Below are 72,089 nucleotides of genomic sequence, written 5' to 3'. Positions count from 1 at the left end.
CAGGACAGATCATGAGTGACGATATATAGCTACTATATTCCTAGATAGACCATTTTGTCTGATGACGATCATGGATATTGTTGTCCACTTAAATTTTGCCAGTAAATTCTACCAGTCAGCCTTTAGTAATGGGTGCAGCTAACGTTAGTACACTGGAGCATGTTCCCCACTTCATGGCATACCCCGGTAATGAAGGAAATTTATTCAGAATCCTTTACTTTAGGTGAGTAAATAATCATTGTGGAATGCATATGCGATGTCCCAGGTCCGATCTACCAATCACGCAGAGTCTTTAAGTGTTCAAAGTTATTTTTCAATTTACTCTCAAGAAAATTCTTAAAGGACCATGCCATCGTATCATTGGTTGGATTGTGGAAAGGTGCGTGAATGAGTTCAGAAATATCAACTTTTGTTCAGGACATGAAGTCGACTTTCCTCTCATAATATTCAATTCTTCCACTTTTTCGCTTCATGATTCACATCTTCTTTTCAGCACCGTATGCCCACATGATGATGCCAAAACGATCAACATATTTGTCTGTGAACTTCCCAGTTTCCCTGAAGAACATTTCAGGGTGATCACCCGGAACATTTTGATCTGAATTCTTCATCAAGAGAATTTTCCCTTTCAGCTGGTCAACCCTAAATTGCTTCTCTCTTCTTTCTTGAGCAGAAAGAGAACCAAAAGATAACAATGTATCAAGATTATCATCTGGAGCAGGTATTGCAGCTCTTTCACCTGAAGATTGAGAAGTTGGATTGGCAGGACCTGAACTAGAAGTAGTGATCTTTTCTCCTTCAGCGCTCAAGGGTTGAAATTCATCACCAAACTTCTGAAATAGGCGTTGTTTCAGATCAAACAATAGAGCAGTTAAACCACCGAGATTTTCTTGAAGCTCTGAGATCTTTGAATCTTTATCATAATTCTCTTTCTCAAGCTCGTTGATTCGAATATCCTGCTTTCCAATTACCAAATCTTTTTCAGCAGAGTTTTGTTCCAGATCAAAGACTTTGTTCTGAAGCTGAACGACATCAACAAATTCAAATTCAGGCAACTTGATTTTGCCTTTGGAGATGTCCAGCTCGGGTGTTTCAAATGAGCTTCCTGAAGCTTGAGCTCCTTCTGAATGTATGACTTATTCTTCAACAACTGGGCTTTGAAAATCCTGATCCATAGGAATGGTATCAGGGAACGGGCTTGGTACTTCTTTAATCACTAGAGAGGTCTCAGTGAATGTGCTTTGTACGTTTTAATCTATAGAACCAGGATCAGTCAGTGTATATTTCTTTTGAACTGGGTTCGTGATAAACACTCCCGGCCTTAGATCTCTTATTTTTCGCTTCCTTGGGAGTGAAACGTAGGTTGAGTCTTCTAGCTCACTTTCAGATGGAGGTTCAGTAGCAACAGGAACTTTTTGGGGAGGCTTCCTTACAGTTCGCTGAAATTATGTTATGAGAGCATCCATCTATGCAGGTTTCAGTATGCAGGATTGCACTGTTGTATCACTTTCCCTTTCAGTCACAACCGGTGGTGTGACAGTTGCATCCTTCTTTGGGTTTGAGATATTTTGCTGAATAAAGTCTTCAAACTCTTTTTCTGTTAATTCATTTTCCTGATCCTCTTGATCTTCTTCATCATCAGATAAATCAATGTCTTCAATGGCAAATTAAAACTTTGGTTTCGGTGCCACGTGTTCGTCGGCAACCTCAGCATTTATTGAACCAACAGCAGGAGTGTATTCAATTTCAGCAAACTTTCGAAATTTAACTAACTCCTTTAATTCTTGATAAGCAACTTTAGCAGACTTTCTCGATTGCTTCATGAGTCCAAAAGTGTTGGGACCCAAAGCTTTCATATTTAATGTATCGGGCGTCCTTTCGGTTTAGGGATATTTTTCATTAAAAATCATTTGAAGGAACCTTGGGTACATCAAAAATAGGTCCTTTTTCTTTCACAGGAGGTTGCTCTTCATTTCTTCGAAGACGAACTTTGTGAAGTTGTAGTCCCAGTCCATTGCTAGAGCAACAATGGTTGAGGTCACATTTTGATTGATTTCGTCAGAGCCTCACTTTATTCCAGAAATCAAACTCACGAAGGAGTGTGCCAGGAACCTCCATTATGGTGGCAGTAGCTTCGTGATAGTGGGAGGATAGTTTCCTTCATAACACATTTTCTCCAGAACTTCCTTAACACGATCAGGAGAGTACTCAATTGGGAATGTGGATGCATCACCAAATTCGAGTACCTCTCGGATAATTTGTTCAGAGATAATCACTTGTGTTCCTTTCACTATTGATTCCACTGTACCAGCTCCATCTGCTCCTAGCTTGTTGATCGAAGCATTTTTCCAGAAATCAGTGATCAAGTCTATGTGAATGACTGGATTGGCACGAAGGGCTTGAGAGATCCTACAGTTGTTCAAACCCACCATCATCGATTTGAATTCTTGATGAGTAGTAGGAGGATCCATGAGATATCCAGCAATGTTGTGAGAGTCTACGAATTTATGTTCTTCTGCCATTTATCTACATCAAACTAGCCAAGTGAGAACTAATTTAAAATTAATTAAATTGAATTTGAAATCTGATTTCGGTCAAAGTCAAGGCCAAAGTAAAAATTCCAGTCAATTTCGGTCAAAGATAATCGATTTCGGTCAAAATCACTTGTTGACCAGATGATTTCGGTCAATGTTGGTTGATTTCGGCAGAGAACCCAGATTTCGATCAGATTGGGTCGGATCTTCATCGGATCTCGGTTGAATCCGGGTTGAACCGAAAACCCGAAATCTCATTGGATCTCGGTTCTATATATATATATATATATATATATATATATATATATATATATATATATATATATATATATATATATATATATATATATATATATATATATATATATATATATATATAACCGAAAAATCGGCCCCGGTGGCCCACCAAAATGATTTCGGCCCAATGAAAAATACCAGTCTTTAATAAAAAGATTTCTTTCGATTTTACGTTTCAATAACCAAATACGAAAATAAAAATAAAATTAAACATTTTTTTATGAAAGAATTTCTCCCCCTAAATTTGTGCATAACAGTGAAAATATGTACAAATTTATACAAATAAAAAACAAAAAATGTAATAAACAGATTCTAATAAAAACAAAAAAATTTGGGATCAAACGTTATGTAGCAAATTAATGATGTTTATCAGCACACACGTTCATGAAAAGCTCTGGTAAATCATTGATATTGTGATCCACTTAAGCACAAAGGACATTTTTCAGTACAGATCATGAGTGACGATATATAGCTACTATATACCTAGATAGACCATTTTGTCTGACGACGACCAGGGATATTGTTGTCCACTTAAATTTAGCTTGTAAAATCTACCAGTCAACCTTTAGTTATGGGTGCAGTTAATGTTAGTACACTGGAACAAGTTCCCCACTTCATGGCATACCTCGGTAATGAAGGAAATTTCTTCAGAATCCTTTACTTTAGGTGAGTAAATAATCATTGTGGAATGCATATGTGGTGTCCTAGGTCGGATCTACCAATCACGCAGAGGGGAAAACATATGACTAACATAGAGAGTAGGATATATGTAGGAGACAATATACTAACTTAAAAACAGTGAACATCATCTGAGTGCATATGTTTTGTCCCAGGTCGGATCTTCCGATCACGTAGAGGGGACAACATATGGGAGACTAAGAAATAAAGAATAACGATTTTAAACATACCCAATTTATCAGCACAGACGTTCATGAAAAGCTCTGGTCAATCATTGATATTGTGATCCACTTAAGCACAAAGGACATATCTCAGGACAGATCATGAGTGACGATATATAGCTACTATATTCCTAGATAGACCATTTTGTCTGACGACAATCAGGGATATTGTTGTCCACTTAAATTTAGCCAGTAAAATCTACCAGTCAGCCTTTAGTTATGGGTGCAGTTAATGTTAGTACACTAGAGCATGTTCCCCACTTCATGGCATACCCCGGTAATGAAGGAAAATTCTTCAGAATCCTTTACTTTAGGTGAGTAAATAATCATTGTGGAATGCATATGTGGTGTCCCAGGTCGAATCTACCAATCACGCAGAGTCTTTAAGTCTTCAAAGTTATTTTTTGCTTTACTCTCAAGAAATTTCTTAAAGCACCATGCCATGGTATCATTGGTTGCATTGTGGAAAGGTGCGTGAATGAGTTCAGAAATATCAACTTTTGTTCAGGACATGAAGTCGACTTTCCTCTCATAATATTCAATTCTTCCACTTTTTCGCTTCATGATTCACATCTTCTTTTCAGCACCGTATCCCTACATGATGATGCCAAAACGATCAACATATTTGTCTGTGAACTTCTTCCCAGTTTCCCTGAAGAACATTTCAGGGTGATCACCCAGAACATTTTGATCTGAATTCTTCATCAAGAGAATTTTCCCTTTCAGCTGGTCAACCCTAACTTGCTTCTCTCTTCTTTCTTGAGCAGAAAGAGAACCAAAAGATAACAATGTATCAAGATTAGCATCTGGAGCAGGTATTGCAGCTCTTTCACCTGAATATTGAGAAGTTGGATTGGCAGGACCTGAACTAGAAGCAGTGATCTTTTATCCTTCAGCGCTCAAGGGTTGAAATTCATCAACAAACTTCTGAAATAGGCGTTGTTTCAGATCAAAGGATAGAGCAGTTAAACCACCGAGATTCGCTTGAAGATATGAGATCTTTGAATCTTTATCATAGTTCTCTTTGTCAAGCTCGCTGATTCGAATATCCTGCTTTCCAATTACCAAATCTTTTTCAACAGACTTTTGATCCAGATCAAAGGCTTAGTTCTGAAGCTGAACGACATCAACAAATTCAGATTCAGGCAACTTGCTTTTGCCTTTGGAGATGTCCAACTCGGGTGTTTCAAATGAGCTTCATGAAGCTTGAGCTCCTTCTGAAGGTATGGCTTCTTCTTCAACAATTGGGCTTTGAAAATCCTGATCCATAAGAATGGGTTCAAGGAACGGGCTTGGTATTTCTTGAATCACTAGACAGGTCTCAGTGAATGTGCTTTGTACGTTTTGATATATAGAACCAGGATCAGTCAGTGTTGATTTCTTTTGAACTGGGTTCGTGATAAACACTCCCGGCCTTAGATCTCTTCTTTTTCGCTTCCTTGGGAGTGAAACGTAGGTTGAGTCTTCTAGCTCACTTTCAGATGGAGGTTCAGTAGCGACAGGAACTTTTTGGGGAGGCTTCCTTACAGTTCGCTGAAATTATGTTATGAGAGCATCCATCTGTGCAGGTTTCAGTATGCAGGATTGCACTGTTGTGTCACTTTCCCTTTCAGTCACAACCGGTGGTGTGACAGTTGCATCCTTCTTTGGGTTTGATATATTTTGCTGAATGAAGTCTTCAAACTCTTTTTCTGTTAATTCATTTTCTTGATCCTCTTGCCCCTCTTGATTGTCACACCCCCAAACCTAGGATGGCGGAAACGTCCGGGGGTGGAGGACTTCATGTATAGTATCACAACAACGAATATAATAATGCTCAAAGTATAGACGACCAACATAAATATAATTGAAAAAGTTACATCATAGTATATGTTTACATGTTTCTGAATCAATTACATTATGTTGACAAAAATACAATGTTTGACGCCTTAGCGTTCCATCCTCCAAAAGCGGCCAATTACCTGATTACTGATTTCCTAAGAATACAAGTAGTTTTGAAGAAGTGTCAACAATTAAGTTGGTGAGTTCATAAGAGTTTTGTTTGAGTATAAAGCCGTTTTCTTTGTAAAAACAATAGAGTATGATTCCAGAAAATCCGATATTTTCCTTATAAAAGTCATGTAGTCTTAAAAGTCACGACCGAAATGTACAAGTATTTTTCCATACTTAAAGTAATTCATGCAAGTTTAAATTGACATAAACTCGTTTAATTTAGAAGTAAAACCCGTAAATCTTATGTTTTGTTAATACCCCATGTGAGTTATTATAACCATACTAAGACTCAGACGGCCTCCTAATACAACGTTCTTCAGGCGTCGCAAGTTAAATGACACTTGTCACCTCAGACCTGCCGGTCTAGCTGTTGCATGCAGCTCAGGTGCGGGTTTGTCAGACCCAATATAGATCTATACACAACTATCACGCTCTCCCTACAAGAGACTCTGGTTACAATTTACAGGACTTTTGACTTTGTTACTATGAAGGTAACACGAAGCGAATGTCTCACAAATTTATTCATTAACAGATTTACGAGAACTGAACTGAAAATCTATTGGTAATGAGTTTGACTGGTTAATGAAACATAAACTATACTTATTATAGTTTAACATAATTGTTTGTAATGTGTATGAAACATAAACTATACTTACCATAGTTTATCATAAGTGTTTGTAATGTAAAAGAACCTTTTTCTGTGATGTAGATTTATAGCAAAAACATAACTAGGTTTATTATGCCTCATTTTGTAATAATAAGGATTTTTACAAATAAATGACTATTTTTCTGTTATATAATTTTATCATAACAGAAAACACATGCAAAATATGAAGTCATCAAGGTTTAACACTTTGCTCAACATGTTACAAGTGTTATGAAAGTTGTAAACTGTAAATTCGTTTTTACCATTATTACACGGATTTAGAAAATCACAGAAAATTCATACGAAACCGAAAACTAGATCCGTAAACTTTTAGAGTTTAGAAAATGTGTCTAGTTTGTTCATAATTTTTATTATGATTTTTAGAAGTTGCTAACTGGTGTGAAAACGTTCATATTCACTGACTGGTCCGAATTCGTAGCTATAGTGATAGGCAGTTTTGTAAAAATCACCATAATTAGTAGAAAAGTTGTATGAACGTGTGCAAGTAGTAATTTTAAAGGTATGAACCTGAACTATTTTCATCTAATACAGTTTTGAAATCTAAAATGTTTAAGCTGACCAAAACAGTCCGTGAATGGAGTTAGACTTTTATGATGAAAGCTGTTGAACGAGTTTAGTTGTGTTCTTGGTGTTTTAACTTGTATTCCCCACCTTAAAACTTAAGAAAAACATGAAAAGATAGGGGTATGAACTCACCTTGTGTGATTTCAGTGGGTGGATGTTGAAGAAAGGTAGTGTTCAACTCAAGAACACTTAGAAGATTGCTTGAAGATTCGAAGAACTAACACAAATATGATGAAGTTTGTGTAAGCAACCTATGATTTGAGTAGAAAGAGGTGGAATAATCATATGAAGCATAATATTACTTACCAAAAGTAGATGGAGAACTTGAATATCAGCCTTGAAATCTCGAATTTTAGAGAGAGAAAAGTGAGAGAGAATGGAGTTTGTCCTTTGGTGGAGAATGAGAGAAATGAGAGAAATGTGAGGAGGGGTAAGGGTTTCTAGCCTTTGACCAAGAGAGTGGCTGGAAAAATGGTGGAAAAGGACAATGAATGACCAGGTATGGTGGGAGGACAAGGGTTGGTCATTGATTGGGCATGGGGTGGTTGCTTGTGTCATACACTAAGGCAAAGTCAACACTCCACCACAAGTATCTCACCCACTATATTTTTAATCTTAGAAAATGATTATCCTCAAAATGTGATTAGATTATGGAAATATGGGGTCTTATATGTCAAAATATAAGTTTGGATGAAAATCACGTGTTAAAATCATGAAAAACGGGCCTAAAACGAAGTCGTGGTCGAAAACCGGGAAGAAAAGGGCTTTACAGCGAAGTTGCTCGGATAGGGGCCGAAGGTTCGGTCCCTGCTGCTGTTGGGCCCGAAGGCGAACTAGGCCGAAATGGACCGACATGGAGCGAAGGTAGAAGGAGCGAAAGCGAAGGGGAGGTTCGGTTCGAAGGGACCTTCGGGTTCGGTTCGCAGGCAGCTTCGGGTTCGGTCCGACGCAGTTCGGTTCTTAGCACCTTCGGTCCCTATGGTTTCGGCTCTTTGGAATTTCGGTCCTTTATTGAGAGGCTTCGGTTCTAAAGGTTGTTTTTCCAATAATTAGTTCGTTTTAAGTGGTTTTTGACCCGGTTAAGGGTCGGGATGCCCCGAGTGATTATAAGAAGTTGAGAGAGATTTTGAGAGAGATTTGGGAGAGACTTGACATATTTGGAGAGATTTGACATACTTGGAGAGATTTGGCATACTTAGAGAGATTTGGGAGAGATTTCACATACTTGGAGAGATTTGGGAGAGATTTCAGATACTTGGAGAGATTTGGGAGAGATTTCAGCTACTTGGAGAGATTTGGGTGAAAGAGATTGGGAGAGACTTCTATTGTGACCTTTTTGAGTGTTTGGCTTTGTAACGCAAGGTCCGTAAACCCCGTTAAGCCATGTTTAAGAGTCTTACACACCCCCGAAGGGTATGTAATAGTGTTTTATCGCTTTGTTACATCACTTACCCCTATTAGGGCTCAAGAATCTTACACATACGAACTTTCCAAGTGATGACTTCTTATTAAAATAGCGAATTGTACAATAATTACATAACATAAACCCTAGTATACAAGAGTTAGTAGAGTTGACCGGTTTGACTTGTTGACTTTATTTGACTTTGACTAGACCAGAAATTTGCGGTTGTCACATCATCCCCCCGTTGGAAGGAATTTCGTCCCGAAATTTAGCTTTTTGACTTGGACTTCAAGAATTTGGGAAGAGATGTGGATACTTTTGTTTTATCTGATCCTCGCGTTCCCAGGTGAATTCGGGTCCTCGTTTAGCGTTCCAGCGGACCTTCACAATGGGAATACGACTTTGCTTTGTTCTTTTGATCTCTCGATCCATGATTTCTACCGGTTCCTCCACCAAGTGGAGACTCTCGTTGATTTCAATTTCGTCGAGTGGTATCACGAGGGTCTCGTCGGATAGACATTTCTTTAAGTTCGATACGTGGAAGGTAGGATGTACGTTATTAAGTTCTTGTGGTAGGCGAAGCTTGTAAGCTACTGGACCAATCCTAGCGAGGATCTTGAATGGTCCGATGTATCTAGGGTTCAGTTTTCCTCGTTTGCCGAAACGTATTAAACCCTTCCAGGGTGAGACCTTTAATAGCACGCGATCTCCAACCTAGAATTCCAAGGGCTTTCGTCTGTTATCCGCGTAACTTTTATGTCTGTCTCTAGAAGCTTTTAATCGTTCTCGGATTTGAACAATCTTCTCTGTAGTTTCTCTTATTATCTCCGGGCCAGTGAGGGTGCTATTAGGGACTTGTCCCTTAGCTAGTTGCGTGTCACCCACTTCAGCCCAGCACAGAGGTGACCTGCACTTACGACCATAGAGGGCTTCAAACGGTGCAACCTTGATGCTAGTGTGATAACTGTTATTGTACGAGAATTCGACAAGTGGTAAATGGGTATCCCAAGCTTTACCAAAGTCTATCGCATACGCTCTAAGCATGTCTTCTAGCGTCTGAATGGTCCTCTCACTTTGCCCGTCGGTTTGTGGGTGATAGGCTGTACTCATGTCCAGCCTAGTTCCCAAGGACTTCTGAAGTGATTGCCAGAATCGCGAGGTAAATCGACTATCCCTGTCTGAGATAATGGATTTTGGCACGCCATGCAGTCGTACAATCTCTTTGATGTACATCCTAGTCAGTTTCTCCATATTGTCGGTTTCTTTTATCGGCAGGAAGTGTGCTGATTTGGTCAATCTGTCTACGATTACCCATATGGTATCAAGCCCGCCCGTGGTCTTAGGTAGCTTGGTTATGAAATCCATGGTTATCCATTCCCACTTCCACTCAGGTATATCAGGCTGTTGTAGTAGTCCTGAGGGTTTCTGATATTCTACTTTGACCTTGGCGCAAGTCAAACACTTGCCTACATAGGTAGAAATTTCGGCTTTCATGTTTGGCCACCAGTACAACTTCTTGAGATCCAGATACATCTTATCTGAACCTGGGTGGATGGAGTATCGAGTCTTGTGTGCTTCGTTCATGATGACGTCTCGAAAACCACCGAACTTCGGTGTCCAGATTCGGTTCATGAGGTAACGAACTCCGTCGTCTTTGACTTCTAGGTTTTTATCCATTCTTCTTAATGCCTCACCCGTCACATTTTCCAGTTGCAAGGCCTCCAGCTGAGCCTCTTTGATTTGTGTGGACAGGTGTGAATGGATTGTCATCGTTAATGACTTTACTCGGCGTCCCGAGTATTCCTTTCGACTTAAGGCATCTGCTACTACGTTTGCCTTACCTGGGTGATAACGAATTTCACACTCATAATCGTTCAGTAGTTCTACCCATCGTCTTTGCCTCATGTTGAGCTCCTTTTGGTTGAGCATGTGTTGAAGGCTCTTGTGATCGGTAAAGACAGTACACTTTGTTCCGTAAAGGTAGTGCCTCCAGATCTTTAGGGCGAACACTACTGCTCCCAATTCGAGGTCATGTGTGGCGTAGTTGACCTCGTGCGTTTTCAATTGCCTCGATGCGTAGGCAATGACCTTTACTCGCTGCATTAACACACACCAAAGCCCCTGGTTTGATGCGTCGCAGTAGACTACAAAGTCTTTGGTTCCTTCTGGCAGAGACAGGATTGGTGCGCTGCACAGGGCTTGTTTTAACGTTAGGAAGGCAGCTTCTTGTTTATCTTCCCATTTAAACATCACACCTTTTTGAGTCAAGATGGTGAGCGGTTTAGCGATCTTGGAGAAGTTTTGGATGAATCTTCGGTAGTATCCAGCAAGCCCCAAGAATTGTCGGATTTCCGTTGGTGTTGTAGGTGCTGAGCTGTTCTCGATTGCCTTGATTTTGGAGGGGTCCACATGTATCCCTCTCACACTGACCACATGACCAAGGAAATCCACTTCTCGGATCCAGGATTCGCACTTAGAGAATTTAGCATAAAGCTTCTCAGCTCTCAATGTCTCTAACACTTGTCGCAGGTGTTGGCGGTGCTCTTCCTTGCTTTGTGAGTAGACCAAAATGTCGTCGATGAATACGATCACGAACTTGTCTAAGTAGGGTCGGCACACTCGATTCATCAGGTCCATGAATACCGCAGGTGCATTTGTTAACCCGAAGGGCATCACTACAAACTCGTAGTGCCCATAGCGAGTTCTGAAGGCTGTCTTGGGGATATCTTCTTCTTGAACTCATAGCTGATGGTAACCCGACCTCAGATCGATTTTTGAAAAGTAGCTTGCTCCTTGAAGTTGGTCGAAGAGGTCGTCGATTCGGGGTAGAGGGTATCGGTTTTTGATGGTAAGCTTATTTAACTCGCGGTAGTCGATGCACATGCGAAAAGATCTGTCCTTCTTCTTCACAAACAGGACTGGTGCTCCCCAAGGTGAAAAGCTCGGCCTGATGAACCCTTTGCTTAACAGCTCGTTCAATTGACTGGACAATTCTTGCATTTCTGCCGGGGCTAGGCGGTATGGAGCTTTGGCTACTGGGGTAGCTCCGGGGACCAAGTCGATTCGGAATTCGACTTGTCGTGCGAGGGGTACGCCTGGAAGGTCTTCAGGGAATACGTTGGGAAAGTTGCACACTTCTGGAATGTCTTTGATATCCTTCATCTCTTGTTTCTTATCTACTACGTGGGCTAAGAAGGCGTGGTATTCCTTTCGGAGATACTTTTGAGCCTTGACGCAAGAGATGATCTGCCAGTTTGCACTGGGTTTATCGCCGTAGACGAGAAGGGTTTCGCCACTTGGCAGATTGAGGCGAACGGCCCTTTCGTAACATAGAATGTCGGCACGATGAGAACTTAACCAATCCATACCGATGATTATGTCGAAACTTTTTATTGTTACCGGTATTAGGTCGATTTTAAATGAATGATTGTCTAGAGTGAGGGTACACCCTGAGTATATATCGCTAGTGCGCTCTGCCTTTCCGTTTGCCATTTCTACGACGTATGTGTCTTTTAGTAATTGGGGATCTTGTTTAAGTAATTGTTTGTATTGGTGGCTCACGAAACTCCTCTCTGTCCCACTATCGAATAGTATGCATGCATAAGAGTTATTAAGGAGGAACTTACCGGTAACCACCATGGGGTCCTTTACTGCTTCTCTGTGTCCTATAGCTAGGACTCTTCCTACACCCCCAGTATTGGCGTTTCGTGCCTTTGGGCAGTCTCGTTTGAAGTGCCCCGTTTCCCCACAGCCGTAGCCGACACGACTTGCTCCGGTGTTAGTGACTTGAGTGATGGGTTGGGCTGGTGCTTTACAGAATCGAGCAGTGTGCCCCTTCTTGTTGCATTTGTTGAAGTGTCTTTCCCGACAAGCACCGGTGTGGTGGAAGTTGCATTTATTGCACTTGGGAAGGGTTCCCGCATATTGCTTCGGTGGTGCTGGAGTGACAGGAGTAATGGCAGCACGGACAGCAACTGTCTGTTGCTTTTTGGCGGAGTCTGGCACCGACTGCTTCTTTTTGTTGTTCCAGAATTTTCTTTTATTGCTCCCCCCCTTTGCTTGATCATGGGTGGTAGTAACAGTACCGTGGCTGGCTCTATGGTCGATAAGCTGTTGTGCCAATTCCTTGGCACTGTCAAAAGTAGTGGGTTTCGAGGCCAGCACACTATCTTGAATCTGGGATGATAGTCCCCAGAGGTATCGTTCCACTTTCTTCTCTTCTGGAGTGACCATTGTTGGGCAGAGGAGTGCGAGATCATTGAATCGGGTAGTATAAGTTTCAAGGTCTGTGCCCGACATCTTGAGGTTCCAGAGTTCTTCTTCAAGTTTTTGCACTTCGCCCCTCGGGCAGTACTCCTTTAGCATCAAAGCTTTCAAGTCCTTCCAGATTATAGAGTTAGCCACTGCAGGAGTAAGTGACTTAACTCCGCCATTCCACCAAGTGAGAGCTTTACCGATGAAAGTGAATGTCGCATACTTGACTTTGCTCGTTTCGGGACAAGCATAGATTTCGAAAACTGCTTCAGTCCTCTCGAACCATTGCATTAGTGTGACCACTCCCCCGCTTCCATTAAAAAAATCAGGTTTGCCATTCGTGAAGTCTTTGTAAGAACACTCTTTTGTACGCCCCGTACTGTCCCCGTGGTTAGAGTGTGTAGCACCAGATCCAGAACCACCAGCACCATTTGTTCCTATCTGCGACATTGCGGCTACCACGGCTGCTGTTACTGCAGCCTGGAACATCACTGAATCAAACTGTGTAGGTGGCGGCGGAGGAGGTGGTGCTGTGTTGCCGGAAGGTCTGGGTCTTTTCCTCGGCGGCATAGCTCTGTCAAAAGTTATAAAGACGAAAAATCGGTAAGTCTTTAATTGTAAGTCGGAGTTTATTGAATTTGATTATTTGTTATAGGTCCCGACTTAAAACATTCAGAAATGATTTATGAAGAAATTTCATGCGCTCGAACTCCCCGAATTTAGTAGTGACCCAAATGTAATTCTGTAATCTTTGGTCATGCCTGGTCCTTTCCTATGATCATTCGATGCACACCAGTTATTTGTGATTATGGTCCAATAGGCCGTTGAACTTAATGAGTCTATCCTAGGCCCACAACCAAACAAGGAACAGAACCTAAGGCGGACTTACCATTTCTAAGTCGATCGTCTCACAATTACAACTAACCAGGAGGTGTACATTAAGAATCTCAGAAACACCGAAAGCAAATTGTTTGCACTGTCATGCTATGAGATTTATCATAAACCCGCAATGAAATAAAATACATGCCAATTTCATTGATATAATTTGATACATATTGTTTAGGAGAATTTGACCTTTAAGCAGGTCTACATCAATGTAACGGAAAATTTTGGCATAACATAGCCCCTTGAGTAGTGTAATCACTTAATCGCAGGGTTAGCTTACATGCAAAAACAGTAGCACCAACGCATACTCATAAACCTACTCTACAAGGACGTGCGAGTAGCATGAGTTCTACTCACGATGATCAGTCCCTGGTGGAGCTTGGGACGAGGTCGATGCGCCCTGGAGTTCGGCCAATCGTCGCTCGGCTGCATTCACTCTTTCCTCGAGTGCCAAGTATTTTTCTTGATACTCCCTTGCTTCTGCTCGAGCGGCGAGGAGGTCCTTGATGAGTTGGTCCCTGAAGTAGGAGTCTCTCTCTAGGTCTCTGGTACGGGTAGTAGTAGCTTCTATATTGGCACCCAGCTCCCGAATTCGGTCCGTCGTCGGCCTATCGCGATCATCGATGTTAGTTATCTATTGAGTCATGACTGGAAGCGCTCTGTCAGCAGGTCCCCCGTGGCTGAGGTCGTAGTAACCTTTTTGATCGCCAAATGGTGATCGTTGTCGTTGCTGATGGCTCCATCGCTCGATCACTATTGCCCAACGGGGTTCGGGCCCGTTGTAGCCAAAACGATTCGCAGGCACCCTGGCGATGTAAGGAGGGTTGATGACTTCCTCCTATGGCTCTTCTTCTTCTTCTTCGTCCCCCATTTCCTCTTCCTCCTCGGGCTTCTCTTCTTCCTCAACCTCTTCGGGGTCTTCCTCTGGATCCTCCTCGATCATCTCCTCGGGTTCTGCCTCGAGCCATCCAGCGTTTCCCTCATTAGGGAAGTAAGGGTCTCCAGGTAGATGGAATCCCGCCATGTTGTCTGTACGAGAATAGGGGTGTAAGATATATGAAATGAATCTAAATGTCGAGATATAAAGTTACAAAATACTCCTATAGTATTTTTAAATGTTATGTTTGGTTCTTAGCAACTTTCTTGTATGGGAAGTTTTTAGGCTTGTTGCTCACTAGGACCATGCCCCGGCATACAATAGTCACACTTCGGATAAATATAGTTGATCAGACTATATTCATCCCAAGTCTGATTACATATCCCAAGGTCTACTCGTAGTGTCCAACTCCTCGTTTTACTTTATGTTCTTCCTAGTTATGACACTATACGAGCATGTATGCATGTACTTATACTTTTAACAAGAAACCGTTTATTTTCTAAAAGTACAATCATTTGAAAATATTTAATCAGAGACTTTTAGTCCCAAATGTGTTTATAGTTTGTATATCTTATGTGGTTCGATATACTTAGTTCACTATAAACATTGCTCTGATACCAATCTGTCACACCCCCAAACCTAGGATGGCGGAAACGTCCGGGGGTGGAGGACTTCATGTATAGTATCACAATAACGAATATAATAATGCTCAAAGTATAGACGACCAACATAAATATAATTGAAAAAGTTACATCATAGTATATGTTTACATGTTTCTGAATCAATTACATTATGTTGACAAAAATACAATGTTTGACGCCTTAGCGTTCCATCCTCCAAAAGCGGCCAATTACCTGATTACTGATTTCCTAAGAATACAAGTAGTTTTGAAGAAGTGTCAACAATTAAGTTGGTGAGTTCATAAGAGTTTTGTTTGAGTATAAAGCCGTTTTCTTTGTAAAAACAATAGAGTATGATTCCAGAAAATCCGATATTTTCCTTATAAAAGTCATGTAGTCTTAAAAGTCACGACCGAAATGTACAAGTATTTTTCCATACTTAAAGTAATTCATGCAAGTTTAAATTGACATAAACTCGTTTAATTTAGAAGTAAAACCCGTAAATCTTATGTTTTGTTAATACCCCATGTGAGTTATTATAACCATACTAAGACTCAAACGGCCTCATAATACAACGTTCTTCAGGCGTCGCAAGTTAAATGACACTTGTCACCTCAGACCTGCCGGTCTAGCTGTTGCATGCAGCTCAGGTGCGGGTTTGTCAGACCCAATACAGATCTATACACAACTATCACGCTCTCCCTACAAGAGACTCTGGTTACAATTTACAGGACTTTTGACTTTGTTACTATGAAGGTAACACGAAGCGAATGTCTCACAAATTTATTCATCAACAGATTTACGTGAACTGAACTGAAAATCCATTGGTAATGAGTTTGACTGGTTAATGAAACATAAACTATACCTATTATAGTTTAACATAATTGTTTGTAATGTGTATGAAACATAAACTATACTTACCATAGTTTATCATAAGTGTTTATAATGTAAAAGAACCTTTTTCTGTGATGTAGATTTATAGCAAAAACATAACTAGGTTTATTATGCCTCATTTTGTAATAATAAGGATTCTTACAAATAAATTACTATTTTATTGTTATATAATTTTATCATAACAGAAAACACATGCAAAATATGAAGTCATCAAGGTTTAACACTTTGCTCAACATGTTACAAGTGTTATGAAAATTGTAAACTGTAAATTCGTTTTTACCATTATTACACGGATTTAGAAAATCACAGAAAATTCATACGAAACCGAAAACTAGATCCGTAAACTTTGAGAGTTTAAAAAATGTGTCTAGTTTGTTCATAATTTTTATTATGATTTTTAGAAGTTGCTAACTGGTGTGAAAAAGTTCATATTCACTGACTGGTCCGAATTCGTAGCTACAGTGATAGGCAGTTTTGTAAAAATCACCATAATTAGTAGAAAAGTCGTATGAACGTGTGCAAGTAGTCATTTTAAAGGTATGAACCTGAGCTATTTTCATCTAATACAGTTTTGAAATCTAAAATGTTTAAGCTGACCAAAACAGTCCGTGAATGGAGTTAGACTTTTCTGATGAAAGCTGTTGAACGAGTTTAGTTGTGTTCTTGGTGTTTTAACTTGTATTCCCCCCCCCCCCTTAAAACTTAAGAAAAATATGAAAAGATAGGGGTATGAACTCACCTTGTGTGATTTCAGTGGGTGGATGTTGAAGAAAGGTAGTGTTCAACTCAAGAACACTTAGAAGATTGCTTGAAGATTCGAAGAACTAACACAAATATGATGAAGTTTGTGTAAGCAACCTATGATTTGAGTAGAAAGAGGTGGAATAATCATATGAAGGATAATGAGTTCATAAGTATGTTTGATGTAAAATAGTTTATGTCGTTCGTAAAACCCAGAAAATCCGATATTTTCTGTAATAAGACTTTTCATGAAAATGTTGTGATGATCCTGTAAGTATATGCGTGAATGATTTCAAAACGTGCATAAATGAGTAGTTTTGCATTATAGTTTTTGAAATACAAGTGAATAATATTTTTTCCCCGGAAAACCCGATGTTTTCCGATAAAAAGTTATGATTGTCTTGTATTATTGTATCGTCACAGCGAATGAATATGATTCCCCTTGATTACTTAAATGATATCGGATTTCTATGTGAGTCGTTATAACCATGAATGATAATGACTAGTTCGACTGTCTTGGCATTCTAATGAACACCGGAATTGATCTTAAGACTTTGTCACCCTAGACTGGCCGAGTCTAACTGTAGCGAACAGCTTAGGTGTGGGGGAGTCACCCCCGTATAGATCATCTATACACAAACTCTCGCTCTCCCTTCAGGAGACTTTGATTACAACTACAGACTACGACCGACACTTATTGGTGTCACCCGTTATTACTCACTTAATCCACATGAATTTGATTAACCTTGATTAATGATCTGATTCTAGTTTACTTGAAGAGAAGGTAAGCCTAACAGACGAGGAGAAGAGGACTACTAGGCCCTACTAATTTCGTATGTTATTTAAGGCTGTCGAGTATACGAAAGGCGCGTTGGCCCATTTCACATAAGGTTTATTTGGACCTTACTAGGAATGCTAATGGGCCACTGAGGCCCAATAGCATGTAAAAGCCATTGAGGGTCCCTTAAGCATGTAATTGGGTCACAAGAGGCCCAATAACATGTATAATTTATGTTGGGCCCAAAAGTCATGTTAATGGGTCACGAAGGCCCAATAAGCATGATTAGAATCTCTCAAGCCCCACATTTAGAATGTTTACTTGTTTTGTATAGTATTAGTGTTGCGAGCTGTTTAATCGATATGTCGTAAAAATCACGAATTTGTTTTATAACGATTCATGGATTTATAAAAATTAGTTATTTTTCTATTTAAAACCCATAAGTTATTAAGTTTTGTATATTTTGACCCAATTATTTTATTATTAACATAATTGACCCAAAAATATTAGTTTGACCTATTTAGCCCTTTATTTTGGTAAAGTTGGCAATTTTAGTCCTTTTTATAAAAAAAATGACATATTAGGTCCTTGAACTATTTTTCTTGACATTTTTGACCCAAACACTTATTTAAATAATGTTTTAAGCCCAAGAGTAATTTTTTGGAAAGTTTCAACCCTTTAGTTAAAAGATTTACATTTTAATCCACACTTTTCGCAATTTTTACACTTTTTACCCAAAATCCAAAATCTTTGCATTTTCAATCCTTTTTGGCAAATAAGGTCATTTTAACCCCAGAAATAGATTTATTTACTTTTCTACCCACTGTTTTGAGAAATTTACCATTTCAGCCCCTTAAAAACCATATTTTTCGCAACTTTGGGCCTATGGGTCGAAAAGCCCAAAATTTTAGCCCAATAGGCTACAATTTACATTTTTAGTCCTTTTAAAAGCATAATGTTCATAAAAAGTTCTATTTTAACTGTTTTGACATTTTGAGCCTTGTAAAAACCGTAAATGACAACTTTTTCCCAAACTTTTGTTTATTTGACAAAAAATAGTCCAATAATGAGTTTTATGTTGTAGTGTGTTATTTTAAAGCTTGTATAGTAGTTTATCTTGACATGATAAGTGAAATATGACCTAGATCACATATTTTTCCTCCTTGAACTATAGATCTCGAAATATCTTTCATTTTTAGCACATATTTACGACAAAAACACAAGAAATCACACATAACATACAAATACACATAGATCTTCACATTTTACTTGTATTCTCCCCCATAAATCATATGAAAACCGAAAATAGAGGGGTATGAACTCACCTTTGCTTGTTGTTTTCGATTTGAAGAAAGAAATGGAAGAGTTTGATGCTATTCTCGGCCCTAGCAAGCTTTCTTGGGTGGATCTCGAACTTAGTATGTTTCTAGGAGTATGATCATGAATTTAAAGTGGTAAGAAGAGTGAATGAGTGTAGAAAGGAAATATGTTTGCAAGATCTTACCACTAGAGTGTAGCTTGAAGTGATCTTTTGATGAAATCCCTCTTGAAGCCCTTATAATTCTCGAAGGTTTGAATGGAGGATGAAGAGTTGTTTTCTTTGAGAGTGTTTAGGAAGATTTTTAGTGAGATGTGTGTGTTTATGTGTTTGGCCGAGAAGAAGAAGAGAGGGGGAAAAGAGAGAGAAGATGATTTGACATGCATGAAAGTATGGGATTTTCAAGCTTGGTTACATGCTAAATAATATGGAGGTGGCAATGCCACACAAATCCTCCATTTTCTCTTTTTTTTAAACTTATGGGCCGAAAATGGGCTTAAGGAAAGGAGTAGTGTAATAATTTGAGCCCATTCTTGTTTTGTTCGAAAACATGTAGCCCATAAGGAAACATTCTCGGCCCATTGGGCCCTTAAGCGTATTCACGGCCCCATTTGTATAAAAGAATGGGTTTTATGGCCCATTAAGGTCCATTAAAGGTAATCTAGTCTATTTTAGGCTTATAAGGCCCAAAAAGGTTAAGTCTCATGAAAGTGAGCCCAATGAGAGCCCATTTAGGAGTTCTAAGCCCAAAATAGTCACATTGGAAGTTTATTGGCCCATTAGGCCCAATAAGAAAATCCTAGTCCATAATGGATTTAAACCGGGATTTTTGGGGTTTCCAATCTTTTGTTTACTATTTGAAGTGTTGTATAGAGTGTTTGATGGAATTTTTTTGTCATTGATTAAGCATCATACATGCTTCCAAGTTTTAGTTACAATGTTATCCTTGTTTAATGTTTACAAAGCATTAGAATTCCTAATTGTGACATCATCCCCCCGTTAGAGGGAATTTCGTCCCGAAATTCTTTTCGAAGCTAGAGTTGAGAATGCGAGAATAGGTGAGGGTACTTTTGCTTCATCTGGTCTTCGTGTTCCCATGTGAATTCTGGTCCACGTTTCGCGTTCCATCGAACCTTCACTATTAGAATGCGGCTTTGCTTAGTACGCTTCACCTCCATGTCCATGATTTCAACTGGTTCCTCGATGAACAGGAGATTCTCGTTGATTTCGATTTCTTCTAACGGGATGACGAGAGTTTCGTCGGATAAGCACTTCTTCAAATTGGAAACATGGAACACGGGGTGTACACTGCTGAGTTCAACAGGTAGTTGCAGTCTATAAGCCACAGGACCGATTCGGGCAAGAATCTCGAATGGTCCAATGTACCGTGGGTTTAGTTTTCCCCGTTTCCCAAAATGAATCACCCCTTTCCAAGGAGAGACTTTTAACAACACCCGATCCCCGACTTGAAACTCCAAGGGCTTTTGCCATTTATCAGCGTAGCTCTTCTGTCGGTCTCGTGATGCTTGAAGTCGAGCTTTGATTTGAACTATCTTCTCTGTCGTTTTTTTTCCGTATGATTTCTGGTCATGTTAATGCATTGTTTGGTGTCTGCCTTCTTGCTAGATGAGTGTCGCCTACCTCAGTCCAACACAACGGTGATCTACATTTACGACCATATAATGCCTAGAAAGGAGCAACTTTGATGCTTGTGTGATAACTGTTGTTGTACGAAAACTCAATTAAAGGTAAGTGCGTATCCCACGACCTTCCAAAGTCTATCACACATGCTCGAAGCATATCCTCAAGCGTTTGAATGGTTCGCTCACTTTGACCATCCGTCTGTGGATGGTAAGCAGTGCTCATATCGAGTTGTGTCCCCATAACCTTCTAAAGTGATTGCCAAAAGCGTGAAGTGAACCTACTATCTCGATCTGAGATGATAGATATTGGTACTCCATGGAGTCTCACGATTTCCTTGATGTAGATTCTTGTCAATCGTTCCATCTTGTATGACTCCTTTATTGGCAGGAAATGAGCGGATTTTGTCAACCTGTCGACTATTACCCATATGGTATCCAATCCATCTGTTGTCTTGGGTAATTTGGTCACAAAGTCCATAGTAATCCTTTCCCATTTCCACTCGGGTATTACCGGTTGTTGTAATAGTGCCGAGGGCTTCTGATATTCTACCTTCACTTTAGCACAAGTGAGGCACTTGCTAACGTATGTCGCAATTTCCGCCTTCATGTTAGGCCACCAATATTGTTGCTTGATATCCAAGTACATTTTATCTGAACTCGGATGGATGGAGTATCGTGTCTTATGAGCCTCATTCATGACTATTTCTCTGAATCCCCCAAGTTTAGGGACCCAAATTCGGTTCACGAAATAATATGTTCCGTCTTCCTTGACTTCCAAGTTCTTTTCCATTCCACGTAACGCTTCGCTTGTTCTGTTTTCTATCTTCATGGCATCGAACTGGGCTGCTTTGATTTGTGAGGACAGATGGGATTGGATGGTTATTGAAAGAGTTTTCACACGACGATTTGAGTATTCCTTCCGACTCAAGGCATCAGCCACCACGTTAGCCTTGCCTGGGTGGTACTTGATTTCGCACTCATAATCGTTTAGCAGCTCAACCCATCTTCGCTGCCTCATGTTTAACTCCTTTTGATTTAAAATGTGTTGGAGACTCTTGTGGTCAGTGAAAATAGTGCACTTCGTACCATAAAGGTAGTGCCTCCAGATCTTCAAGGCAAAGACCACGGCTCCTAATTCGAGATCATGGGTGGTATAATTCACCTCATGTGTCTTTAGTTGTCGGGATGCATAAGCTATCACCTTTCCACGCTGCATGAGTACACAGCCTAAACCCTGATTCGAAGCATTGCAGTAAACTACGAAGTCCTCTGTTCCCTCTGGTAGTGATAGTATTGGAGCACTACAGAGAGCTCGCTTCAGAGTTCGGAAGGCAACCTCCTGCTTTTCTGTCCATTCAAATGGTACGCCCTTCTGTGCAAGCAGGGTAAGTGGCTTGGCTATTCTGGAGAAGTTCTGAATGAATCTTCTGTAATAGCCTGCGAGACCTAAAAATTGACGAATTTATGTGGGTGTCGCTGGGACCGCCCATCCTTCTATGGCTTTAACCTTAGAAGGGTCCACATGTATCCCTTCTTGGCTGACAACATGACCTAAAAAGTTTACGCTTCGGAGCCAAAACTCACACTTGGAGAGTTTTGCATATAACTTTTCAGTTCGTAGGGTTTCCAATATTTGTCGGAGATGTCGGCTATGCTCTTCTTCGCTTCGAGAATAGACTAGGATATCGTCGATGAAAACAATGACAAAATTGTCGAGGAATGGTCGGCATATTCGATTCATCAGGTCCATGAATGCGGCAGGGGCATTCGTTAGACCGAAGGGCATTACAACAAATTCGTAATGCCCATAGCGAGTTTAAAAAACGGTTTTGGGGATATCCTCTTCCCGGACTTTGAGTTGGTGATATCCGGATCGCAGATCTATCTTAGAGAAGTAACTTGCTCCTTGGAGCTGGTCGAATAGATCGTCGATTCGCAGAAGTGGGTAGCGATTTTTAATAGTGAGCTTGTTCAGTTCTCTGTAATCAATACACATCCTAAAGGATCCGTCCTTTTTCTTAACAAAGAGGACCGAAGCTCCCCAGGGTGAGAAGCTAGGTCAGATGAATCCTTTGCTCAAGAGTTTGCTAAGTTGGCTTGACAGTTCTTACATCCCCGTAGGAGCCAACCTATAGGGTGATTTGGCAATGGGCGTAGCTCCCGGCACCAGGTCAATTCGGAACTCAACTTGTCTTTCTGGGGGTATCCCCGGAAGATCTTCAGGAAAGACATCCGGGAAGTCGCAAGCCACTGGGATGTCTCGAATATTGACCTCTTCCTTGGACTTATCCACTATGTGTGCCAGAAACACCAAATCCTTCTTTTGTAGATACTTATGTGCCTTAATGCACGAGATAAGACGAAGGTTCATACTGGGTTTGTCCCCGTATATAATTAGGGTTTCGTGGTTACGGAGATGAAGGCAAACGACCTTCTCGCAACACAAAATTTCGGCATGATGGGGGCTCAACCAGTCCATGCCGACAATCACATCAAAACTCCTAATAGTTATATGCATCAAGTTTATTTGAAAGGCATGTTGATTTAAAGTTAGGGTACATCCTACATAGATTTCCCCAGCTAATTCTGTTTTCCCATTAGCCATCTCCACCGTAAAGGTTTCATTAAGATTTTGGGGTTGTTGTTTTATCAACTGTTTGAATTTATTACTCACAAAGCTTCGCTCTGCTCCGGTATCAAATAGGATGCATGTATATAAGTGGTTAAGGAGAAACGTATCCGTGATGACAGCGGGATCCTGAACCGCTTCTCCTTGTCCCATAGTCAGCACTCTTCCAGCTGCTCCTGTCACCTGGGTGTTTGCATTGGGACAATTCCGCCTGAAATGACCGGTCTTCCCGCACCCATAACAGGTATAATTGGCTCCATCCTTTGTGTTGTTGTTGTTGTTTTGTTGTTGTTGTTGTTGTTGTTGTTGGGCATCTGGTTTTATGGAAACTGGGTCCTACAATACTTTGTTGTATGGCCCTTCCGGTTGCATCTTGTGCACATCATCTCTCTGCATTCCCTGTGGTGAGGGTAGTTACATTTGTTACACTTGGGAAGATTCCCTGTTGTCTGCTCCATCTCCAAATGTCGATACCCCAGGGAGGGGTAGGGCCGTTAGGGCCCATTCGGTGAGCTGGCACCCTCAGTGTCCGAATCATCGCTGCTGTCGCCACACGACTCTTCCTCTTCAATGTATGTCATAGGTTCTGCAGGTCCCTCTTCGATTTTCTCTTCTTCCATGGGATCCTCTTCAGGCTCCTCGTCGGATTCCTCTAGCCATCCGTTATTCCCCTGATTGGGGAAATATGGATCTCCAGGGAGATGGAACCCAGCCATACCGACTGCAAGGGGGGGTATATCAATAAACTATTATTAATCCTAAAATATTTTTAGTTGTTATAAAAATCGGGTTGATGTGCTCTTCTTGTTCAACAATAGGGTATGCCTTAGGTTTACTGACCATCGCGATCATTCCAGGGCATGTGATAGTCGTACTACGAAGAAATGTAGTTGATCAGGCTACATTCATCCCTAATACAACTGTGAACAGTCCTGGCTTAACCGGGATGTCAGGTTCTCCCAATCATCTTATTTGATTTGTTATTATGTTCATTTTTCTAAGTCGTACAAATAAGAGTGTTTATTAGCACATTTTATTTGTTTTGTTCAGAGTTATTTAGTCCCTTGCTGGGTTTATAGTTGCATATCAATGTGTGGTTAGATATGCCAGTTCACTATAAACAGAGCTTTGATACCAACCTGTCACACCCCCGAACCAGACGGCGGAAACGTCCGAGGGCTCGCGTGACTTAAATTGAAATATCATCACAATGAATATACATGAAACATAACACATTCATCACCAAACATTACATAGTACAACTGGCATTGTTTACATCAAGTACAAGGTTTACATTACATGATCCCAAAATATAAAGTGTTTGATGATTAGCAACTACAAAAGAAACTTTCAACACACTGGATGCTTCCTTGTTCTAACGATTACATGAGAATACAAGTTATTTTGAAAACGGTCAACATATATAATGTTGGTGAGTTCATAAGTATGTTTGATGTAAAATAGTTTATGTCGTTCATAAGTATGTTTGAAGTAAAATAGTTTATGTCGTTCGTAAAACCCAGAAAATCCGATATTTTCTGTAATAAGACTTTTCATGAAAATGTTGTGATGATCCTGTAAGTATATGTGTGAATGATTTCAAAACGTGCATAAATGAGTAGTTTTGCATTATAGTTTTTGAAATACAAGTGAATAATATTTTTTTCCTCGGAAAACCCGATGTTTTCCGATAAAAAGTTATGATTGTCTTGTATTATTGTATCGTCACAGCGAATGAATATGATTCCCCTTGATTACTTAAATGATATCGGATTTCTATGTGAGTCGTTATAACCATGAATGATAATGACTAGTTCGACTGTCTTGGCATTCTAATGAACACCGGAATTGATCTTAAGACTTTGTCACCCTAGACTGGCCGAGTCTAACTGTAGCGAACAGCTTAGGTGTGGGGGAGTCACCCCCGTATAGATCATCTATACACAAACTCTCGCTCTCCCTTCAGGAGACTTTGATTACAACTACAGACTACGACCGACACTTATTGGTGTCACCCGTTATTACTCACTTAATCCACATGAATTTGATTAACCTTGATTAATGATCTGATTCTAGTTTACTTGAAGAGAAGGTAAGCCTAACAGACGAGGAGAAGAGGACTACTAGGCCCTACTAATTTCGTATGTTATTTAAGGCTGTCGAGTATACGAAAGGCGCGTTGGCCCATTTCACATAAGGTTTATTTGGACCTTACTAGGAATGCTAATGGGCCACTGAGGCCCAATAGCATGTAAAAGCCATTGAGGGTCCCTTAAGCATGTAATTGGGTCACAAGAGGCCCAATAACATGTATAATTTATGTTGGGGCCAAAAGTCATGTTAATGGGTCACGAAGGCCCAATAAGCATGATTAGAATCTCTCAAGCCCCAAATTTAGAATGTTTACTTGTTTTGTATAGTATTAGTGTTGCGAGCTGTTTAATCGATATGTCGTAAAAATCACGAATTTGTTTTATAACGATTCATGGATTTATAAAAATTAGTTATTTTTCTATTTAAAACCCATAAGTTATTAAGTTTTGTATATTTTGACCCAATTATTTTATTATTAACATAATTGACCCAAAAATATTAGTTTGACCTATTTAGCCCTTTATTTTGGTAAAGTTGGCAATTTTAGTCCTTTTTATAAAAAAAATGACATATTAGGTCCTTGAACTATTTTTCTTGACATTTTTGACCCAAACACTTATTTAAATAATGTTTTAAGCCCAAGAGTAATTTTTTGGAAAGTTTCAACCCTTTAGTTAAAAGATTTACATTTTAATCCACACTTTTCGCAATTTTTACACTTTTTACCCAAAATCCAAAATCTTTGCATTTTCAATCCTTTTTGGCAAATAAGGTCATTTTAACCCCAGAAATAGATTTATTTACTTTTCTACCTACTGCTTTGAGAAATTTACCATTTCAGCCCCTTAAAAACCATATTTTTCGCAACTTTGGGCCTATGGGTCGAAAAGCCCAAAATTTTAGCCCAATAGGCTACAATTTACATTTTTAGTCCTTTGAAAAGCATAATGTTCATAAAAAGTTCTATTTTAACTGTTTTGACATTTTGAGCCTTGTAAAAACCGTAAATGACAACTTTTTCCCAAACTTTTGTTTATTTGACAAAAAATAGTCCAATAATGAGTTTTATGTTGTAGTGTGTTATTTTAAAGCTTGTATAGTAGTTTATCTTGACATGATAAGTGAAATATGACCTAGATCACATATTTTTCCTCCTTGAACTATAGATCTCGAAATATCTTTCATTTTTAGCACATATTTACGACAAAAACACAAGAAATCACACATAACATACAAATACACATAGATCTTCACATTTTACTTGTATTCTCCCCCATGAATCATATGAAAACCGAAAATAGAGGGGTATGAACTCACCTTTGCTTGTTGTTTTCGATTTGAAGAAAGAAATGGAAGAGTTTGATGCTATTCTCGGCCCTAGCAAGCTTTTTTGGGTGGATCTCGAACTTAGTATGTTTCTAGGAGTATGATCATGAATTTAAAGTGGTAAGAAGAGTGAATGAGTGTAGAAAGGAAATATGTTTGCAAGATCTTACCACTAGAGTGTAGCTTGAAGTGATCTTTGGATGAAATCCCTCTTGAAGCCCTTACAATTCTCGAAGGTTTGAATGGAGGATGAAGAGTTGTTTTCTTTGAGAGTGTTTAGGAAGATTTTTAGTGAGATGTGTGTGTTTATGTGTTTGGCCGAGAAGAAGAAGAGAGGGGGAAAAGAGAGAGAAGATGATTTGACATGCATGGAAGTATGGGATTTTCAAGCTTGGTTACATGGTAAATAATATGGAGGTGGCAATGCCACACAAATCCTCCATTTTCTCTTTTTTTTTAAACTTGTGGGCCGAAAATGGGCTTAAGGAAAGGAGTAGTGTAATAATTTGAGCCCATTCTTGTTTTGTTCGAAAACATGTAGCCCATAAGGAAAAATTCTCGGCCCATTGGGCCCTTAAGCGTATTCACGGCCCCATTTGTATAAAAGAATGGGTTTTATGGCCCATTAAGGTCCATTAAAGGTAATCTAGTCCATTTTAGGCTTATAAGGCCCAAAAAGGTTAAGTCTCATGAAAGTGAGCCCAATGAGAGCCCATTTAGGAGTTCTAAGCCCAAAATAGTCACATTGGAAGTTTATTGGCCCATTAGGCCCAATAAGAAAATCCTAGTCCATAATGGACTTAAACCGGGATTTTTAGGGTTTCCAATCTTTTGTTGACTATTTGAAGTGTTGTATAGAGTGTTTGATGGAATTTTTTTGTCATTGATTAAGCATCATACATGCTTTCAAGTTTTAGTTACAATGTTATCCTTGTTTAATGTTTACAAAGCATTAGAATTCCTAATTGTGACACTGGAACAAAGGACTTAGGATGTAAATATTCTAAGAAACAACAGACTGGGAAGTCTCCAATTCCAGTCAACAAGGATGAAACCTTGAAGACTGTGAGTTATGGAAAACTGTTGGTGAAATACTCAAGAGACCTTTTGTTCCAATCAAAATCTCTTCACCAAGTCCTAAACAACGGAGACAATTGTAAAGCAAAATAATGTCTCTAAAGACAAGGGAAAAGGGAAAATTGATGTCTCTAAAGAACAAGGTCCAACTGTAGTCCATCCTTCAAAACCCAAAGTGGTTAAGACTAAAAATAATGACAAGGATAGGAAGACCAAGAGAGTACCAAAGGCTAAGCCAAGCCAAAGGAAGACTAGACATACCAGTCCTCCCAAAACTTCAAGGACTCAAAGAACCTCTCCTTCCAATCATGGTTTCTCAAATTCTGGATTTCCAAACCCAACTGGAACTAACTATCAGAATAATTTCAGACCTAACAATCTTCCTGATTTGTCTAAAATGATGAGAATAAGACCTGTTCAAACCAACCCTTTCATGTATCAGAATAGTAATTACCCTATGAATTCTATTCTTGGTCCATATTGTGGTTTTTCTCCGTCCATAGGAGGGAATCACATGTTTGGGGGAAACTCTGGGTTTCCAATGATCAATCAATTCGGGGGAAATACCCATTTTCCCATGTTTGATCAATTTGGAATGCCTGTGAAGTATGGATTTCCCTCTCTAGGAATTCCTACTCAGCTCACCAACTCTCCATTCTTCCCACATACCAAATCTCAAAAGAAGACCACTAAAAAGGTCAAAACCAAGGTCTCTAAAAATCAAGCAAAACCCAACGTGGTTGATGCAAAACATGAAAAGACTGTCCCAACTCCCACAAGTCCGAAGGAAGCTAACACTCAAGGACCCAAACAAACATGGGTACCTAAACCTTCTCACTAAATGTAAGTTTTTTGTGCCAGGGTACCACACGATGATACATGGTACATTGACAGTGGATGCTCCAGGCACATGACCGGGCACAGAGGATATCTCAGAGACTTCAAGATCACAACGCCAGGTCAGTATGTTACTTTTGGAAACAACATGAAGGGAGAAGTTATGAGACATGGAATCATATCAAACGGGAACTTTACTGTTAAGCTTGTAGTGTATGTAGATGGTCTTAAACATAACCTTATCAGTGTTGCACAACTGTGTGACAATGATCATGAGGTCTTGTTCACCAAAACCAAGAGTTTGATTATGGATACCAACAAGTGCATCCATGTTGATTCCCCACGAAATGGGAACATGTATCCTCTTGATATTGAACTAATTGAGGGAACCCCAGATATTTGTCTTCTTTCCAAAGCTACCTCTGACATCAGTTGGTTGTGGCATAGAAGACTCTCCCACCTCAAATTTGGTTATATCAACAAACTCATTGGAAAGGATCTTGTGAGAGGACTACCATTCTTAAAACTTGACAATGATATACTTTGTGCTGCCTGTGAACAAGGCAAAATTTCCAAATATCCACACAAAAGTATAACAGAACACAATGTATCTGAACCTCTTCAGCTTATACATATTGATCTGTGTGGTCCCGCTACAGTTCCTAGCTTAAGTGGTAAGAGATACATTCTTGTGATTATGGACGACCACACCAAATTCACTTAGGTGTACTTTCTGCGAAACAAATCTAAAACCACCAATGAGCTAATTAACTTCATTCGCTACATAGAAGTTAGGGTAGGCAAGCCACTTAGAAGACTGAGAAGTGACAATGGTGGTGAATTCAAGAACAACGCCTTAGATAGATTTCTTGTATCCAAAGGCATCGAGCACAATTTTTCTGCACCCTACACTCCACAACAGAATGGTGTAGTTGAACGGAAGAACCGGACACTATGTGAAGCTCCTCGATCAATGTTGATCTTTGCAAATCTACCACAATACTTCTGGGCTGAAGCCAGAACAGCCGCCTATTTCACTCAAAACAGATCCCTAATCAACAACAGGCTTGAAGTCACTCCCTATGTAGCATTGAACAAGAGGAAGCCCAACGTCAAATTCTTTCACATCTTTGGTTGTCGTTGCTACATCAAGAACAATAGGGATCATCTAGGGAAATGTGCACCCAACGCTGATGAAGGTATCTTTCTTGGATATTGTCTTCATGCTGCAGCCTATAGAGTTCTAAACAAAAGAACCAGGGTGATAGAGGAAAGCAGTGATGTCACTTTTGATGAAAGTTATGTAAGGGTTCTGGATCCAAACCACTTTGGTCCTTAAATGGTAGTACCATTATAAAATGAATCAACCATCACCTGCTAATGCTTATACTCCAGTCCATGCTATTGAAGTAGATTTTGATTTCCTCTTTCCAACTCAACCTTCTGCCCTAGAATCAGAAAAGCTCACGAAAACAGCTTCTCCTGATGTCTCTCAACCTACTCAATCGTCAAAAGTCTCAAGTTCCACCAAAGCTCCGGTTGAGGGGGAACCATCTTCGAATGACTCTATTCCTAAAAGTCATTTAGAATCTTCTGAACCTTATTCCCCAAACTCCCATCAATCTGGACCAGTCATAACACCAGTCACTGCATCTTTTTGAGGGGGAACCACCTTTGAACGGTTCCATTCTTAAAGGTACTTTATAATCCTCCCAACCATCCAGTCCATGGTTTCAGGGGGAACCCCACTCGACTGGTTCCATTCCCTTAAGTTCCTTCACATCTACTCCATCTGTTGAATTCAAGCATGCAATAGTTGAGGGGGAACCACCCGTTTCAGGTAGTTCTGGACTCTTCCAAAACGATCTTTTTGAAGGAAAATTCACTTCTGACTACCCTCCTCGTCCAAGAGAACAATATGAGGTAGTTTGCACTCCTCAAATCCATAAGCAAGCTTGCCTCACAAAATGGACAAAGGATCATCTAGTCGATCAAATCATTGGTGATCTAGATTCTGGAGTAGTAACTCGTTTAGCAACTAAGAATGAATGTCTATATGGAAGCTTTCTATCCATGATAGAGCCTAAAGGAATCAAAGAGGCTTTACAAGATGCAGATTGGGTAAAAGCAATGCAAGAAGAGTTAGCTGAATTTGAACGCAACAACGTGTGGGACTTAGTGCCAACGCTAGAAGGAGTATCAGTTGTTGGTTGCAGATGGGTCTACAGGAACAAAAGTGATGAAAATGGAGTCACCATCAGGAACAAAGCCAGACTGGTTGTCAAAGGATACTCGCAACAAGAAGGCAGACTATGATGAAACCTTTACTCATGTTGCAAGGATAGAAGCCATTAGGATTTTCTTGGCATTTGCTACACACAAGAATTTTAAGGTCTACCAAATGGATGTGCAGTGTGCATTCTTGAATGGAGAAATCGATAGGGATGTTTAGGTTCAACAACCTCCTGAATTTGAAGATCCAAAGTTCCCCAACCATTGCTACAAGCTTCAAAAGGCGGTCTATGGATTGAAGCAAGCCCCAAGAGCATGGTATGGAACCTTGTCCAAGTTCTTAGAAGATTCCAAGTTTCAAAGAGGTTCCATCGATCCCACTCTATTTAGGAAAATCCACAACAACCATCTGATTGTCGTGCAAATCTACGTCGACGACATCATATTCGGTTCAACCAGCAAGGACCTTAGTGATGAGTTCACTGAGTTGATGAAAAGCAAATTTAGAATGAGTATGATGGGTGAGCTCAACTACTTCCTAGGTCTACAAGTTCGTCAATCTCCTAAGGGAATCTTCATTGGTCAAGAGAAGTACATCAAAAATCTGTTGAAGAGATACTCCATGGAGAACGCATCAACTGCAAAGACACCAATGTCTACTTCCTACAAGCTTGATTTAGACCTTGATGGAAAATCTGTAGATCAGAAGCACTACAGAGGAATGATTGGCTCATTACTGTACCTTACAGCTAGTCGACCAGACATCATGTTTTCAATATGTCTGTGTGCACGCTTTCAAGCCAATCCAAAGGAATCACACCTCATAGCAGTCAAAAGAATATTCAAATATCTGAAAGGAACTACTTCTCTGGGTCTATTCTATCCTGCTAAAGGCAACTTCTATCTCCAAGCCTTTACTGACTCAGATTATGGAGGATGTAAGCTCGACAGAAAGAGCACTTCTGGTAGTTGTCAATTCTTAGGAGGCAGATTGGTCAGCTGGACCTCAAAGAAGCAAACATGTGTTTCAACCTCTACTGCTTAAGCTGAATACGTTGCTGCTGCCAACTGTTGTTCTCAAGTGCTATGGATGCAAACACAACTGAGCGATTATGGATTCAAAATGCAACAGATCCCAATCTATTGTGACTCTAAGAGTGAATTTGCAATCTCTCACAATCCAGTCAACCACTCAATGACCAAGCACATTGATATCAGGTATCACTTCCTTAAAGATAATATTCAAAAAGGTCATATTGAGCTTCATTTTGTTCCTACAGAAGAAGAGACTACAGATGTGTTCACCAAAGCTCTGGATGAATCCAAGTTCTTACACTTTCTAGGACGACTTGGCATGCTTAATCCAGATTCTCTAGGCATTTGAATTTTTTTTTAAAAGAAAACTCCAAAAATATTTTATTTTCTAATTTATTGTATTTTTGCTTTACTTTTCCAAAAAAAAAAGATTTTATAGTTTTACTTTACATAAGAGAAAACTACAAAAAGATTTTATTTTCTGTATTGTATCTTTACTTTTAAAAGAAAAAAAAATACCAAAAAGATTTTATCTTTATTTTTGTTAGGAAAATGCAAGTTGTCATCACAACTATGCAAATGAAGAAGGTTAGTTGCTCGACACTTTAATGATTTTTCAAAATACTAAATTTTGTGGTTCTTCAGTTTGCTTCAGTATACAACTAATATTGGTACTTCAGTGACCATTAACAAGCTTCATGGTTATACTCTACTTAGAGTTATAACATACATCAAGTACTAATGTTATGTGGGATAATTTAAGGCGAACTCTAAGGTTTAGTTAAGCCAATGTGTTATAGTATATTTGTGGCTTCCCTGTCCTAGTGAACTCATGAGACAAAAACACGAACTTGTGTGGTTTGAGGGACATAAAAAGTTTTGCTTTGTGAATATCTATACCCAATAAAAAGCTTCTTAGTTAAAACAAAGAGAGTCAAGTTCCAAGTTTATCTGTTTCATTTCTGCACTTTGAGTCTAGTTATATATTAAATAAGTTATAGTTTAGGAGTGGAGTCAATCTGTGACCTATGAGAACTCGGCCAGTAAACCCCACGGGATATTGAAAATCTGTCCACCTGCAGTACATTAACGCGGATCGGAGCGGGAAGAAGTCCGCTACATGGGTTTTCATAGAAAGTCATGGACTCCATTAGTGACCTAAGAGATTCCGAACACTCCAATGAATTTCTTAGAAAGTCACGAACTAAAGTACAAATAGAAGTAAAGCTAAGAATTATTTGCTTGTGTACTTTGTCAAAGTTAGAGTTATAAGAAAAGGTTCAACAAAAAAAATTTTAAAAAAATTAAAAAATAAATCAAAAAATAAATCAAAAATAAAAAATAAAAAAAGTGTAGTTATATTCTTAGGTCAACTATTATATATATTATATTTTCTTCTGAAGTCGTGTCACTTGGAATTTGGCGATACATTTGGAACGAAAGGGGTCAATAAAAAGGTATAGGTGGTAGGAATGCCAAAAATGAATGTTGTTCAAAATAAGTGGGGAACGTTTATGAGGATTGTCAGTATTTAGGGCTTGGGAAGTAAGTAAGCCTTAGACACAAATATACGCATTGCGGTGAGACATAATTGGTGAGTACAAATCGGGTTATTCTGTGTGATGTTAAGGAATTCAAAACATAATAATCCACAAGGGAATTCTTTACAACGTGAAGTGAAGAATCAAACACATAATTTAGTTGCTTGATAAATCTGTAAGTAACAGCAAGATAATCCTCAATGCCTCTAAATCATTCAATAAGTGTTTCCTTAAAGTTCATGTTTCCACATACACACACTTCACTGCATTTTACTATTCCCTTCTCAGATTCTCTATTTATATGCACACATATCACTTTCAAAGTTAGATTATTCAGTGTTTGCACTTTTATACTTTATGTTTAACTCATGCCTTAGAATCTAGCAGCTAAGTTAGATAGAGAAAATCACTTACTTGATCATGGAACATCCTTAGCCAAGTGGAGCATCTTATGACAATGGATCATCCTCTTCAAGAAAACCATATGTGTTTGTCTTGGTTTATGGAGCATTCTTATATATTGTGAAGAAGGTCATTATCAAAGGCTTTAAAGAACCATCTTGAAGCAACTTCGTGCACTTGGACCAACATGGAACAACTTCTACTACATGGACCACAGTTGGAGCAACAACATACAACTTGGACCATCTTGGACCATCTCCTCATCTTTGGACCAAGTGGTCGAATGAATGAAACATCTTCGTTCATTTTGATCATCTTAAGGCATGTTGGACTATCTTCATCAACTTGATCATCTTGAGGCATCTTAGACCATCCTCATTAACTTGATCATCTTGAGGCATCTTGGCACATCTTCATCATCTCGATCAACTAGAAGTACCCTGGAGCAATTTCACCAACTTGAAGGATCTTGATCACTTGGACCAGCTTGGCGCATCGTTAGTCATTTGGAGCATGTACAAAAACGTTGGACCATGTTCAACAACATTGGAGCATGATCAAGAAAATTGGCACATGATCAACAACTTGAGACATCATCAGTCACTTGATGCATCACGCCCATGTGACTCATTAAGTCAACATAGAGCATAATAAATATGCCATGTACGTTTTGAATAGGCCATACACGTTTTTTAATGAGCCATGCACGTTTCATGTAGACCATGCACATCTCAAGTAGGTTATGCACATGTCAAGTATGTCATGCACGTTTCGAGTAGGTCTTTCCTTAGGTGTCATGCACATTTCGAAGATATCATCCATGCATGCACCACCTTTTCTTTCTTGATTCTCAAGGCATCATTCTCGCGCTCGCGACTCAAGTTGAAATTCTCCTATTTATACTTGAGTACCATCCAAGCCTTATGGGCCCACAAGTTGGCCCATGCAAGCCCTATTTCGGACCATTGAGAAACCCTAGAAACCTTCACCTATAAATACCTCACTTCTACTTCTCATTCTTGCTTTTTCACTCTCTCACAAATTCTTACTCTCATACTCTCTTGGAGCAACAAGGTTTCGTGAGCAACAGTCGCGTATGCAACAGGCAACTTCAGTTGGTAAGCAACAAGCAGCCTAGACACAACAACAAGTTTGGCTCAACAACAACCCAATTTTCGAAAATAACCTCTTGAGCCACAAGTCATTTCGTGTTCCAAAACCCTAATTTGGCTCAACAACTTCCTTATTTTCGAAAATCCACTCTTGAGCCACAAGTTTGTTGTTGCAAAACCCTAATTTGGCTCAACAACTTCCTTATCTTCAAAAATTCATCTCTTGAGCCACAAGTTTTTTTTCCAAAACCCTAGTTTGGCTCAAGAACCCTAGTTTGGCTCAACAAACCCTAATTGTGATCAACAAGGATTTTGGATGCCCTCTTGAGCCATCACTTATTTCGAAATCCTTCTTGATCCTCAACAACCCTCTCTTGATCATCAAGTACTTTTGAAATTCCTCTTGAGCCATTCATGATCAACAAGGATTTTGTGTGCCCTCTCGAGCCATTCGTGATCAACAAGGTTTTTGTATCCCCTCTTGATCCATTTGTGATCAACAAGATTTTGTGTGCCCTCTTGAGCCATTCGTGATCAACTAGGATTTTGTATCCCCTCTTGAGTCATTCCATAATTTTGCAACTCCTCTTGACCCACAAACCCTAATTGTGCCTTTTCTTTCTTGAGCCACAGTTAACTTCGTCATCAAGCAAAAAAACCGCATACACTCTTGAGCCTTCCCTTCTTGCCTCATCAACGCAACTCCTCTTGACCCTCACACTCTTTTCCTTCGTGATCATCAAGCAAAACCGAGGATACGTTCTTGAGCCACACTACTTTTCTTGTTCCACACTTCTATTCGTGATCAAGCAAACCAAGATACCTGTTGCGCAATATTTTTTTTTTCTTCTTCTCTTGAGCATCAAGATCCTACTTGCGCCATATCATCTCCTGCTGATCCAATCTCTATTGCACAATATCAGGTTTTGGCGCAACATCTCCTACCGATTGAAATCTTGTGAGAAGCCAACATGACTTCTTGCGACATCTGTTATCTCACGTTCACCTGGATCGACGCCTTCCCTCTATATTATATTACGTCGACTCCTTGGCGCATCCAACATCAGAGTAGCTATTGGCGCTTCAGAGTTCGATTAACATCTTGGCGCATCAAAGTTCGACAAGACATTGCACATCATGAAGTCTCCTTCTTTGTGAATCTGCTCATATGCTCGATACACCCAAAAAACCCCTGGCACGCCTTTTTTTTGGCGCAACACCCTAACTGATAGCCTTCTCTTGCGCCATACTCCAATCCTATGTGTGCCATCCCTACTCAACCCTCGTGAGCATCATCCCTTCCCTGGTTTTTTTGGCGCATCATACTTTCAGCCTTCTCCTACCAAAAACACTCTCTTACGCCACCCACATATTTCAACAACCCTTGGCACGTCATCTCCTCCTTAAAACGCCTACTTGCGCCACCTATTACATACCCCACCCATTCTTCTCAAGTGATTTCCCTTTCTCTTTTATATCTTGATCGTGCACCATCCTCTTAATTTCATGGGATCCAAGTTTTATTTTTGGCACATCTGATCTCTGAGACTCCGTTGGTGCAACATCAACCCATTGGTACATCACTCATTTCATTTCTATCTTATTCTTGGCGCACTTTCTTCTTTCTAAAAGACACTCGGCACACCTGCTCAAATTTCTATGTGTATGTGTTTTGATGAATGCATCATCTACAGGATTCACCTTTTTTTTCCCTTCTTTTGTTGCTTCACGTAAGATCAATTCAAGCCCCCAGTACCTTTTTGTTTTAAAAATCACGTCAAGACAGTCTCCATTGTCAGGCTCATCCTCCATCAGCACCTTGTTTATCCCCGTGAATGCATTTGACAATGTCAAATATCCACGAACATTAAGCTTTTCTTCTTCTTCCCTGTTGCTTCGATGTGCCATGCATACGACTCAACACCATGCGTCTAAGTAGAAGCCCCCCCCCCTACCGGCGCAGCTTGGTCTCTAGAGGAGCAGACCCACGAATGCATCCCCTAAGTATCATGAATCGAGTGCAATTCACGATCAACGCTTTCTTTATTCTTTTTGCTTCAAAACCACAAGATTTCCTAGAAAACCCTAGCGCCTTGTGATCGAGACTGTTCAGCCTCCCTAACGCCTTCATGATGGAAATCACGACTGGCATGGTTCCCTTTAGACCTCACGGGTGCACCATCCCTCTCCAACACCGGAGAACCTCTCTTGACCTAATCTCCTCTCAACCTTCTTTAGGTCAATTTTTGGAGAAGAAAGTATTCAAACCCTAATGTTTTGTGGGCTTGTCGACCCCTTATCAGTGTCTTACGTTGGGTACTAGTTTTCATGGCCTATACAACATTTTTTTTAACACACTTGTTGTGACATTTTTTTTGACACCTGCATGTTACATCTTTTGTGACGGTCCTGTTGTCACCAAAGGGTTATCAAAAACAAGGCTTCACAAACTTTTTATGACAATAACTTTTTTTGTGACCCTTGCATGAAGCATTTGTGACAGTTTTGGTGTCACAAAAGGTACATCCACGTGGTAGTGTGATAAAAAAAATTCATACAATTTTTTTTGGTTCACACACTATCACACACATGCACGAATTTTTTTTCATATTCTTTTCATTTTATTTTATTTTTTATTTATTTTTTTTGTTTTATTTTATTTTATTTTATTTTATTTTACTTTTTTTTAACTTTTTTATATACCTATCTCTTGGATAAGGCGTCAACAAACACTATCATAATTTAAATTTCATATTTGTCGGGTTTTTAGTGTTTATTTGATATTCAAAGGATATTCATAGATTTTTTTTATCCAAACCTATTTTGAAAATATCATTTATGATAAAAAAAATTATATTTTTTATTTTTTAAAATTTTGTTTTGATACGCTATGGTCCTATAAGGCCTAGACCTAGCAACTTTGTTTTATCATAACATTAGGTCATATGATTTAGCAAAATATCAAAGTTTTTATCTATTTTTCAGTTTGTTGAAAATGATCAAGTCTTTTATTGTTATTCAACACTTGATTTTTTCTTCAAACTTCTGGCCTAAATAAAACACAACACGAGTTTGCAAGTTATTCCTATCTGTCACTTTACTTTCCTATCTTGATAAAACAAATTTTTGTCTAGATCGTGCAAATTCGAACATATTTTTTTTATTCAATTAAAAAAAAATTCGATTGTCATGTTGACAGTTCATATTTTCTTTAACCAAAATTTTCATGTTCGAGGAACACATACTCTCGAGTAATTTTTAAAGTTTTTTTTTGTGTATCTGCTTCAACAGAAAATTCCATTGAAGCAGAGAGGAAACTGTTAAATCAATATTTTTCCTTTCGCACACTTTTTACAACTCCTTATTTCAGTAACCATCATATAGGGGGAAACTGTTGGAAAATATTTTGATGTGATTGTCACTTGAAATAAGTTGAGCATTGATTTACATTTTCTAATAAAAATTATCAGAATCTTTCAGGTTGGAAAGATATTGAAGATTCAACAAGTGTTTGAAGAACCAGATGTTGGAGCACTTGAAGCTTACATGAAGCACCTGCTGTTGAAATGGATCACTTGCTGAAAGCTAGTTGGATCATCATGATCTAAGATGGCACATCTAGATCATATGTGGAGCATCAAGACATTGATGGATCATCTAGAATATTGATGGCTCATTAGAAACATTGTTGTCTCATCCACAACTCTATGGCTCAACAAGAGTTGATGACTCAACAGGAATACTTGGTGGCTCAACTCAAGTCAATGGATCAACATGATCACATTGATGACTCAATAAGACTGCACATGGCACATCATGTACAATGAAGGCACGTCCAAATGCTTAAAGTAACATGAATTTCGTTCATGACCCATCATGAACATGTGGTGATACATCTTCAAGTTCAAGACACGGTCCAACATTCAAGAAACTACTCAACATGATCAACAACACTTCTGGAAGTTGATGACATCTAAGAAGACAATTGAGCAACATGATGCTCATGTTGCTCATCACGTTTTCAATGTTGAACAAGAAGGTTCAAGAATTATGAAGACTCATAACTTGGATGGAACCCTAACGGAATACTAACGGAATTGGAATATTCCATCCATTCTCCGTTAAGTAGGGTAAAGGTGTCAACTGATGACTAAGCCATGATGACGTGTCAACACCTGATTGGTCAAGCCATGTCATGGGCTTTTCCAAAGCCTATAAATAGGCCCCTTGGGATCTATTATAAAGTGGCTCTTTCTGCTCTTCTGATCATTCCTGCTCATTCTGCACAATTGCTGCTTAGATTAGTTTTCAAAGAGCCATTTGAGTGTTTTAGCTTGTCTATCATTCAAACACTTGTAACTGATTCTTGATGAATATGAGACACTTTTGAATCATTGATATTGAACATATAAAAACGTTTTTGTTATTAACATGGTGATTCACAACACTTTATTTTCCGCATTACTTGCCACTTGACGATTTTGAAACTTTGTTTCAGTATTTTCAACACTTTATCTATCCAAGCGTCGTATTGTCAGTCCAAATGAGTCTACATTGTCTAGTCCATTAGTCTTAGTCCTTTATGGCTACCAACACATTGAACACAGAGTTTAGACAATTCAGCTATAGTGCATTACACGTTTTTCATTTGCCCTTTATCACTAACTCATATCACTTCCCAAAATATTGTCACAAATTTATTTTTGTAAAAGTAAAACAAAATGAATGAAAATAAGAAATACTAAATAAAATTGAAAAGAAATTTCAGTCTTCGAAATGTATCATCTTAAGAAATCCTACAAGCACGATCTTGGTTTAAAAAAAATAGGTTTTTGGACGATTGAAAATCAGCATCATTATCACAGAGAATAGAAGAGTCAAAAAATTCAAACCGTAATTCAGCAATTGATGTAATCCCCATTTGTGATCTTTCCTTTTTCCTTTCCTGCAAAGGACACATGCTCTCCATTAAAATTCTAAATGTCATGCAGACGAGAGATGTCTCCTATCATGTGCCTGGAACAGCCACTATCAACATACCGAAGTCTGATGATATTCCTCCATATCTGCTCTGGCACAAAGTGCGGGATTAATTGGTTTAGGGAACCCAATCCATTTTGAAACTGGATTGACCTTTGTCATCTACTCGTGATACGCGTTCCCAAGTCGTCCTTTTTATCAAACACGTAAAATGAAGAGATGTTAGAATTTTTCGGTGGTTTGGGAGTGGGAACTTTTGGTACCCATCTGTAGTCAGGTTTAACCATTTTCTTGTTTAATCGGATGGATGCTTCAGCACTTGTTTTGGAGCTTGACACTGATCGCCAAGATGACTTCGACCTTACCGATCTTGGTTTGAATTAACTATTTCTCAAATCAGATCTCGTGTTAGACATGACCTTTTTGTTCTTGAGAGTCTGATTTTTGGTCTTGGCAGTATTCCAGTCACCATCACGTGATATCGAGGAGTTTGTCTTGAAAGATCTTCCTCGAGATACGTTCTGCCTACCTTGGGCATAATAGGGAATATATGCACGATTTGGACAATTTCTGGCAATGTGACCATGACTTCCACAGTTAAAGCAGGTTTGTCTTTTAAAAGGAATACGTTCAGAACTTGGTCCCTGTCCAACTGAATTTCCACAAGTACAAGCACATTTAACAAATTGTTTCATAACTTTATGTGGCTTAAAATTGTTACCAGCATTATCACAAGCTTTTGAAGCAACAAAAGATAAAATGTTAGTTTTTTAAGAGTTTTCATTAAAAATAAAATTATCTTTGTTTTTCTCGCACCCGTCTTGCACTGTTACTTTCTCCGCACATAAAGTAGAAACATTGGTATCGTTCACCTCAATATTCTCAGTTTTTCCGGATTGTTCGGTCTTAACTGAAACAGTTACAGTAGGCTGACCATGTTGAACAGATTTTTATGTCTCTATGGTTTCAGATTCTGGAGTATAGTTATCATTGAAAGGAGGTGGTACACTGTGATACCCCAGACCCTCTTTCTGGTTACTCTTCCACTTTAATTGTTTTTCAATCATAGACTCAACTATCTCACTTGACACATCAAATTTCTTAAAGTTAAATTCAGCATCTTTAAATTTAGCTTTTAACGCATCAAGTTCGACAGTTAATTTGACAATTTCCTCTTTAGCATAACGATGGTGAAGACTTTTAATTCTACATTCCTCCTTAATCCTAATTAGATCTTTATTTTGAGCATCTAGTTTTTAATTAAGAGGCTTGTTTACTTTCTTAATTTCAAAGATTTCATTTTAAAGATTAAAAACCTCTCTAACTAATAACTCATTTTGCTCACGATATTTATTTATTTTATCTTCACAGGATTGAGAGCATGAGGTTTCACTTACCTCATTGGTACTAAAAGTGGTGATTAAACTATTGTAAGAGCTCATTATTTACCAATGGTAAAAATCTGATTGTGCAATTTGATTTTGACAGAAAGCCAAGATAAATTCCCTTTGACCGAAAACCTTGAAAGTCAACCAGTTTGACCGAGATCACTGAAAGTCAATTGTTTGACCGAAAACAGTTGATCGAGAACGATATTTCTTAGCCAAAAACTCCTCCGTACTGAGAACCCCAAGTCTTTTTTACCGAAAACACCAAGTAGCCGCCGAAAACACTAAGACCTAGCTGAAATCAAAGTCTTTGATCGAGTTTCTTATCCAAAGAGTCCTAAATTCGGTAATTTACAAAAAATGATCTCAAACAAAATATCCTCCAAATTTAGTGAAATATACTAAGAACACGATGAACAGCAAAATCCTTTTTCCCAAAACAACCCAAAAACACCACAAATAAATTATTGTTTCGAAAGCACTTGATACCAAAACGGCCTTAAGTCGGTTTTAAGGTTATGATACCACTTGTAAGTCCCTGAAATCGGATCTATCAAAGTATCAACGCAATCGTTTGATTTAATGCGGAATGTTAATCAAAAAATGATACGAAACAATCAATTAGATATATCAAGAACACGTTTCAATAACATGAATGCCCACAGTTCTATTGAATAACTGTCAAGTACATTCAAACACACTTCAGTCGTTAATCACTAGTATTCACCAAAAACATATCATTTTGAACGGCTATACACAGACCATATATATACTAAACTGATAACCTAAAGCCCATACATAATAAGCCCAACGAGAACACACTAAGCCCACTGAAATTACTAGGTGATTTTGGTCCAAAACCGAGAACAACATAATACATTCAAAACAAAATATAAACTACTAAATATAGCCCAACAATAAGAGTAATCAATATACAATAATCTTTACATGAGTTACAAGATTAATAATATTGTTTCTAAACTTTGTTGTTGCTCTTTTGGCAGTATTCAAAACCTGAAGAAGCAATAGCTGCACTTACATTAAATAACATAGAAGTTCTAGGGCACCCATTGAATGTTAAATTGACAAGATCACTACCTTTAAAGCCTGTAATTTCTTCATCTTCATTGCCAGTGGTGATGTAGTGTTGTTATGCATCAAATGTAGTTTCAACAAGCTCTTTTAATTTGACAAAAAATGAAGACACAACAAGCAACTAATCGAGAAACAACCATGAAGAGTCCAACTGAATTAACTACAGCTAGAGCTGTAGAAATCAACATGAAGTTGAAAGTTGAAGGGATAATTGGAAATGAAGATGAATCTATTAAAAATCCAAGGTACTAGTAATCATATGCTTTTATTAATTAATTATTTATTATATATGAAGTCATTCTTAAACTTAATCAAGATGGATGTTGTAAGACCGTTACCATTTCCAAACTATTGCACCAACTTTTCACCAAAATGGCGTAGTTCTTGGTGTAAAGTGTGTTTTCTTCTCAATGAATCTGTCTTAATTTTCTCTTGTATGCAATCCACTTCGATGACAACTTAGCAAAAATAGGTTAATCTTTCCATTCAAAGGTTATTGGTCATTACGTCAATGACCAAGTAATTTCATAAAATATAATTTTTCAAAATGTGACATCTCTTTCATCTAATATTAGTTATTTATAATAAAATACTACATTCCCCTGAATTGTAGAGAGAACACATTTTTAGGTGAAAAATTACTACTGAGAAATGGATTGACTATAGAAGAAATATATTTGTTGTTGATCCTCATATTGCTTTCTCTTTGGGGCCTAGATTTCCAACAAATATGTGTCTAAAGGTAGATATTACTCAGTTGGTTTAGGTTAGTGAATTTAAAGTTTGAATTGTTTTCATCTTATATTTGTAATTACATGTTTGTTTCTAAAAATGTTAAAAACACATAATCTCCATGTTGCAAATATGTAAATTCCCCTAAAAGGTTGATATGGTAAACTAGCATACAAACACAATATTTTAATTATGAGTTAATGCTCACTTGGGCTTGCAAATGATCATAATCATTGAATATTATTGAAGAGATTCTATTTTCGATAAGTGTCTAACTTTCTATTAGATGATTATATATAATTATGAAAATTGTATTTTATACATTTAGTAGTTAGACGAGTTAATATTGACTTGTGGCAGTTTTCATTGGATACGTGTTTCTTGTTAGTTATATCACCTACACATATTTTTATTTTACAAAATTATGGTTATCGGTTTCATATGTCAATAATCTGATTTCTTAGACGAAGGAGAGGAACGAAGATGAAAGAGGCAACAAAATCCATTATTTATTTGAAATTTATGATTATGATTCTAGGTAATTTTGATTTCAAACCTAAAATACTCATCTGTAAATTTTTCTTATTATGTGTGCTATAAAAATCCATGAACTGAAGATGTCGCACAAGACCTACATTTTCAGTATACAAGCTCTTTTGCAAAGGTTTCCTATATGTTTTTTTTCCTTTTTTACAGATTATGTCTATAATACTTCTTTTGACTATCTATAATTGGTGAGTTTTTAGTTACATAATATTTTAGTAATTAAATGGAAGCAAGACTATAAGTATGTAGTGATCCACATGTAAATCACAAGTGAATCACATATAAATTACATGTGATTCACATGTAATTCACATATGAATCACATATAATTCACGTGTAAATCACATGTGAATCACATATGAATCATATGTGATTCACATGTAAATCACAAGTGAATCACTTATGAATTATGAATCACATGTTATTCACATGTAAATCACAAGTGAATCACTTATGATTACATGTGATTCACATGTAATTCACATATGAATCACATGTAAATCACAAGTGAATCACATATGAATTAAATGTGATTTACATGTAAATCACAAGTGAATCACATATGAATTACATATGATTCACATGTAATTCAAAAGTGAATCACATATAATTATGTCTATATGCACACATGTATATTAATTATTTTTTTTAACTTTCTTGTGAATTTCACATTTGAATTTTAAAATATACAATCACATGTGAATCTTACATGATTTAATCACATGTGAATCTTATATGATATATACATATGCATTTTTGTTAGTGTTTTTGCAGTAATCAATTTTTTTTTATTTTCTTGAAGATTTGGAGGAATTTGTGGAAAATATTAAAGAATGTAAAATGATAAATCGAAAAAAAAATATGGCAATCTTTACACGAATAAATAAAAACACTGAAATTTTGTAGCATATTTTATTTTTTATATTTTATTTTGTATCGGATAAAATACTCGTAGTATTTGTGTTTATATATTAGTAAATAAAATTGGGTTTCTATATGATTTAGTTACGAATATTATCGTATAAGAAATATGCACATATGCACTTGAAAAAATATACCTATATGCATCTAATATAAGAAATATGCACATATGTACCTAAACCGTTGATTTTTTTGGTTAAAAAAATCATAGTTCTTTATCTAAATATTCGAGTTCTTTTTTAAAAAATTTACTAATTTTTAAAAATTTTAAAAAATTTCAGTTTTAAAAAAAATAGTTTATTTCAAATTTTTTAAAAAATTCATGCTTTCTAACAAAAAATAAAAAAATCTGCATTTTTTTTAAAAAAAATCGAAAATTATTATGTTTATAAAAAAATCAAAAATTTTGATTTATTATGTTAATATTTAGACATTTTTGATGAATATTTCCAATAACACAAAAAATTAAACATTAAATTAGATTAGTAAGATGACGATCATGCCCTTAATGAGTTAATTCTCATCTAACGCTCAACCTTTAGTTCTTGGGTTCTTGGGAAACTGTGATACTGTGAGTTTCCAACGAATCTCACTGTGTGTGTGTATATATATATATATATATATATATATATATATATATATATATATATATATATATGTATAATTTTGATCAAAAATCGGTTTAGTAAATTAGTAACTGTTTTGGTTTAAATTGATAAACTAATTTCGTAACCGAATTAGTAACTGTGTTGTGATATTTAAAATAAAATGATCGACTTAAAAGTGTTTAAGATCATGAAATATGACAAAGATCTTGGTCGTGCCCAAGATCTTGGGAAGAAATGCCCTTAAAGTCATAAAATTGATGAATTTATAGATGAATCTTACGATATTCAAAAAATGTCAAGATGTTATAGAATATTCTGGTATTAGTAAAATTATGATCATAAAACCATATAGATAATCTAGTGAAAGTATAAAAATGTTGTGATTGATAAAATGATAGTAAACAAATAAAAACAAATGTAAGAACACAGAGATGTACAAGGAATATCTTAATCATTTTGGATCTCCGGTATAAAACACTGAGAGATGATGAAATCGCTTACATTTGAACTTTAATTAAAAAAATATGATTACAAGTTCATAAGTGTAAAAGAGCTCATAGTGTTAAAATGGTTATCAAGTGATTTGATGTAATATGCTTGTAAAGTACTCAAAAAAGGTATCAAGATACCATAGAATATCTTCATAACTCGATATGTAAATAGATTAACGATCAAATAGGTGTGCAAAAGGTATTGTAATCAACGAAACAATCAAAAGTAAGTAAAATCAAAGCAAAAATACAATGATATACGAGGAAATCCCTTAATCCTTTTGGATATCCGACATAAAACCTTGGAAGATGATAAACTCACATGCCTTAGATCTTATATTAAATTGTAAAGAACAATTACAGGTGCTAGTTAATCTTAGAAAGAGTGTGTTTGTGCTCAAGTGTCAGGAGAATCGGAGAAGAAAGAGAAGTGCATGTGTATGTGTGCATATGATTAGCTAGTCTTTTCTATATAACGATAATAACTAATATTTTGAGAATCTTGGGATTCTCCTTGATCTTCGCTTGATCCGACGTTCTCAAGGGTTATATGAAATAGCAAATGTCTATAAGCTCCAACCTTTTGGTTATTCTTGAATGGTTCTCAAAGTGAATACTGGTAGCCCTCAATTATTCTTAAAAAGTGCTCCTACAGATCATGATTGGAAAGGGAGATAGTTTTTCATTAAGGCTAGTTCCCTTGGACAATACTTTTTTCCTAGGATTGGCTAACTGAGGGTAAGGATCCTGTATTTGGGTATTTCTCTTTCGTGTTCTGTGTTTGATTTTTTTTCTTCTTTTTCCCTTGGACAGTCCCGAAGTTTGATGAGATTTTTCCTTCTCAAGAGGATACTGAAGAGAAGGTCCAAGAATTTATAAAGCTTTTAGTGGAGAAAAAAGGCTTTGGACTGGTACTTGATTTATTCCTATCTTGGTTGATAATATTGTTTTTTTGATCAGGAGCAACGCAAACTCATTCAAGTGTTCTCCTCAATACTTCTTTTAATGTGGACGATTTCATTTCTACAGATCCCGTCGTGAAAATTGATAAATCGACTACTATAGGTGAAAGGAAATTGGAAAGCAATTGAAAAAGTCCTGATCCTAAGGAGAGGAAATTCACTTTCGAGGTGGGTCAATAAGTGTTCGACATGTTCAATCCTTTAGAGGTCAAACACAAGTGGTCATGTGTCACACCCTCAAACCAGAATGGCGGAAACGTTCGAGGGTGGAGGACGTCATGTACAGTATCATAACAATGCACAATAGTAAACAAGCAAGAACGTCATCCATTGTATTAATAGTATAATTTAATACAAGTGTGTTATGTGTATAGTTTTAAACACACCAAAATATGAGTCAAAATAAAAGACGAGTCTTGAACATGCTCCGTGTTCTCAAAACTTGGTCATCGATACTTGTCTACTGGTGACCTGAGAATACAAGTTATTTTGAAAGCGTAGATCAGCATTTAAGTTGGTGATTTCATAAGTATTTTAGTGTCAATTGTTTATATAAGTTTGATGAAAATATTTGTAAGAGTTGATGTAAAGTTTGTAAGTGTTTGATGTAAATGGTTGTATACTTCCTAGAAAATCCTATATTTTCTACTAAAGTAGTCTTCTACCAAGACCCGACTGTTTTGTATGTTTATCATTTTGTAAAAGTGAGTGTTTTTCCCAAGTATGACTATCATTACCAGAAAATAGTTTACATTATCGTTTATGTGAGAAGATCACAATATGAATGTAATGGGAAAATGACGATGTATAGTAGTATTGTATATAGTAACTACAGATGTACTAACTACCTTAAACCAATTGTTCAATTAAGGTAAAATGTGATGAGATTATAACCATATTTTATTGACTAGTAAAACACGACGATCAAATACGTCGAAATGGTATGACATTCGTCACCCATAGACCTGCAGGTCCCACTGTAGCTAGCAGCAAGGTATAGGATGGTCAATCCCGTATAGATCTATACACAAATTCACGCTCTCCCTCCAAGAGACTCTGGTTACAAAACGCGACAACAATACATTTCCATGCCATGAAGTAGTGGCTCACATTAATGTTATAGTGTTCTTGTATTAGTGTAGTATGTTACTTCTGTTCTAGTGTATAATATGTTCCTTCTGTTCTAGTGTATAGTATGTTCTTTCTGATTCTTGTTATAGTATGTTCTTTCTGTTTCTCGTTATAGTATGTTCTTTATGTTTCTTGTTATAGTATGTTTGAACTGACTCTTGTATGTTTCATTGTTCTAGAAATAGTGAGTAGTAATTCTCTAAACTATACCTATTATAGTTTACTAGTAATGCTGTTTGAATGACTGATCATGTTTGTACACCTTTGCTACCCAAAGGTATTGAATTGATGGAAGAACTTTTATATCTATACACATATACATAATATATAACTAAGATTTAAACGACACTCGGACAACCAACCGATACCCTAAGTCCACAACCAAACAAGGAATAGGAAATAAAGCGAGTTATCAGTCCTAAGCTCTTTCAGCCTTATTTATATAACTATAACTATATATATATATATATATATATATATATATATATATATATATATATATATATATATATATATATATATATATATATATATATATATATATATATAGATATGATTTTGAAAATACATAAGTTTAAAAGAGTTTGATAAAGAGCTTAGCATATAAAAGAGTTTTAACCATTTGAATGGTTATAGATGACTTGATGTCAGTTTATAAAATGTTTTGAAATAGTTTATTTGATAACACAGTTTTGAAGCATAAGAAATCCACTTGTTTGTTAGTTATTAATCACATGTGATTGATACAATAACTATAATGTTTTCTACTTGTATCCCCCCCCCCCCAAAAAAAAAACTTTTAAAATCATTTAAAAGATAAGTTAGGGGTATGAACTCACCTGTAGTGAGTGATTCGAATGAAAGATCGATATAGGATGCTAAGTGTCAAGTGAAGTCTCGAGCACAACCGGATCCTATTAAGCATATAATGACACATATATGTATATAATTAGTGTATATAACAACTAATCATGTTAGGGAACAACCTTAGGGACTAGGAAACACTTGGAATGATGTGTGACAATCACATATGATTGTATAAAGGGTGTTCACGGCCACACAAGGGAGTGTTTACGGCCAAGGGGTGTTCACGGCCAAGGACTTTACGGCCATACATGAACAAACTAGGGTTTACGGCCATGACTTGAAGGGTTCACGGCCATAACATGAACTAAGAAGGGTTTACGACCATATGAAGAGTTTACGGCCATAAACTCTTGATGTTCATTCTAAAAGGGTTGATTCTTGGATGCCAATCAAGAGCTTCTAATAGATATCTAGTATATGGAAAGGATACTTACGATTTGGAAGCTTGAAGGGGTGATTATGGCCCAAAGAACTAGTGTGTGTTCTTGGTGTTCTTGGTGATTTGAAGATCTAACCCAAAAGAGATGAATTCACGGATGAAATCATAGGGTTTTACTAGATCATGAAGGATATCAACTAATAAAGAAAGAATCACTTACAACTTTGTCGAGAAATGGAAGTGATCTTGATGATACTTGAGAGAGAAATGATAGTTCTTGACTTGAAGATGTGAGAAGTGAAGAAAAATGAAGGAAAATCTTGCTTAAGGAGGAGGGTTCATGGCTAGACAAGAGTTTACAGCCGTAAACTCTAGTTTGCGGCCGTAAACTCCTTGTGATGAAGTTTTCCGGCTTGAATGCTACACAATGAACTCTAGTAGATACATCCTAACACCCAATCCTTGAATGTACTATGCTTAGAACACTCAAACAGACCCTTAACAATGCTAAAAGATAGTAGAAACAAGTCTGACTTTTGATTGAATTGAATGGATTTACAAGATAGAAATTTTGGGTTGTCACATCATCCCCCCGTTAGAGAGAATTTCGTCCCGAAATTAGAGTTTAAGCAATTACAGATAAATAAGTAAAAAGATGAGGATATTTCAGTTTCATTTGATCCTCGCACTCCCAAGTGAATTTAGGTCCCCGCTTGGCATTCCAGCGAACCTTCACTATCGGGATACGGCTTTGCTTCGTTTGCTTGACCTCCCGGTCCATGATCTCTACTGGTTCTTCCACGAAGTTGTGGCTCTCATTGATCTCGATCTCATCGAGTGGGATAACAAGAGTGTCGTCGGATAGACACTTTTTCAAGTTCGAAACGTGGAAAGTAGGGTGTACATTACTAAGTTCGCGAGGTAGTTTGAGTTTGTAAGCTACAAGGCCGATCCTAGCAATGATCTCAAAAGGCCCTATGTATCTTGGATTTAGCTTCCCACGCTTTCCGAAGCGTATCAAGCCCTTCCAGGGTGAGACCTTCAATAGAACACGGTCACCAACCTGGAATTCCAAAGGTTTCCTTCTCTTGTCTGCATAGCTTTTCTGTCGGTCTCTAGAGGCTTTCAATCGTTCACGAATCTGAACGATCTTCTCTATCGTTTCCCGTATGATCTCCGGACCTGTGAGAGTGCTGTTAGGAACTTGTCCTTTAGCTAACTGTGTGTCACCCACCTCATCCCAGCACAGAGGGGATCTGCACTTCCGGACATAGAGGGCTTCAAATGGAGCAGCCTTTATGCTTGTGTGATAACTGTTATTGTAGGAGAACTCGAAAAGGGGTAAATGAGTTTCCCATGCCTTCCCAAAGTCTATTACACAGTCTCGCAAGATATCTTCTAATGTTTGAATAGTCCTCTCACTTTGTCCATCGGTTTGCGGACGGTAGGCTGTACTCATGTCCAACCTAGTTCCTAGGGAATTTTGTAGCGACTGCCAGAACCTTGAAGTGAATCTACTATCTCTATTGGATATAATAGATAATGGAAGACCATGCAGTCGTACGATCTCCCTAATGTAGGTTCTTTCTAGTTTCTCCATCTTGTCAGTCTCTTTGATAGGCAGGAAGTGTGTGGACTTTGTTAACCAGTCTACGATCACCCAAATGGTATCGAGACCACCAGTTGTCTTGGGCAACTTGGTTATTAAGTCCATCGTGATCCTCTCCCACTTCCATTCTGGTATCTCCGGTTGTTGTAGTAAACCTGAGGGTTTCTGGTATTCGACCTTAACCTTGGCGCAAGTAAGGCACTTGCTCACGAAGGTATCAATCTCTGCTTTCATGTTAGGCCACTAGTATAACTTTTTAAGATCCAGATACATCTTATCTGAACTTGGGTGGACGGAATATCGAGTGTTGTGCGCTTCGGTCATGACCAAGTCTCTGAAACCACCGTGCCTCGGTGTCCAGATCCGATCCATGAGATATAACGCTCCACCACCCTTGACTTCCAAGTTTTTATCCATCCCTCTCAGGGATTCACCCGCCACATTTTTCAGGTTTCAAGGCTTCTAGTTGAGCCTTCTTAATTTGTGTGGACAGATGAGAATGTGTAGTCATAGTCAATGATTTGACTCTACGACCAATGTGTTCTTTCCGACTTAGGGCGTCAACTACTACGATGGCTTTGTCGGGATGATAACGAATTTCACATTCGTAGTCACTAAGTAGCTTGACCCACCATCGTTGTCTCATGTTGAGCTCCTTCTGGTCGAATATATGTTGAAGGCTTTTGTGGTCTGTAAAGATAATGCTTTTTGTACCATACAGGTAGTGTCTCTAGTTCTTCAGAGAAAATACCACTGGTCCTAACTCAAGATCATGTGTGGTGTAGTTGACTTCGTGTGTCTTTATCTGTCTTGAGGCATAGGCGATGACCTTACCTCGTTGCATAAGAACACAACCGAGTCCTTGGTTGGATGCATCGCAATAAACCACGAATTCTTTTATCCCTTCTGGGAGGGATAGTATCGGTGCCCTGCATAAGGCTCGCTTCAGCATTTGGAACGCCTTCTCTTGCTTCTCTTCCCAGTCAAAGGCCACTCCTTTTTTGGGTCAGTGTAGTAAGCATTTTCGCGATCCGAGAGAAGTTCTGAATGAACTTGCGATAGTAGCCAGCGAGGCCTAGAAATTGACGAATTTATGTAGGCGTCTTCGGTGCTGACCAGTTCTCAACGGCCTTATTTTGGAGGGGTCCACGTGAATTCCCTCTTCTCTAACCACGTGACCCAAGAATTCGACTCTTCGAATCCAAAATTCGCATTTAGAGAACTTTGCATAAAGCTTCTCTGTTCGTAGTGTTTCTAAGACCTGACGCAGATGTTGACTATGCTCCTCCTTACTTCGAGAGTAGATAAGTATGTCATCGATGAATACAATGACAAACAAATCCAAGTAAGGACGACACACCCTATTCATTAAGTCCATGAATACTGCGGGCGCATTGGTCAATCCAAATGGCATCAATACAAACTCGTAGTGTCGATAACGAGTTCGGAAGGCTGTCTTCGGAACATCCTCCTCTAACACTCGTAACTGGTGATACCCGGATCTCAGATATATCTTTGAAAAGTAATTCACCCCTTGCAGCTGGTCGAACAAGTCGTCTATGAGAGGTAGAGGGTAACGATTTTTGATGGTAAGTTTGTTTAGTTCTCTGTAGTCGATGCACATACGGAACGATCCGTCTTTCTTCTTCACGAACAATACCGGTGCTCCCCAGGGTGAGACGCTTGGTCTAATAAAGCCCTTACTGAGCAGTTCGTTCCGTTGACCGGATAGCTCCTGCAGCTCAGCTGGTGCTAGACGATAGGGCGATTTGGCTACAGGGGTAGCCCTTGGAACTAAGTCGATTCTGAACTTAACTTGACGCTGCGGAGGTAATCCTGGTAGTTCTTCTGGAAAGATGTCGGGAAAGTCGCGTACTTCCGGGATGTTCTTTATGTCTTTCGTCTCTTGGCTCATATCGACAACATTAGCAAGGAATGTGTGACATTCCTTGCGTAAGTACTTCTGGGCTTGTATGCTCGAGATGATACGAAGGTTCGTGCCTGGTTTGTCGTTGTAGATCACTAGGGTTTCGCTAGATTGTAGATTAAGACGAACGGCTTTCTCATAACACATGATGTCGGCACGATGAGAACTCAACCAATCCATGCTGATAATGACGTCGAAACTTTTAATTGAGACTGGCATGAGGTCGATTGGGAATGAATGGCTATCTAGAGTTAGAGTACAACCTATCTATATACAGCTAGTGCTCTTAGTTTTTCTGTTAGCCATTTCTACAGTGAACGGTTCTTTCAGTTCACGCAGTTTTTGTTTAAGTAGGTGAGCAAATTTCTGGTTCACGAAACTCCTCTCCGCTCCACTATCAAACAATATGAATGCATAAGAGTTATCGAGGAGAAACATACCAGTGACCACTGTAGGTTCGGATACTGCTTCCTCGTTTACTATAGCTAAAACTCTTCCCACTACACCAACATTTCCTGCCTTCGGTTAGTTCCTCTTGTAGTGACCCACCTCACCACATCCGTAGCAAGCTTGGCCCACTCCAACGTCGGGGACTTGGGTGATTGGCCTAGCCGGAGCCTTGCAGAAACGGGCGGTGTGTCCCTTCCTGTTGCAGTTAGCGCACTGCATTTCCCGACAGGGTCCATTGTGGTGGAAGCTGCACTTGTTGCACTTGGGCAAGCTTCCAGCATACTGCTTCATCGGCGCAGTAGCAGTAGGTGTTATCGCAACATGGATAGCCACGATCTGCTGCTTTTTGGCGGAGTTCTGGGCCGCTTTGTTCTTCTTTTTATCCCAGAACTACCGCTTGTTGTCAGTGCCCTTGGATGGTTCTGGGATGGCCAGGGTTGTTGTCGTTGTCGGGGTGGGAACTCCGTGATCGATGAGTCCTTGTGCCAGTCGTTTGGCACTGTCGAAGGTAATGGGGTTTGAAGCTAAGACATTCCCCTGGAATGGAGGCACCAGCCCCCAGATATACCTCTCGATCTTCTTTCCCTCGGTAGGGACCATTCCCGGACATAGTGCCACCAGATCGCTGAATCTAGCAGTGTAGGCAACTATGTCGGAGCCCTTCATGGTTAGGCTCCAGAGTTCATGTTCAAGTTTCTGAACCTCGCCCCTCGGGCAGTAATCTTCAATCATGAGCTCCTTTAGAGCTTCCCAGCCCATAGTATTAGCCACTATCAGGGTTAGTGACTTGACATGATTATTCCACCACGTTAGGGCTCTGTCCGCGAAGGTGCAGGCAGCAAATTTAACTTTGATTCCTTCCGTACAGGAGCAGATCTCGAAGATCGACTACGTCTTTTAGAACCATTGCGAGAGGGCAATGATTCCACTAGTCCCGTTAAAGGTCTTGGTCTTGCAGTTGGTGAGGTCCTTATACGAGCACTCTCTAGAATTGCACTGGAGCATCACCTTGAGTAGAATGCACAGTTGTTCCACTCCCGCTAGTACCACTAGCACTGAATTGAGCCAGGGCTGCCGTAACAGCCGCATTCACTGCAGCTTGGATAGTTGTTGGATTGTATTGTGGAGGAGGTAGTGGAGTTTGATTTGGAGTTATCGGAGTAGTGCGCTTGTTTGATCTACGAGGAGGCATCTTGTAGCTATGACTTCACAATGATGAAGATATTGGTAAGCATTCAATAGTGAGAAATGAGAGTGATCCATGGACTAAATCGCCATAGCCCAACAAAACAAATGAGAGTATGATTGTAATAGAGATCTAACAATAGAAGGATGAAAGCATTTGGATAAAGATTTCCCCAAACGATTATGTGTCTGTCAATAATATTGGCATTAAAGATGTAACAAGTTCGGGAAAAATGACCTAGGAGTAGGTCTTACATCAAACCAGTATAATAAAATTTTGACAGCACAAAGACCTAACAGACTGAAAGTTCAAGGTCGTAAGATAAACAGGAAATTCGTACTAGAGTCTATACATAGACCTAAGCTATATCCAAAAGACAAAGTAGAGTAGACTCTACTTGCAACGAGAACCGCTCGGATGAGGCTTTGATTCTGCCTGATGACGTTCCATGTCCAGCATACGCCTTTCGAACGTTGCCTGGTGTGCTCGAAGTTCCCTGACTTCAGCTTGGGTTGCAGTAAGTTCTCTCTGCAGGACCTCATTGTGGTCCAGAGTTCTTCCATGAGCAGCTTGTAGATGGTGAATGCAGACTGTATTGACTCCCGCATTGGCATCAACTTCCATGATTCGGTTGATGGCTTCCCTACCCTGTTCGTCATTTCTAACAACCCTGCGAACCAGAATAGGCAGGATTCTGTCTGCTGAGCCTCCCTCGCTCAGATTGTAGAAACTTTTGTCCCCGTTGTATGGTAAGGGTTGACCCTGCTCTTGACTCCATCTTCCCAAGTTCTCAGCCCACAAAGGCGCCGGGCCTTAAAAAGTCGGACGAGGGTTAGGATTTGGGATTGGAGCCACCAAGGGTAGATCATTGACTTCTGGATCGGAGTCAGAATCCTTTGGGAAGTTCTCTGCGAAGTCATCGTCCAATGGAATTGCATGATTCGCTTCTGGCTCTGCATCGAGCCATCCACCATTACCTTGGTTGGGGAAGTACGGATCTCCATGAGGATGAGATCCCGCCATGATATCTACGCGAGAATAGGGGTAAAAGAGATAGTTAAATAGACGTACTACTTAAGATAATTATAGGGTGATCCGTACCAGTTACTTCAATACTTGCATAGTTCATACCAGTTATATGTAACCAAAACAGAATAGACCTTCGAATAAGTGACCCTAACTCTAAGTCCACAACCAAACAAGGAATAGGAAGTAAAGCAAAGGTCACAGATTCTAAGTCTATAACACCTTAGTCACATATAACCTTAGCGTATCCACTCAGCAACTATTGACATACTAGTAAAGACCTTTTAGTTTGCACATAAGTAATTATAGTAACACAAAATACTCCTATAGTATTTTAAGTTTATGTTCTGTTCTAAAGTTTTCATTGTAGTAGTGTTGGTAAGTTTTTAGACTTGCTGCAACACCACAACCATTCCTAGGCACATGCTAATCACTTCTTGGAAAAAATATATAGTTGATCAGGCTAGATCACTCGCAGATCTGATTATATGTCCCCAAGCCTATTTGTGCTATCCAACAACCGCAATACTTTTGTTTTGTTCTAGTATGGCACTAATCCTAGTATGAATGCTGGTATAAATACTTTACTAAAATGTTTTATTATTTTAAAAGTATTAACTCTTAGTCAGAGTGTTTTAATCTCGATGTGTTTATAGTTGTATATCTTTTATGGGTTGATATACTCAATTCACTATAAACAATGCTCTGATACCAATCTGTCACACCCTCAAACCAGAACGGCGGAAACGTTCGGGGGCGGAGGACGTCATGTACAGTATCATAACAATGCACAATAGTAAACAAGCAACAATGTCATCCATTGCATTAATAGTATAATTTAATACAAGTGTGTTATGTGTATAGATTGAAAGACACCAAAATATGAATCAAAATAAAAGACGGGTCTTGAACATGCTCCGTCTTCTCAAAACCTGGTCATCGGTACCTGTCTACTGGTGACCTAAGAATACAAGTTATTTTGAAAGCGTAGATCAGCATTTAAGTTGGTGAGTTCATAAGTATTTTAGTGTCAATTGTTTGTATAAGTTTGATGAAAATGTTTGTAAGAGTTTATGTAAAGTTTGTAATTGTTTGATGTAAATGTTTGTATACTTCCTAGAAAATCCTATATTTTCTACTACAGTAGTCTTCTACCAAGACCCGACTGTTTTGTATGTTTATCCTTTTGTAAAAGTGAGTGTTTTTCCCAAGTATGACTATCATTACCAGAAAATAGTTTACATTAACGTTTATGTGAGAAGATCACAATATGAATGTAATGGGAAAATTACGATGTACAGTAGTATTGTATATAGTAACTACAGATGTACTAACTACCTTAAACCAATTGTTTAATCAAGGTAAAATGTGATGAGATTATAACAATACTTGATTGACTAGTAAAACACGACGATCAAAGACGTCGAAATGGTATGACATTCGTCACCCGTAGACCTGCAGGTCCCACTGTAGCTAGCAGCAAGGTGTAGGATGGTTAATCATGTATAGATCTATACACAAATTCACGCTCTCCCTCCAGGAGACTCTAGTTACAAAACATGACACAGCAGTACATTGCCATGTCATGAAGTAGTGGCTCACATTAATGTTATAGTGTTCTTGTATTAGTGTAGTATGTTCCTTCTGTTCTAGTGTATAATATGTTCCTTCTGTTCTAGTGTATAGTATGTTCTTTCTGATTCTTGTTATAGTATTTTCTTTCTGTTTCTCGTTATAGTATGTTCTTTCCGTTTCTCGTTATAGTATGTTTGAACTGACTCATGTATGAACTGACTCTTGTAGGCTTCATTGTTCTAGAAATAGTGAGTAGTAATTCTCTAAACTATACCTATTATAGTTTACTAGTAATGTTGTTTGAATGACTGATCATGTTTGTACACCTTTGCTACCCAAAGGTATTGAACTGATGGAAGAACTTTTATATCTATACACATATACATAATATATAACTAAGATTTAAACGACACTCGGACAAACAACCGATACCCAAGTCCACAACCAAACAAGGAACAGGAAATAAAGCAAGTTATCAGTCCTAAGCCCTTTCAACCTTATTTATATAACTATATCTATATAGACATGATTTTGACAATATATAAGTTTAAAAGAGTTTGATAAATAGTTTAGCATATAAAAGAGTTTTAACCATCTGAATGGTTATAGATGACTTGATGTCAGTTTATAAAATGTTTTGAAATAGTTTGCTTGATAACACAGTTTTGAAGCATAAGAAATCCACTTGTTTGTTAGTTATTAATCACATGTGATTGCTACAATAACTATAATGTTTTCTACTTGTATTCCCCCACAAAAAGCATTTAAAATTATTTAAAAGATAAGTTAGGGGTATGAACTCACCTATAGTGAGTGATTCGAATGAAAGATCGATATAGGATGTTAAGTGTTAAGTGAAGTCTCGAGGATAAACGGATCCTATTAAGCTTATAATGACACATATATGTATATAATTAATGTATGTAACAACTAATAATGTTAGGGAACAACCTTAAGGAGTAGGAAACACTTGGAATGAACTGTTACAATCCCATATGATTGTATAAAGGGTGTTCACGGCCACACAAGGGTGTGTTTACGGCCAAGGGGTGTTCACGTCCAAGGAGTTTACGGCCATACATGAACAAAATAGGGTTTACGGCCATGACTTGAAGGGTTCACGTCCATGACATGAACTAAGAAGATTTTACGGCCATATGAAGAGTTTACGGCCATAAACTCTTGATGTTCATGCTAAAATGGTTGATTCTTGTATGCTAATCAAGAGCTTCTAATAGATATCTAGTATATGGAAAGGATACTTATGATTTGGAAGCTTGAAAGGGTGATTACGGCCCAAAGAACTCGTGTGTGTTCTTGGTGTTCTTGGTGATTTGAAGATCTAAACCAAAAGAGATGAATTCACGGATGAAATCATAGGGTTTTACTAGATCATGAAGGATATCAACTAATAAAGAAAGAATCACTTACAACTTTGTCGAGAAATGGAAGTGATCTTGGTGATACTTGAGATAGAAATGATAGTTCTTGACTTGGAGATGTGAGAAGTGAATAAAAATGAAGGAAAATCTTGCTTAAAGAGGAGAGTTCACGGCTAGACAAGAGTTTACGGCCGTAAACTCTAGTTTGCGGCCGTAAACTCCTTGTGATGGAGTTTTCCGGCTTGAATGCTACACAATGAACTCTAGTAGATACTTCCTAACACCCAATCCTTGAATGTACTATGCTTAGAACACTCAAAAAAACCCTTAACAATGCTAAAAGATAGCAGAAACAAGTCTGAGTTTTGATTGAATTGAATGGCTTTACAAGATAGAAATTTCGGGTTGTCACATCATCCCCCCGTTAGAGAGAATTTCGTCCCGAAATTAGAGTTTAATCAATTACAGATAAATAAGTAAAAAGATGACGATATTTCAGTTTCATTTGATCCTTGCGCTCCCAAGTGAATTCAGGTCCCCGCTTGTCATTTCAGCGAACCTTCACTATCGGGATACGACTTTGCTTTGTTTGCTTGACCTCCCGGTCCATGATCTCTACTGGTTCTTCCACGAAGTTAAGGCTCTCGTTGATCTCGATCTCGTCGAGTGGGATAACAAGAGTCTCGTCGGACAGACACTTTTTCAAGTTCGAAACGTGGAAAGTAGGGTGTACATTACTAAGTTCGCGAGGTAGTTTGAGTTTGTAAGCTACAAGGCCGATCCTAGCAATGATCTCAAAAGGCCCTATGTATCTTGGATTTAGCTTCCCATGCTTTCCGAAGCGTATCAAGCCCTTCTAGGGTGACACCTTCAATAGAACACGGTCACCAACCTGGAATTCCAAAGGTTTCCTTCTCTTGTCTGCGTAGCTTTTCTGTCGGTCTCTAGAGGCTTTCAATCGTTCACGAATCTGAACGATCTTCTCTGTCATTTCCCGTATGATCTCCGGACCTGTGAGAGTGCTATCAGGAACTCGTCCTTTAGCTAACTGTGTGTCACCCACCTCAGCCCAGCACAGAGGGGATCTGCACTTCCAGCCATAGAGGGCTTCAAATGGAGCAGCCTTTACGCTTGTGTGATAACTATTATTGTAGGAGAACTCGACAAAGGGTAAATGAGCCTCCCATGCCTTCCCAAAGTCTATCACATAGGCTCGCAACATATCTTCCAAGGTTTGAATAGTCCTCTCACTTTGTCCATTGGTTTGCGGATGGTAGGATGTACTCATGTCCAGCCTAGTTCCTAGGGAATTTTGTAGCGACTTCCAGAACCTTGAAGTGAATCTACTATCTCTATCGGATATAATGGATAATGGAACACCATGTAGTCGTACTATCTCCCTAATGTAGGTTCTCGCTAGTTTCTCCATCTTGTTAGTCTCTTTGATAGGCAGGAAGTGTGCGGACTTTGTTAACCTGTCTACGATCACCCAAATGGTATAGAGACCACCCGTTGTCTTGGGCAACTTGGTTATGAAGTCCATAATGATCCGCTCCAACTTCCACTCTGGTATCTCCGGTTGTTGTAGTAAACCTGAGGGTTTCTGGTATTCGACCTTAACCTTGGCGCAAGAAAGGCACTTTCTCATGAAGGTAGCAATCTCTGCTTTCATGTTAGGCCACCAGTATAACTTTTTAAGATCCAGATACATCTTATCTGAACCTGGGTGGACGGAATATCGAGTGTTGTGCGCTTCGATCATGACCAAGTCTCTAAAACCACCGTGCCTCAATGTCCAGATCCGATCCATGAGATATAAGGCTCCGCCACCCTTGACTTCCAAGTTTTTATCCATCCCTCTCAGGGATTCACCCGCCACATTTTTCAGGTTTCAAGGCTTCTAGCTGAGCCTCCTTAATTTGTGTAGACAGATGCGAATGGATAGTCATAGTCAATTATTTGACTCTACGACCAGGGTATTCTTTCCGACTTAGGGCGTCAGCTACTACGTTGGCTTTGCCGGGATGATAACGAATTTCGCATTCGTAGTCACTGAGTAGCTCGACCCGCCGTCGTTGTCTCATGTTGAGCTCCTTCTGGTCGAATATATGTTGAAAGCTTTTGTGGTCTGTAAAGATAGTGCTTTTTGTACCATACAGGTAGTGTCTCCAGATCTTCAGAGCAAATACCACTATTCCTAACTCAAGATCATGTGTGGTGTAGTTGACTTCGTGTGTCTTTAGCTGTCTTGAGGCATAGGCGATGACCTTACCTCGTTGCATAAGAACACAACCGTGTCCTTGGTTGGATGCATCGCAATAAACCACGAAGTCTTCTATCCCTTCTGGGAGGGATAGTATTGGTGCGCTGCATAAGGCTCGCTTCAACATTTGGAACGCCGTCTCTTGATTCTCTTCCCAGTCAAAGGCCACGCCTTTCTGGGTCAGTGTAGTAAGCAGTTTCGCGATCCGAGAGAAGTTCTGAATGAACCTGTGATAGTAGCCAGCGAGGCCTAGAAATTGACGAATTTCTGTAGGCGTCTTCGGTGCTGACCAGTTCTCAATGGCCTTTATTTTGGAGGGGTCCACGTGAATTCCCTCTTCGCTAACCACATGACCCAAGAATTCGACTCTTCGAATCCAAAATTCGCATAAAGCTTCTTTGTTGGTAGTGTTTCTAAGACCTGACGTAGATGTTGACTATGCTCCTCCTTACTTCGAGAGTAGATAAGTATGTCATCGACGAATACAATGACGAACTGATCCAAGTAAGGACAACACACCCTATTCATTAAGTCCATGAATACTGCGGGCGCATTGGTCAATCTAAATGGCATCACTACAAACTCGTAGTGTCCATAACGAGTTCGGAAGGCTGTCTTCGGAACATCCTCCTCTAACACTCGTAACTGGTGATACCAGGATCTCAGATCAATCTTTGAAAAGTAATTCGCCCCTTGTAGTTGGTCGAACAAGTCGTCTATGCGAGGTAGAGGGTAACGATTTTTTACAGTAATCTTGTTTAGTTCTCTGTAGTCGATGAACATACGGAACGATCCGTCTTTCTTCTTCACGAACAAGACCGGTGCTCCCCAGGGTGAGAAGATTGGTCTAATAAAGCCCTTGCTGAGCAGTTCGTTCAGTTGACCGGATAGCTCTTGCATCTCAGCTGGTGCTAGACGATAGGGCGATTTGGCTACTGGGGTAGCCCCTGGAACTAAGTTGATTCTGAACTCGACTTGACGTTGTGGAGGTAATCCTGGAAGTTCTTCTGGAAAGGGTGTGTTTACGGCCAAGGGGTGTTCACGGCCAAGGAGTTTACGGCCATACATGAACAAACTAGGGTTTACGGCCATGACTTGAAGGGTTCACGTCCATGACATGAACTAAGAAGGGTTTACGGCCATATGAAGAGTTTACGGCTGTAAACTCTTGATGTTCATGCTAAAAGGGTTGATTCTTGGATGCTAATCAAGAGCTTCTAATAGATATCTAGTATAGGGAAAGGATACTTACGATTTGGAAGCTTGAAGGGGTGATTACGGCCCAAAGAACTACTGTGTGTTCTTGGTGTTCTTGCTGATTTGAAGATCTAACCCAAATGAGATGAATTCACGGATGAAATCATAGGGTTTTACTAGATCATGAAGGATATCAACTAATAAAGAAAGAATCACTTACAACTTTGTCGAGAAATGGAAGTGATCTTGATGATACTTGAGAGAGAAATGATAGTTCTTGACTTGGAGATGTGAGAAGTGAATAAAAATGAAGTAAAATCTTACTTAAGGAGGAGAGTTCACGGCTAGACAAGAGTTTTCGGCCGTAAACTCTAGTTTGCGGCCGTAAACTCCTTGTGATGGAGTTTTCTGGCTTGAATGCTACGCAATTCTAGTAGATACTTCCTAACACCCAATCCTTGAATGTACTATGCTTAGAACACTCAAACAGACCCTTAACAATGCTAAAAGATAGCAGAAACAAGTCTGACTTTTGATTGAATTGAATGGCTTTACGAGAGAGAAATTTCGGGTTGTCACATCATGTTGGTTCAATCTGTAAGTTTCATGTTCTTCCTTCTTCTATATCTCAATGATGTTTTCTTATCATAATTTTTTGGGTTACATGCTACTACTTTAATGCTGAAGGGTGTTGAAGAACTTGAAGTTACAAAGAAACAGTTTGATAATGATATGAAGCAGAAGGATAAGGAGCTTGCATTGAAGGTGAAGGAGTTGGCGTCATCGAGCAATCTAAAGTTATATTCCTTTCACCATTCCATCAGATGCAGAAGTTGATCAAGTTCTTTAGCCCCACATTGATGCCTTGCAAAAATCCGAGTTCAGATGTTCCCACTCCTAATGACTATGTGGATGAACCTCCTCAAAAAGAAGATGTTGTTGAAAAAGATGTTCCTGTTTCAACTCCTATCTCGGATGATCCCATGCTAGATGATGAAGACGATCACTCCGTAGAAATCATGTTCGAGGATGATAATTATGGGTTTTATGAAAAACAAATAAATTCCTATGTATGCACACAACCCTAATATTGATCTATGTTTTCTCTAATTGAACATACAACTTTGGACATCAAATAAGAAACCCTAGGATACCTAGTGTATTTTCGAAATTATACTAATTAGGTTTAGGAGAAACATACCTTGATTGTTATTGACAAATAACAAAGACCCTTGTGTTGTTGAAGCCTTGAGCGCAAGCACTACAAATGCCGTTCCTCTACTGATTCACACCCAATACTAGCAAGAGGATGAAGATGGAGACATGAGAGGGAAACTTAGAATTTTGGCTATCTCTTCAAAGGAATGAGTGGCCGAAATCCCTAAGGAGGAGGCTCCTTTTATAGTGCAACAAGGATGCCCTGGATAACCCTAATGTGAATATAATAATAATATTTCAAATTTGGTAATTATCCAGCTCCATATTAATCAACATGGGATATTCTAGAAACTCTAGAATATACTTGTTTAAACTGTCTATGCCTTCCCTAGGAAATTTCTGGAGCCTTTTGTTCAATTATTGAACAATTGCACTTTAGACCCAGCACTTTTAATTAATTCTATTAATCCCAAAATTAATTCCAATTAATTTCTGATTAAATATTAATTAAATATTACTATTTCTAATTAATATATTATTCTCATTATATATTAAAAAATTATTTATTTCAATTTGTTAATCAAATAATAAATCAACCTCTCTCTCCAAAAGTCATCCAGTCCAGTTGCTAGTTTTACGGGCAACCCAAAAGGACTATACTACTATCAATTCAAGTATTTATCAATTATAGTTATGGGCTTAGACACCTAATCCAATTGTCTCCCACTTGGATAAGTCTAATAACCATAATTGCCAGTATAACTTCTAAACTGATCAGCAAATTGTAGCTCTCAAAAGTTGTTGTCGAACTCTGACCTATTTAGTTACGTGTCCTATGATAAGTGATCATATAATCCTCCGTTCTTCAAGATATCATCTGGACATGAGACATGGAACACAGTCAATCTCATTTTCCAATACTTTTTTCCTGATTTTTGATTCGTAATGACAAAGAAATACCAAACGAACACATCAGTTGAGTCCTAGTCGGGCCCGACATTATAAGTCAACACCAAATCATCAAGGGGCCCAAAGATATCGCTTTTTTCCATCAGGGCAAAAGGAACAAATAAACTTTGACTTATATGCTTGTACTATCTACTAATCAAATCATGCACAACAATACGTTGTATAACATTAAGTTACTAATGTATTTACGTATCATCAATGCACAACTGACTTGTAAACTACAACTCGCATATCTCCGTTTTAAGACTATAAGATATTATCGTCTCAGAATTACTCATGATAAATTCCATTAAGTAATTCTCTGAGTGTGGGTTAATCCAATACTTAAATTCTCCATTTCAAAGCACTCATGAATATTGCAGAAAAACTATTGCTATATCTAAAACTTAACCAAGAATTGTAAGGAGCCCTAGGAGTAGGACCAGGCTCATCGGGGATAGGAGCATCAAGCACATACGTTTTCTTTTCTGGAATGAGGAAAACTATCAAGTTTCGATGCCAATTGAGAAAAATTTTATGGTTCAGCTTCTCCTTTTCAAGGAGTGATCGAAGGTAAATGTTGTGGTGGTTTGAATTTTAGGCCATCTACAAAATTTAACAAAGTTCATTTAGTATTTTCAATGTGTTTAAATCTTTAATAATTAATACCCTTTTGTTTCCATAAACACTAAGTAATTAAATTCTAGGACCCAACATTGCAAATCAAATAATCGGTTAGGTGACCTTTATCCATATATTTATTTCAACAAGGTAAGTGACCTTTATCCTGATATTTATCTCAACAACCATAAAAGAAGAAGATTAACAAGCTTTGTTGTCCTTTGATCCTCACGGGAGGATGAACGATGATGATGATGGTAAGAACTCAAAGCAGAATCCTTCTAGAGAAAGTCCACCAACCAGCTCCAACACTAGATGAATGCTAGTTCAACTGTTGATAATACAACCTATTAAGCTTTAACCACCAAGAACGAATTTTTGGTGTTCAAGAGAGTATGTATTCTCTTCTTTTATCAACTAACAACTTAGAGAGAGAGAGAGAGAGAGAGAGAGAGAGATAAAGAGAAGGGAGAGAGTTTGTGAGAGAAATATTCGTTTTTATGCAAGAGAATTAACAGAAATGAAAGCCTTTCACTACTTTTAATCATCCCACACATGCAAAACTCCATCATGACCAAGACAAAATCTTTTACATGAATTGGACCATCCATAAAGATGGTTTTGGGATTTCTTACACGAAATCATGAGGGAGAGAGGGAAGAGTTAATCAAACGCTAATTTTCTCTCCTCTTTCATACTCTAAGTCTTCTATTTTATAAAACTAGCTTTTATATTTTATAAAGACTTTCATATATATATATATATATATATATATATATATATATATATATATATATATATATATATATATATATATATATATATCTTATCTTTACTATATTATTAAGGATATTGCCCATTTCTTGAAATTTAAGAGGTACTACACCTACTGCATAATATACAATCAATTTATTCATACCTTTTAATACTCCTATCACATTTCCATTTTACAAATTAATTGCATTAAATATTCACATTTTCGTTTGACAAATTAATGGCATTAACATTGACGTTTCATAAATTGAATCAAAAATGTAAACATACTATTTTTCTCCTCTGTCCTCTACACTCGCATTTTCCCTCAAACAAATAGCAAAAACCCTATTTTGAAAAGCCGACATCGCACCTCATCCGCCTAACTCATCGTCATCATCACCATCGGTAGTGAATCACCACCCACTCTCCAACCTCGCACCACTCACTGTATCTGTATCTGATCGCCGTCGCCGCCACCTACTGTGCTCTCGCAACACTTTTTCGGTGACAGGAAGCCACCACGCTCTCTCTTTATCTCCTCTGTCGTCTACACTCGCACCACTCGCTTAAGATTACTTCGAGGATTAGCAGCTTTCAGATGAGATCCAAGCACTCTATCAGCCGTAAGTTTTTTTTTTTTTAAATGCAAATTCGAAGTTGAAATTGACATGTTCAAGAGAAATGAATCTGAAAAAGGGGCTCAATGAAGATTGAATTTGATGTCGGAATTAATGTGCAAATACATATTCTTTGTTCCAGTTTTGATGTCAAACCTAGCTCTTTCAAATTATTACATGTTCGAGTGTCGTCTGTGTGTCTCTAGCCTCAAAACTCACGTCTGTATAAGGTCAAAATGCTTAAGGGTATCGGTAGTCACCCAAGGCAAAGTTCTGTTTTTGAGGTTTCAGCTTTGCTGGGATATTGGTTCTCTCAGAGTGTTAATTTGGTAATAGTAATGCCGAAAACACGTGTTTTATGAATTGTTGATGAAACAGGTGACTTTTTGAATTTGTTTGCTTGTTGCTCTTCTTGTTGAACCCTAACTTCAATTTTACAGTAAGAAACAACCTTTTTGACATCAGAAGCGAAACTTTCTTTGGCATTCCTAGACCCTGGTATACTCTTTTAAATAAAAAGAGTTGATTTTGTTCATGTACATTTCAGTAAACACTTATTTGTACATGTAAAAATGCAAATATATTGAAAGAATGAATCATATGCTGATAAAGTAAAAAGAAATTGGTATTTAAAGCTGCATATTTTCAATTCAAGATGGATAATCAGTACCAGAGAGATGTCATTTCCAGCTTTCTTAATTTGATTGTAGAGATGTGGTGCTTAGGATTTGAACATTACTGATTATATTGTTATCTGAAATTCATCTATGATTTATCCAAACAAAAACAGTTTTACTGACTTTATCATATTCCTACAGGTGCTCAAAATGTGAGCTCTGAAAGGCCACTTAGGCAATTCGTTACAGGTAAAGACAAGTCAGCAGGTAGAAATTCAAAGGGTCATATCACAATTTTCCACAGAGGGGGAGGGGAAAACGGTCACAAAGAACAATTGACCTAAAACGCAACAGTTCATCAGTAGGTGTAGTTGAACGAATCGAATACGACCCAAATCGCACTTCACGGATCGCAGTGGTCAGATGGGTCGAAGGGGCAGCCGTTGACCGCCCGAAAAAAGTCAACTCCCTCCAAAAAAACTTCACCCCACCCCCAAGATCCAACCCTCCATCTCCATCAAAGGTCAGTTTTCATTCTCTTCAATTCCCGGAATGTTAGAAGACAAAAAGGTGGAATCTTTAAGGCCTAAAACAGATCATGTAGTGGTTGGACTTTCAAAAGGTAGTAGGACCTTGAGTAGTCAAAGTCAAAGTCAAACGGGGACCCACATGAGAAATGTTAAGGATTTTTTCTTGGCTGCTTTTTCATCTTCAAATGGGAAAAAAAGACATGATGCTCCTTATTCATTTGTGAACGTGTTGTGTGTTCCAAGAATGGCGGTGGCAGGGGCAAAACCGGAATTTTTTGTTCCAAGAATGAAAGATGACGTGAAAGAGAATGAAAGTTTGTTGCTTAATGAGGTAAAAAGGTGGGATAAGGATAGTGTTGTGTGGGGGCATAAGATGAAATGAAAAGTAGTTGTTTCTTGGGAGAGTTTGAGACAAAGGGGGATTTTAGGGGTTGTTAATGAGTCAGAGTCAAATTCAAAGGTGAGAGAAAGAGAAAAGGTGGAAAAAGATGGAAATTTGGAGTGGATCGAACTCCTGTGAGTTATATATTGGCTACCTAAGTGTCGATTTATCTGTTACCTAAGTGTCGATTTATCTATTACCTGTCTGTTGTGACAAAAAAAACAACATAAATCATAATTATACTGAAAAAAAACAAATATTTAATCGGGTTTGTAATCAAGAGTGTACATTTATATATTATTATTTTAACATTTGCACAGTTTGACATAATCGGGTTTGTAATCAAGAGTGTACATTTATATATTATTATTTTAATTATACTGATAATTGTTTATATGTAGTAAACTATTTGTGCAAAAAATTAATCGTCTCTACAATTTAATTTTTGAATAAAATATCCGCACCCGGCCCTTGGCGCGGGTAAACGGCTAGTACTATATATAAAGCATATTAGTCATCTCTTGAATTTTAAGAGGTACAAGATACAAAGCTTTTTGTACAAATCAATTATGCATAACAAAACCATTAATACTTACCAAAATTTTGAAGACTTGAATTAAAGAAAGTTATTAAAAAATTAATTTTGAGCAAAATAACAAATTTAAAATATTAAATTTATCAATATAAGTTAATTTACATTTTTTATTCATCAATTTAAGTTAATTTACATTTCTTAAACTAGATACAGATAATAATTAATTTACATCAAATTTATAAACATACAATATAAATATAAGTTGTAAACATAAATATTTTAATTAAAAGTAGTAATTTTTCTTATTACATAATAACTAATAACAAAATCTAATAATTATTTTTCCGTCAGAAAATTATTCGCCAAAAAACTATTTATCGCCGCTGTTTTACGCGGGCACACATCTAGTGTGTGTGTATATATATATATATATATATATATATATATATATATATATATATATATATATATATATATATATATATATATATATATATATATATATGTTAGTTCTATTTATTTAATCAAACTCTTTAAAATATAAAAATAAATTTCACACAAACTAAATCATTTAATAATTAATCAATATAACTACCAAACTTATAATAATTCATACACTTATGAATCATATTTTTTATTATTATTTCTAAGAGTTCTAATATTTTAATATAAATCAAACTCATATACTAAAATATTAATTAATTCTAGTGTCTACTTGTTACTGGGGTGACCCTATAAGATCATATGGTGTTAGAAATATCATTTAATGGTCATCGTTAAGCATATAGAACCACCATATTATTTATAAGAATTTGATTCTTAATAAATATTCATAACTCTTATAATTATTTGAGAATTATTTATTTTATGAAAATAATAATTTCCAATGTCAAGTATCACAATATATTATCAGGTACGATTTCTTAAGACATGTATTCTATTTTGACTACAAATACGTTTGTCTTTTAGCTAAAGGGATAAGGTTTTATATCTTATAAAATCTTAAAGGAAATTTTTATATTTTTTGCCTTCTTACTATCTTATTGTTGTGAATAAGGATGAGGAGACAAGAGTTGATTTATTTTAGTTAGTTTATTATAAGAGGCATGTTGTGGAAACATGTCTTCATATAATAATATACTATACGCTTAGGGTTATGTAGACCTTAAAGTGTTAAGAACTATAGGGTAAATTTTGGCTTTATGAAGGCTTGGACACTCTTACCTTTTCTCTTATCTAAACCGTAACATGCATTCTCTCTTTATTTCTCTCTAGTTTTCTTAAGGCTTTAGAGATTACATACTTATGTACTCTCCCTAAGACTTTACTTGGGTTTTGTCTTAAATCTTATGAGTTCAAGACTAGCATCCTATCAAGTTCGCTAATTGTTGGTGTTATACTTTGGAGGAGTTCTAGTTTGCTCTCTACATTATTAATCAACTTTAAAACTCCCCTTAACGAATCAAAGAACTACAAAATTTGTTAACCATTTTACCTCATGTTGTGTTTTCTTTCCAATATTTGCAAGATGATCGTTTGGTAGGAAAAAAACTAGCTGAAGTTATTCAAATTATAAAATGATTTTATTGCTATCTTTGAGTTTTAGAAACTATTTTTGAATAAAGTCCAATAAAGCATTGATTTGTTCATCAAGAAGAAGGATGGTTTGCATAAGATGTGCATAAACTATAGGGAGCTTAATAAGATTACTGTGAAGGGCTATTACCCACTGTCAAGGATTGACAATTTGTTTGACCAACTTCAGGATGCATATTGGTTTTCCAAGATTGATCTTCATTTCGGGTCCCATCAGATGAGAGTGAAAGAAAAGTATGTACCAAAGACGACCTTCAGGACTCAGTTTATCCACTATGATTTTGTAGTAATGTTGTTTGGGCTCACTAATGCACCCGCACCATTTATGGTTTTGATGACCGAGTTGTTTGACCCATGTTTAACCAGTCTGTCATTTTGTTATTGACGATATCTTGGCCTACTCAAAGATGAAAGGAAGGCACGAAAGTCATTTGTGGGAGGCATTAGAGGTTTTAAGGAAGGAGAGAGTTTATACTAAGTTCTTCAAATGTAATTTTTGGTTACGATAGGTTCATTGTTTGGAACACCTCGTCAGCCAAAACGGTATTATGCCATAATCCTTGGTAGTTGGGTCAATTAATTCATGTAAGTAGAGTTTTAATATGATATTTAGTTAACAATTCTATGTCAACATGCCTTCATATGAGATAATGTAAGGAAATGGAAGGTTTCCTAATTGGGGAATAGAGCAAGTTAGTCAATGTATAATAGACGATCAGCTACGCTATTCAATGAGGACAAGATTTAGAAATTGCAAGATAAAGATCATAATATATAGCTCAAGGGACACTCTTCCGAGTGTGAGATAGTTAAAAATATGGTAAGCTGAAGCCAAGAAAAGATTTGTATGAGGAACTAATATAAACCTAAGAGCTATTACGAGATGTGGCTTGGTGACGTAGTGTGTATCAGAAGCAAAAGTCAAGACCAATAATTTCCAGGACGAAACTATTGTAAGTGGAGGAGAGTTGTAACGCCTTGTTTCCAATTAGCTATTTTAAAAGTGTAATATAAACATTATAATGATCAAATACATAGAAATAGGGAATCAATAGCGTTTAATTAATTTAAAAAGGTATTTATAAGACTTTTTCTATGTAATTGTTAAATAGTTAATTAACTAAACAAGTAAGGTGTAATAATAATAATAATAATAATAATAATAATAATAATAATATATTTATAATGACATTAATGGAGGAAAAAGGAATTAGAATGGCTAATGGTCTATTTTTGAAACTTGTTTTGAGTATGATCTAGGGTTTAAGGGTTATATTGTTTGAAATGACCAGAATTCACGGACTATTTCTACCGAGTCATGATTTTTGGTCTCATTGTCCCATATATATACATATATACATACATACATATATATATATATATATATATATATATATATATATATATATATAACATACCATGGGGGAGGGGTTCCTCCTTCCATTTTTTTTCATTGCATCAGATTATCTACAAACCTACACCCTAGCTTCCATTGATTATTGTTTGCTTGTGCTGCCAAGTGAGAAGCGAGAGGGAGAGAGTGAGTGAGAGATACCACCGTGAATGATGGAGAAGCCTCATTGGAAAACCATGACTGCCATCGGCGAAATTCTTTGTTGTCGTTCCTTGTTTCTGATCTGAGAAATACTAGAGTGGTAAAAGTAAGGTGGTGGATATCGGAAGTGAACTCTCTTCTCCGAAAACTTATGGGGGTAGCAGATCTAAATATAGATATCATGAGTTGCTTATTTGTGTTTCCACATTTCAATCTTCATTTATGATTATAACATGCTAGATCTACCTTACTTAAGTTTCTACTTAAGGAATGGTTCTACTTAAATCCTTCGTGGTTATTGGTACTTAATGGGTTAATCGGTGTGTATGTAATACTTACGAGACTTTGGCTTGAAGGAATAAATTGTTGGATTATGGTGTCTAAGGGCATTACTAAATTGGTATAACTTTGTGGAATAAGAGCAAAGTCCTTTTTGGGTTGTCATTATAACTAGAAATAACTAGAAATGATATTAGGAGAGAGATAAAATGATTTTTTAATATATTATATTCTTAATATATTAATTAGAAATAGTTAAGAATTAATCAGAATTCATTCGAAATTAATTAGAATTAATTAAAGGTACAAGGGCTGAATTACAGTTGATCAAGGGACGCAATTCTTGAACCTCTCATGCCTTGGACGGTTTTGAGGAGGAACCAGAAGGATTCTGGAAGCCTCCTAAAGCTGAAAAGAAAATTAATCTGAATTGATTTAAAATACTATTATTTTATTATTCAAATTAGGATTTCCACCAGCTATAAATAAATGGGGTCCATAATCTTAGCAAAACCGATCTCTACATACATATATAGAGAAATTAGATTTCCTCTCCCTGCCTCCCCCTCTCTCCTATATTTCGTTCGAACGATTTCTAGGATTTGGGTGTGAACCACTAGAGGCATCCATATTATTGGTGCTTGCTTTCCAATGAAGATTTCAAGAGAGTAGATTGCATTATTAGATTATTACAAGAAGGTATGTATTCTAACCATTTGAGTTTCGATATTACATAGGTTAGATGATTGTTTCATAAAGTATGTTGCTATAATTGTGAGAATGTTATAGATCTCTAGGTTGCATGTACCTATAAAGTGTTTATGTTTTTGCTGCATAATTTTTATTATTTGTAACCTAGAAAACACATCAGTGGTATCATAGCCGAGGGTTCTCTGTTATATGTGCATATATGAAACTAGAATCGAAACTGAAAAATTGAAAAACATGTCAATCATAAGGCACAACGCACTTAAAATTGCAATAGATTTCTGATTTTCTTGCCTTATTTCGAATTGTAGGATAATCATTATTTTAATTGTACAAAATATAAATAATTAAACTACGTAATTGGATAAACCCTAATTCGAAAATTAAGGAAGAAAGATAAAGAATTAATATTATTTAATTAA

At 37.8% G+C, this 72,089-nt stretch overlaps 1 pseudogene; it reads left to right on the top strand.

Moving 5' to 3' along the window:
* Positions 1 to 39,933: 39,933 nt before the first annotated feature.
* On the top strand, positions 39,934 to 67,152 carry LOC145127870 (large ribosomal subunit protein uL2mz, N-terminal part-like; annotated as a pseudogene).
* Positions 67,153 to 72,089: the final 4,937 nt, after the last annotated feature.

Source organism: Lactuca virosa, chromosome 1 (assembly GCF_052849685.1).
Source record: "Lactuca virosa cultivar CGN04683 chromosome 1, Lactuca_virosa_CGN04683_v6, whole genome shotgun sequence".
In the NCBI taxonomy this organism is placed as follows: Eukaryota; Viridiplantae; Streptophyta; class Magnoliopsida; order Asterales; family Asteraceae; genus Lactuca; species Lactuca virosa.
The sequence above is the reverse complement of the archived record's forward strand: the minus strand, read 5'-3'. Positions and strand labels throughout refer to the sequence as shown.